The 72089-nt window shown below is 36.4% G+C and overlaps 2 protein-coding genes and 1 pseudogene across 3 annotated transcripts; 2 read left to right on the top strand and 1 right to left on the bottom strand.

The window, feature by feature from the left end:
* Positions 1-19457: 19457 nt before the first annotated feature.
* On the top strand, positions 19458-26899 carry LOC104222651 (serine/threonine-protein kinase PBL34-like). Of its 2 annotated transcripts, XM_009773900.2 has the most exons (7): positions 19459-19640; positions 19798-20078; positions 21337-21671; positions 21785-21920; positions 25412-25548; positions 25620-25743; positions 26032-26899. In XM_009773900.2, the coding sequence occupies exons 2-7, from the start codon at positions 19913-19915 to the stop codon at positions 26550-26552; spliced, it is 1419 nt and encodes a 472-aa protein (XP_009772202.1). In that variant the 5' UTR covers positions 19459-19640; positions 19798-19912; the 3' UTR covers positions 26553-26899. The 2 variants fall into 2 exon arrangements, with proteins under 2 accessions (XP_009772201.1, XP_009772202.1); XM_009773899.2 differs by having other exon boundaries at positions 19458-20078.
* Positions 26900-27676: 777 nt separating this feature from the next.
* On the top strand, positions 27677-30966 carry LOC104222650 (hypersensitive-induced response protein 1-like; annotated as a pseudogene).
* LOC104222649 (mitochondrial outer membrane protein porin of 36 kDa) lies at positions 30650-34403 on the bottom strand. The gene is made up of 6 exons (XM_009773897.2): positions 34251-34403; positions 34032-34099; positions 33296-33406; positions 31699-31785; positions 31405-31613; positions 30650-31151 (listed from the first exon to the last, which is right to left on the bottom strand). Exons 1-6 carry the CDS (start codon positions 34297-34299, stop codon positions 30845-30847), a joined length of 831 nt encoding a protein of 276 aa, XP_009772199.1. The 5' UTR covers positions 34300-34403; the 3' UTR covers positions 30650-30844.
* Positions 34404-72089: the final 37686 nt, after the last annotated feature.

Genomic DNA, 72089 nt, shown 5'->3' with positions numbered 1-72089 from the left:
TCATGTACAGGAATTGAGAAAGTGGTTCACGAAGACGGAATTCCAGTATGTTCCCAGAGTCCAGAATGAGTTCGCCGATGCATTAGCTACCCTATCATCTATGATACAGCATCCAGACAAGAATTTTATTGATCCCATTCTGGTGAAAATCCATAGTCATCCAGCTTATTATGCCCATGTCGAAGAGGAAGCAGACGGAAAGCCTTGGTTTCATGATATCAAGGAATATTTGGCAAAAGAAGAGTACCCGGAGCTTGCGAATCCTACAAAAAACACACACTTCGGAGATTGTCCAATAACTTCTTTCATAGCGGAGGAATCTTGTATAGGAGGACTCCCGATTTAGGATTATTAAGATGTGTCGACACAAAGAAAGCATCTAGGATACTAGAGGAAATTCATGCTGGGACCTGCGGTCCACATATGGACGGTTTTGTCTTGACAAAGAAGATACTCCGGGCTGGTTACTTTTGGATGACTATAGAAATGGACTGCATCCAGTATGTCCGAAAATGCCACCGCTGTCAGATACATGCAAACATGATAAAGGTACCTCCAAGAGAGCTTGACACAACGATGGATGTTATTGGACCAATCGAGCCTGCTGCTTCCAACGGACATAGGTTTATCCTGGTATCCATAGACTATTTCAACAAATGGGTTGAAACAGAATCATACAAAGCAGCGACTAAGAAAGTCGTGGCAGACTTTGTCCGCGACTGCATTGTTTGTCTATTCGGGATTCCAGAGTCAACCGTTACTAATAATGGCTCCAACCTCAACATCGACTTGATGAAAGCTATGTTCGGAACTTTCAATATCAGACACAAGAATTCCACAACCTATATGCTTCAGATAAATGGAGTTGTAGAAGCCGCCAACAAGAATATCAAGAAGATATTGAGGAAAATGATAGGGAAGCATAAACAGTGGCACGAGAAGTTATCATTTGCTCTACTGGGGTATCACACCATAGTTCGCACATCAACCGGAAGTAACCCCCTACATGCTGGTTTACAGTACAGAGGTTATCATCCCCGATGAGGTGGAAATTCCTCCCCTAAGGATCATACAAGAAGCTGAGCTCGACGACGCAGAGTGGGTAAAAAATCATTATGAGTAACTAGCCCTTATAGAAGGAAAGAGAATGAATGTAGTCTGCCATGGCCAACTCTATCAGAACAGAATGTCCAGAGCCTTCAACAAAGAGTCAAGCCAAGACAGTTCACACCAGGGCAACTAGTGTTGAAGAAAATTTTTCTGCATCAAGATGAAGCCAAAAAGAAGTTCTCTACCAACTGGCAAGGTCCGTACATGGTTCACCGAGGTTTGACAAGAAGAGCCCTCATACTTGGAGAAATGGACGGAGAAGTCTGGCCAAAGCCGATCAATTCAGATGCAGTCAAGCGATACTATATGTAACTCTTATGCTTTCCTTTATGATGTAATTTGAACTACGCCTGACATGATTCCCATTTAAGAGGGGATAAGTAGGCAACCCTATGGGTTCAGTCACAATTCAATAAAAAATTCATTTCTCCCCGCTATTGGAAACTGGGGCAGAATTTTGAGGAGGACCCTCAAACCAAGCTCCTTAAGTTGTGCCCAATCTATTCTAATATAACCCACTCAAAACAAAGCAAAAATTTGATATTTTTTTGCTACAAATAACTAATTGGCTAATTTGGCTAATATTAGTAATATTTTATCAATTGACCAATTTTTATAATGAGATACCTATAAATGGACATAGCTGGTAATTTCTCTGCAAAATATGTATATTATCAGGTCAACAACAATAACCCAGCGGAATCCCACAAGTGGGATTAGAGGTGACAAACGGGCGGGTCAGACCGAATATGAGTGAGTCAAAATTTGTAATTTAAAAAATGAATAAATTATCCGACCCGACCTATATTTGAGACGAATAAAAACGTGTTTATCCGGTGGATAATATGGACATCCATATTATCCATAGCTTCTTAAATATGTTCACTTGTGAGAGGATTCCTAGTCTTCCAAACTTGAGGAACCCCAATTTGAGGCTTTACAAATGTAAAAGTTAAACACATTAGTTATCAATTGGTTATCCATTTGGTTAACAATTTTCTAAGTGGATAATATGGTTCTTTATCCATATACGACCCGTTTTTAAATGGTTCATTATCCAATCCATTTTTTGATGGATAATATGGGTGGATCTGTTTCTTTTAACCATTTTGCCACCTCTATGTGGGATCTACGGAGGGTAATGTGTACGCAAATCTTACCCCTACCCCGGGAGATAAAGAGGCTATTTCCGAATATATTGTCAGGTGAAGATAACCTAAAACAAAATATAACTCTTCATGTCAAGCATCTGATATGATAACTTGAATAAAAAGAATTATAATCTACTAAAGCGATTAAATTGCATTGTTATTGTTAAAGCAATTTACATTATCAATATATTAATTTAACTCGATTGGGTTAATCGACATAAAGTTTTTATGTAATAAAATGCGATTGAAGTACCCATTGACAAATTATTGTATTGTATGGCCAGTCTTTAAATTATGTCCTTGTACTCCAATAACAACTATGACTCAATCACAAATAATTTGGAATCAATTATGAGTCTTTTATTGACCATGTTACTCCATTTAATCTCATTTCATTTCATGCCACTCTTTTGCAAATACAAATAGAGAGTAATAGAAGTTCGGTATATGTTGTTTTTTGCTGACAATTTAGCCTGTTACATTAAAGGGGAATATAATAATTTAAATAGTGGTCTAAAAAGGGACATTTGTCCAAATTCCTCCCCTGGCCACCTGAATCGATTTTTCTATTGGGCCGGTCTACAATTCAAGCCCACTGTGCGTTCCAGACCAATAAATCCACAACCCACATTGTATTCTCTCTTGCAGCTCCAGCCTCTTCGAATTTTCTCGCGCACATTCACAAAAACAGCAGGTGATACGGCTGGAGAAAGGTACTCCGGTAATGATGCTTACAGGAGACATACCAAACTATTTACATTAAGAACTTAAATGAGAAAGTCAAGAAAGAAGGTAACTTTTTTCTTTTTCTCTTATTATTTCAAGATTGAAGCTAGGGTTTAGCAAAATTATACATTTGTTAAGAAATCAGTAATTGTTAAAAGCTGCAAAATTTCAGCTGTTTGTTAGCTGATGTTTTGAACCCTAGTATGTTAGCGGTGGGGATAAGTGTGAGGTTTACAGAACTCCAATTTTGCCGTAAAAACACAAATTTCTGCAGTATTGGAATAGAATGTGTTAGAGCACACACTATATAGATGTGAACTACTAGAACTCGGTAATTACAATGTTAATATATTAGTTCAGTAGTTGCATCAGTTGAAAGACAATGTAATTTGATCAAATTATGCTCAATGAATTTGCCGTCTCTTGACTACACGATTAGAAACTTGCGGTTCTCCAAACTGTAATGTGTTCTATTATCGAAGGATGATATAAAAGCATGTAGGTATGGTTTACTTCGACACTCTGGCATGTGCTTTACTGAAAAAGTTTGGCCGTTAATGCAAGTGTTTTTGTTAGGAGGGAATCACACTGACTGTTGTTATTTGATTATGCATACTTAGAGGTAGTTAGATTGAATTTTTTGGTATTTACAGGTTCTTTTGGCTTTAAAATGTGTGATAAGTAGTTACTTTTATTCTTATTGGTTTTCTACTTGATTTGCAACATTCATGAATCCTGCATGATATTCTCTTTTTTTTTCTCCCCAAAGTCCTTTCATGAACATCAGAGCAAAATACTCTTAGATGTTCATCCAGCTTTCTGGTGATCATTTTTTTTTATAGTTTTTTTACATATTCGTCACAAAGCCTATATTATAATCTCTGCGTTGAGGGTTAAACTTGGCAAGAAAGATATGTAATTATCAAGGAGAAAGCTTCACGATTTGCTCTGTGAGTGCTCTATCGAGTAATGAAACATGTAACTCTTATGTAATACTGCATCAAGAAATGGTCTTCTAATAATTACATCATTGATTGTCTATTTTTCTTTTGCTCGTTATGCTTTCAAATGCTATTTTCTGTTTGTTTATGGTGTGCCTGGAGTTTGTTATGTATACTGATGGTGGAGCCATTTTGAACGGATTCTCTTTTCTAATTACTGAAAATGCCAAACATCCTCTGGCTTGTCTTTTGTATATTAGAAATTAATAAAGAATACAATTATTAGTTCTTATGTTTACCTCCTTCCATCAATTTTCCTTAAACTAAATAATATATATTTGTTCTTACATTGTTTTTTTAGTGGGTATTACTACAGCTGTTTCCAGAAGGGTGGGTGTATGACCTTTGCTTTATGCTAATGATTTCTTCTTGTTTTGCAGAGCTAAAGAGGTCTCTTTATTGCTTGTTCTCTCAGTATGGGAGGATTGCCGATATAGTGGCGCTGAAGACCCCCAAACTTAGAGGACAAGCATGGGTTGTGTTTAGTGAAGTAACTGCTGCCAGTAATGCTGTGCGGCAAATGCAAAACTTCCCTTTTTATGACAAACCTATGGTGAGAGTAATGACAGTTGGGACTGTAGTATGTTTTCTTTTGTGTGTTTTCAGCACTCACATGGCTGTTGTGGCATAACTGTTCAGATATGTCCTGCTTCGTTCTTTCCTTATTTTCTCTAGCTATCTGCTGAAGTATCTGATGAGCCGGAACCTTGAGAAGCATATGCTAATGTTATGTTTATATGATCCTTATCAACTTGTTATGTCTTGTGACATCCTTTGTCCTATCAGAAAAAGCTACTACTCTGTGTACTGTATTATAGTCTTGTAAAATGTGTCTTTCAGCTTGGACTGCCCTTTCTGGTTTTATAATGTGTCCCTAAATAATATAATCTATCAAAATATGGATTTTGGAAACATATTTCTGAATCCACTTTATGCTTAGAGATTAAAGCATTTCAGTTTCTTGCTAAATACCTGTGCATCTTCAAAAAGGTATAGTAAACACCCCCCCCCCCCCCCCGACTACCCTTCCCAGAAGCCAAAGATTTTTGTTTCAATTGCTCTTATTCCCAATTGCGTGGTTGGAGGTGGAGAGCCCTTCCCACTAGGCTATTCCTCCCTTTTCTACGTTAACTACAGTTTGTTTGATTGATCTTTTAATTTATTTTTCTCCTGGTTATGGTTGTGGTGGCATAACTAAGTGAACATATAGCTGCTTGCCTAAATATTGATTGGACTTTGGCCGTAGATCTTTCATGAGTTATGTCTCTAATTAAGGACCATGGAGACATGAACTTAAACCTAAAATGACACCATTAGAAAAATCAGATACATGTATGCTTGTGTTTTATGTGGAGGGGATTTACCTACCAGTTAGAATGAGAAAGTTTGCTATTGATATTTTGGACACTAAGTTTGATTTTCTCAGGAGTCTAGACATCTATATGCTCTACATAGATAGGAAAATGAAAATATGGACCAAGCTCCACAACAATCTGCTTAACCTTACAGGCAAAAGAAGACATAGGAACTGTTTAATAGGGTGATAAAAGAATATCAGATTAATTAGGTGTAACCCGAGGTTTATCAGCAATTGTTAAAATGGAAAAGGTAGGTGGAGGTTGTGAAATAATTAAACAGTACCTGTTCCTCATTTTTGTGTAAATCCTTATGACCATATGCTTGATTGGAAGGAAATTTACTAACTTTTGTAAAACAAATAGAAGTCTCAAATATGCATCCCTTTAGAATAGTTTATCCGGAGAGCTGTATCAACTTATTGCTTGGTTTTAATATTGAGAATTTTTCATAAAGCACCATCTTTTAGGTCTAACTAGCCATTTATAGATACCCTTTGCTATATTACGTGTTATAGATACCTTTTATGTTTTTATACAATGTATTTCATGTATTTAAGCTGTTGTATTCATTAATACAACAAAAAAATAGGCGTAAAAACTGGAATTCCAGCTAAGTTTGACATGTATTTAGCTGTATTCAAGCGGCATTAACATTAAATACAGTAACGTATCTGCGCAATATTCTCCTAATTTAACTCCACGAACTAAGGAAATCAAATCACATGATATTCTCCTAATTTAACTCAACGAACTAAAACGATCCCTCATTAATCTGTATTTGAAAGATACATAATAAAGATTATAGCTGAATAAAGAGAAATACATATGAATAATACAGTTGAGTAGAACTGTATACAGTTGAATACAACAAAATACAACTTAATTCATCTGAATAAAACACTTGAATACAACAAAATACAACTGAATACAGCTGAATAAAACTTCTTGAATGCAACAAAATACAACTAACTTCTGCTGAATAAAATAGTTGAATATAACTAACTACAACTGAATACAGTTGTATAAAACACTTGAATACAACTAACTACTGCTGAATAAAATAGTTAAATACAACTGATTAAAACTGAATACAAGAGAATACGCATAACTTTTTAATACATCTAAAATATGTAAATGAATGCTACTGAATACATGTGAATACAGCTGAAATATACATTCGAATACAACTGAATACAAATAGGCGATCTAGAGAGAGAAACAACCTTATGGCTTCGCCGGCGGCCAGCCATTAATTCCGGCTGATCAGCCCCCTAACACATCTGCCCAACCTCCTACAACAACTACAAACAATCCCCCGCCCTCAAATCCCACAAACGAAGCCATGAATTACGCAAAATGTGTGAACCCTACTTCGACGACCACTGCCAAGCAGAATCGAGCCGCTACAGTTGAACCAATTGCTCTTCGTCTATCAAAATCAACGAATTAAACTTACCCTAAGCGGTTGTAATGGAGTGATAATGGAGGAGAACTAGAGAATTTGGGTGGGAGAAGAGGTATGAATCGTGGGTTGAGGGAGAAAGAGTAAAGTGTATGCAAAAAGAAAGAGAGAACGTGGTAAGTCAATTTTACTGTGATTATGTGAGAGAAAAGACTAAAAAGGAGAGAGAAAAATATTATTTAGCATATATGGTGCCTTAAATGTAGGATGTAACTATAATTAGATATTTGACTATAAAGTATAAAAGGTATCTATAGGATGTAATATTTTAAAATGGTATTTATTTAAAATAAATAGGGTACTAAGATTTTCTATAGGGTGTAAAAATTCCTTTAATATTCAACATTTTGGAGCATGTCCTAACTGTCTCTGTGCTTGGTGCTTGTACGGTTACAAAGTGTGTCCTCTAGTTGCCTCTAAATAACCTGTATACAAGTGCACATGAGACACTTTATGGACTACTATCTTTAGAAAGATACACTTTTTTTTGTTTAATTTTCTCCGGGACTATATGTTTGTATAATATTCTTTAGGTTTGCTGTTGATCACTTTATATGGTGTATAGCAGTAGAAGGATGTCAGTGACTAAGCTTTTGATATAATGCAGCGGTTACAATATGCTAAAACAAAGTCAGATTGTATTGTTAAGGCAGAGGGGACCTATGACAAGAAAAAGAAACAAGAGGAAAAAGGTGAAATCATTCTATTGTACATTATTCATCTGCTCCATCTTCTGTTAAGCTTCTCATTTGCCCCAAACTGCATGTTATGGCAATTCATCTTTGGAAATGTCAAAAATTGAACCCTGTATTCCAAGAAGAGCACTCTTTACTGAAGCTAAGAGCAATCATACAAGCTAAATAGACATTAATTGATATTTTTCTATTCCTTTGGATCTAGTCGGCTTTTAAATATTCAAGTTGAGGTAAAATCACAGAAAAGCAAAATAAACACACACGAGGCTCGAGGTCGTCCCACCTAATAAAAGAAAAAGAAAAATACTACGAGTTCTACTATCGATCTCCAAATACAAATACTTCGGGGCATATCCCGGAATAAAATATATACAAATCCTTCGGAGCATTCCCCGGATAAATTTAACTAAGGGGGACCTCTCGCCTCAGAAAGAAGCTAAAACAAAAACATCCTAAAGGTTCACCTACCCAAAGGTGGTCGGCCTAAGCATACTCCTAGCGAATAAGATGACAAAATAAATAAATAAAAGAGAACTACATAAAAGGGAACTTCTAAATCATGCTCAAATTCTCTTGACTTTTTATTTTATGTATTTGACCAAGCTAAATTCCTATGGCATGTAAACAATTTAATCACTAATGAGCTGGCCTTTCCCAATTCCCACGGCCCGACAACCATTCAAATCAATTTCATATTCAACAAGTTCGGTCCAAAACAAAGTATCCAGCAGATAAACATCTAAAGCAATTAAGGAAGACGAGAGTTAAAGAAAGTTTCTGAGCCATTAGATGAGCCACTGAAAGACTTCTTGTTTCCCCATAATTAACTACGTGACCCTAACTGACTTTGCTCCTTTTAAACTCTTATTTCATGACATCAAGATTATAGTCATTGTAGACAAAATAGCCAAGTGCATAATAAGTTTTCAAAAGTGGCACGAATTTTGCACCAGACAGTAACATCAAAAGTGATGATGTCCATCTCATTGAAGAAGTATTAGGCATGTGCCTAATAAGAGTTTTCTTTGGTTTGGTAGCCAACCTTGTTGACTTGGTTTGGTTGGTAGCCAACCTTGTTGAATTTCTTTGGTTTGGTAGCCAACTTTGTTGAATTGTGAAAAATGTGTGTAAATTGTCAAATATTGTAGGCTTTAGAGGGTGAAGCTTTGGCTATAAAAGGAGAGCTTCAACTCTCATTTCTACACACCAACAAAGAGAGAAAGAAAGAGTGAGGTTTCACAGACAAGGTATAAGAAAATAGTCTGTGAGGAAAATAGAGAGTGAGCGATATTGTAGTGAGGTGGGAATATCAAAAGAGGGTTATTTCTTTTGAGTGTTGTAGTGGTCTTTGGAGTATTTACCTCCGACCTACAAAGTTGTAAAATTCCTTACTATAGTGATATCAGTTGCTCCTCTCGGGGTCGTGGTTTTTTCCCTTATTCAGAAGGGTTTTCCACGTAAAAATTTTGGTGTCATTGTTACTCTTTTATTCTTGTTAATTACCGTATCTCGGTGCTACATTATTATTCCGCTTTATTACCGTGAATATTATTTTGGTAAGGGGTTTATTCCCAACAACTGGTATCAGAGCACGGGTTCTGCTCGTTCACTGAAATACTATTCACTGTCGGTAGTACTATACTTGGTGAAAAAATAAAAATGTCCGGAGTAAAGTACGAGGTAGCAAAATTCAACGGAGATAACGGTTTCTCAACATGGCAAAGAAGGATGAGAGATCTGCTCATCCAACAAGGATTACACAAGGTTCTAGATGTTGATTCCAAAAAGCCTGATACCATGAAAGCTGAGGATTGGGCTGACTTGGATGAAAGAGCTGCTAGTGCAATTAGGTTGCACTTATCAGATGATGTGGTAAATAACATCATTGATGAAGACACTGCACGAGGAATTTGGACAAGGTTGGAAAGCCTATACATGTCCAAAACGCTGACAAATAAATTGTACCTGAAGAAGCAGTTATACGCCCTACACATGAGTGAAGGTACGAATTTTTTGTCACATTTAAATGTGTTTAACGGACTAATCACACAGCTTGCCAACCTCGGAGTGAAAATCGAGGAAGAAGATAAAGCCATCTTGCTATTGAACTCGTTGCCATCTTCGTACGATAACTTGGCAACAACCATCCTGCACGGTAAGACTACTATTGAGTTGAAAGATGTCACATCGGCTCTTCTACTCAATGAGAAGATGAGAAAGAAGCCTGAAAATCAAGGACAGGCTCTCATCACAGAAGGTAGAGGCAGGAGTTATCAAAGGAGTTCGAACAACTATGGTAGATCCGGAGCTCGTGGGAAGTCAAAGAACCGATCCAAATCAAGAGTCAGAAATTGCTACAACTGTAATCAACCAGGTCACTTCAAAAGAGATTGCCCAAATCCAAGGAAGGGCAAAGGTGAAACCAGTGGCCAGAAGAATGACGACAACACAGCCGCCATGGTGCAAAATAATGATAATGTTGTCCTCTTTATAAATGAGGAAGAGGAATGCATGCACCTGTCAGGTTCAGAGTCGGAATGGGTGGTTGACACAGCGGCATCTCACCATGCCACACCGGTAAGAGATCTTTTTTGCAGATATGTAGCAGGTGATTTCGGCACAGTGAAAATGGGTAACACAAGTTACTCAAAGATTGCGGGGATTGGTGACATTTGTATCAAGACAAATGTCGGATGCACATTGGTTCTAAAGGATGTGCGGCATGTACCTGATTTGCGGATGAACTTGATCTCGGGAATTGCTTTAGACCGAGATGGATACGAGAGTTATTTTGCAAATCAAAAGTGGAGACTCACTAAGGGATCATTGGTGATTGCAAAGGGAGTTGCTCGTGGCACGTTGTACAGGACAAATGCAGAAATATGCCAAGGTGAATTGAACGCGGCACAAGATGAGATTTCTGTAGATTTATGGCACAAAAGAATGGGTCATATGAGCGAGAAGGGATTGCAGATTCTTGCCAAGAAATCACTCATTTCTTATGCCAAAGGTACAACTGTAAAACCTTGTGACTACTGTTTATTTGGTAAGCAGCATAGAGTCTCATTTCAGACATCGTCTGAAAGAAAATTGAATATACTTGATTTAGTATATTCTGATGTTTGCGGCCCAATGGAAATTGAATCAATGGGCGGTAACAAATATTTTGTTACTTTTATTGATGATGCTTCACGAAAATTATGGGTTTATATTTTGAAAACCAAAGATCAGGTGTTTCAAGTTTTCCAGAAGTTTCATGCTCTAGTAGAAAGGGAGACGGGTCGAAAGCTAAAGCGTCTCCGAAGTGACAATGGAGGTGAGTACACTTCAAGGGAATTTGAAGAGTATTGTTCAAGTCATGGGATCAGACATGAAAAGACAGTTCCTGGAACCCCACAGCACAATGGCGTAGCCGAGAGGATGAACCGCACCATTGTGGAGAAGGTGAGAAGCATGCTCAGAATGGCTAAACTGCCTAAGTCATTCTGGGGTGAAGCAGTTCAGACAGCCTGTTACCTGATCAATAGGAGTCCATCAGTTCCGTTGGCGTTTGAAATCCCAGAGAGAGTCTGGACCAACAAGGAGGTGTCCTACTCGCATCTGAAGGTGTTCGGTTGCAGAGCTTTTGCACATGTACCAAAAGAGCAGAGAACAAAGCTGGATGATAAATCTATTCCCTGCATATTTATCGGATATGGAGATGAAGAGTTCGGGTACAGACTGTGGGATCCTGTAAAGAAGAAGGTCATCAGAAGTAGAGATGTAGTCTTCCGAGAAAGTGAAGTTGGAACTGCTGCTGATATGTCAGAAAAGGCGAAGAATGGTATAATTCCTAACTTTGTTACTATTCCTTCTACTTCTAACAATCCCACAAGTGCAGAAAGTACGACCGACGAGGTTGCCGAGCAGGGGGAGCAACCTGGTGAGGTTATTGAGCAGGGGGAGCAACTTGATGAAGGTGTCGAGGAAGTGGAGCACCCCACTCAGGGAGAAGAACAACCTCAACCTCTGAGGAGATCAGAGAGGCCAAGGGTAGAGTCACGCAGGTACCCTTCCACAGAGTATGTCCTCATCAGTGATGAGGGGGAGCCAGAAAGTCTTAAGGAGGTGTTGTCCCATCCAGAAAAGAACCAGTGGATGAAAGCTATGCAAGAAGAGATGGAATCTCTCCAGAAAAATGGCACATACAAGCTGGTTGAACTTCCAAAGGGTAAAAGACCACTCAAATGCAAATGGGTCTTTAAACTCAAGAAAGATGGAGATGGCAAGCTGGTCAGATACAAAGCTCGATTGGTGGTTAAAGGCTTCGAACAGAAGAAAGGTATTGATTTTGACGAAATTTTCTCCCCCGTTGTTAAAATGACTTCTATTCGAACAATTTTGAGCTTAGCAGCTAGCCTAGATCTTGAAGTGGAGCAGTTGGATGTGAAAACTGCATTTCTTCATGGAGATTTGGAAGAGGAGATTTATATGGAGCAACCAGAAGGATTTGAAGTAGCTGGAAAGAAACACATGGTGTGCAAATTGAATAAGAGTCTTTATGGATTGAAGCAGGCACCAAGGCAGTGGTACATGAAGTTTGATTCATTCATGAAAAGTCAAACATACCTAAAGACCTATTCTGATCCATGTGTATACTTCAAAAGATTTTCTGAGAATAACTTTATTATATTGTTGTTGTATGTGGATGACATGTTAATTGTAGGAAAAGACAAGGGGTTGATAGCAAAGTTGAAAGGAGATCTGTCCAAGTCATTTGATATGAAGGACTTGGGCCCAGCACAACAAATTCTAGGGATGAAGATAGTTCGAGAGAGAACAAGTAGAAAGTTGTGGCTATCTCAGGAGAAGTACATTGAACGTGTACTAGAACGCTTCAACATGAAGAATGCTAAGCCAGTCAGCACACCTCTTGCTGGTCATCTAAAGTTGAGTAAGAAGATGTGTCCTACAACAGTGGAGGAGAAAGGGAACATGGCTAAAGTTCCTTATGCTTCAGCAGTCGGAAGCTTGATGTATGCAATGGTATGTACTAGACCTGATATTGCTCACGCAGTTGGTGTTGTCAGCAGGTTTCTTGAAAATCCTGGAAAGGAACATTGGGAAGCAGTCAAGTGGATACTCAGGTACCTGAGAGGTACCACGGGAGATTGTTTGTGCTTTGGAGGATCTGATCCAATCTTGAAGGGCTATACAGATGCTGATATGGCAGGTGACATTGACAACAGAAAATCTACTACTGGATATTTATTTACATTTTCAGGGGGAGCTATATCATGGCAGTCTAAGTTGCAGAAGTGCGTTGCACTTTCAACAACTGAAGCAGAGTACATTGCCGCTACAGAAACTGGCAAGGAGATGATATGGCTCAAGCGATTCCTTCAAGAGCTTGGATTGCATCAGAAGGAGTATGTCGTCTATTGTGACAGTCAAAGTGCAATAGACCTTAGCAAGAACTCTATGTACCATGCAAGGACCAAACACATTGATGTGAGATATCATTGGATTCGAGAAATGGTAGATGATGAATCTCTAAAAGTCTTGAAGATTTCTACAAATGAGAATCCCGCAGATATGCTGACCAAGGTGGTACCAAGGAACAAGTTCGAGCTATGCAAAGAACTTGTCGGCATGCATTCAAACTAGAAGACAGTGCTACCTCCTCTGGATGAATGAGACTGGAGGGGGAGATTGATGATGTCCATCTCATTGAAGAAGTATTAGGCATGTGCCTAATAAGAGTTTTCTTTGGTTTGGTAGCCAACCTTGTTGACTTGGTTTGGTTGGTAGCCAACCTTGTTGAATTTCTTTGGTTTGGTAGCCAACTTTGTTGAATTGTGAAAAATGTGTGTAAATTGTCAAATATTGTAGGCTTTAGAGGGTGAAGCTTTGGCTATAAAAGGAGAGCTTCAACTCTCATTTCTACACACCAACAAAGAGAGAAAGAAAGAGTGAGGTTTCACAGACAAGGTATAAGAAAATAGTCTGTGAGGAAAATAGAGAGTGAGCGATATTGTAGTGAGGTGGGAATATCAAAAGAGGGTTATTTCTTTTGAGTGTTGTAGTGGTCTTTGGAGTATTTACCTCCGACCTACAAAGTTGTAAAATTCCTTACTATAGTGATATCAGTTGCTCCTCTCGGGGTCGTGGTTTTTTCCCTTATTCAGAAGGGTTTTCCACGTAAAAATTTTGGTGTCATTGTTACTCTTTTATTCTTGTTAATTACCGTATCTCGGTGCTACATTATTATTCCGCTTTATTACCGTGAATATTATTTTGGTAAGGGGTTTATTCCCAACAAAAAGAGAGTTCATAAGATTCCCAACATCATGCACGATGCATTTGGAAATTTTAAAATCAACAGCATAAGCAATTTAACCACTATAAGATTACCATAACTTTTAAGAACCAAGAAGAGAGGTCATTCGTTCAAACATGAATCAAATAACAGAGATGTCACCATTCCCCACCTAAACTCAATAAGATAAGAATATTTCAACACATGGTTGTTTGAAAAGAAGAAAGACCCGATGCCCTACTACTCAGATTCAGCACGGAAGAAAGAAACTAGAGCATTTCTCCAATTATTCAAACACAACGTTAAGGATCCTACTAACTGCCAAGAACCATGAACCAAGATGAAAACAATCTGTCGTATCACTTCATTTAAGATTGAACGTTAGACCCATTTGAAAGAACATTGTTTCAACATTAAAATGGACTACGAGTCGGATTAAGCCCACAGAAGAATTCATGAACTCACTCTAATTAAGAGACTACGCCGAATCTCATAAAGAAAACAACAATCATACATTACTAATTCAAACTAAAGAGGCAACTTCAGAACATTCTAGTTACTTTCGATACAAATTGATGGATCTAAGCAGTGGTAAAGCAAATTCATGGAAATACAATGATTCTATCTTGCATTAAAAGTTTATAAAGTTATTGAAAAACCTATCTATGTTTTAGAGTTCAGACCGAAAAAGTTATGTCAAACCAACATGCTGTAATTTTCTTAGTGGGTTAGCTTCAAACGTTCAACACGAATCCAACACCATAGCTATATAAAATTGCAAACCAGAACACACTTTCAAGCTCATTTTGACTAAAAACAAATAGCAGAAAAGATTTAAGCAAGAACAAACCAACTGACAAGATTAGCACCAAAGAGAAACAGATTAATAAATCTGTAATTATCACTAATTAATCCGTCTTCTAATGGCTCATCTAAGACTCGATTCGTAAGCGAAATAAAGAGAAAGAGGAAAGAATTGAAACTGAAATTAGAATTTCTTGAATAATAACACTTCAACAAATACAATGATTCATGATGAATGATGCTCGAACGAGGGATTACAACAGGGACCGCAAACCAGCTTCGAATCGGCACTTCGGCTCAAATCGGCGACGAACTCAGAACCAAGCTTCAATCAAAGTCCATTTTTGAACACCACGACCAAAAGAAGAAACTAACAATATTTTTAGGTATTTTCTGATTTTTCGAATGGAAACAAAAGTCGAACAATAATCTAAACTCAAATTATTTTTCTATTTTTGTTTTTCTGGAATTCAAACCAAATATTAAAAAAAATCTCAAAACTGAAAAGAACCCTAGAACCTTTCTCCCAATTTTCTCCGATTTTTCTGTCCAATTTCTCCAAAACCCTAGAACTTTCCTTTTTCTTCCCTTTTTTCTCTGAAAATCACCCCTCCTATAAATCCCCCCCCCCCAAATATATACTCCATCTCAAAACTTCTATCCTTGTCCTCCAAGAAAACCCGAAAATCCTCTAAAAACCTCCAAAATTCGGTTTTTCGACCTATAAAGGACAAGTGGAGGGAGTAGATTGAGTGAGACTCAATCCTACGCCGCCCATTAATCCTAATCTAGTCTTCAAATGAAATTCGGGTGAGATGAGCGCGTGAGGGAGAGGCGGACTCGATTTGTCAGAGTTTGTTATGGATTCGGCTGACGTGGAAGGAATATGAGGGGAGGGAACCATGGATGGTTCGTTTATGGTGGGGTTTGGGTTGGGTTAGGATGGCAGAAGGGTGTGAGGGAGAAGAGGGATGTGGCTGGGGTCTTTGGGATTAGGTCTAGGGTTTGGGGAATATTAAACTTTTAAATGGAGTTAAGATAAAAGATGGGCCGTTGGATTTTGCGGAATGGAAGGCTGAGATTAAAGGAAGCATGGGTCGGGTCCGATGGGTATTGGGGCGAGTTAGTGGATTTAGACAGGTTTGGGACGGGTTTGAAGGGGTTATGGGATTGGGCTGCTCAGATTTTGGGCCTCATGTTTGAATTGGGCTCCGAGATTTTACAAAATTGGGCCAAAAGAAAGCTGAAAATTCAATTTAAATACCTACAAAAAATATGAAAACTCTTAATTGATTTTGATAAACTGTTAATATTAAAAATAAAAACTAAAAATTAAAGTTGAAACTATTTTTGGTATTTTCAAGGATTATATTAGAATAAAAATAGGTTAAAAGTGATATATCTTTCTAAAAATAGCTAATACTAAATTAAATAGAAAAGTGAAACTATGTTTTTTGTATTTTTCAATTTTTGTGCCAAAAAAATAGAATTAAATTTAATAATAGAGTGAAGTCCTATAGAAATAAATTCAAATAAATATCCTAAAAATAATAGGACTATTAAAAATAATTCTAATGCGTGGGTCAAAAATTACATGTCTACAGTTATCAAACAGACATATTGAGACATGGGCGCATCGGCCTGGCGCCGATATAGGTTTCTCGATCTTGAAATCAGTCGTTATTTCGCATGGAGGAGGAATGCACTCCTCAATACGAGGGGGCACTACTGGTTTTCCCTTGGTCGATTGAGAAGATGAAGGAGCATTTTCCAAAACCCGATTTAGAGGTCTTGGCCATTATAATATGGAAATTCAAGAAAATGGAGAATGCTGATAGTGAAGAGAAGAAGGAATTCAGAGAAATTAAAAGAGCTAATAACACTTTGGGAATTATATGAGAATAAAGTTTGCAAGAGTGTGAAGTTTATCTATTTATAGAGGTTATTTAAGCGTGCCGAGGAAGCTGAAAAGCGAACCGTCAATCGCCTCCAATTAATAACTTTGGGAAACCGCACGAAAAGCAACCTTTCAGTCACTTCAGCCGCTGACGTCACGAGATTGACATCAGGATCGAGGCGTCGAAGATTACTTCATTTTTTTTTATCGATCTATTTCGAATTCGAGCAAAATGTTCATTCGACTACTAAGCCCAAGGGCTACCCGAGTTCGAGAAAATTCTCACTCGGGGACTATAAAAAAACCTAAGGGCTAACTCTATTTCAAGTTCGAGCAAGTGCTCGCTCGACTACTAAGCCCAAGGGCTACTCGAGTTTGGGAAAATTCTCACTCGGTGATTATCTACGAAGCCTAAAGACAAACTTTATTTCAAAGTCGAGAACTTGCTCTCACTCAACTCGGACTCAGGAGTTCCGATGTCCCGAGCTCGCAACAAATCAATTGAAGCTTAGCTCGAGGATTAACAAGAACCTTAAGAGGTATTATATTGATTGATTAAAAACCTGAGGGTTGATTATATCCCGAGTCTGGTATTTGGACTAGTCGCTAAAAGTTATACAATCAGATTTTCTACAAGTAAAGACGGAATGAAATTCAACACGAGCCAACAGGGAGACCAAGGGATCCTTTTACATTTACAAGAGATGGTTACAAAATATGACTACAACATCCGCGAGAGGTACTTACACGGGAACAAAGAAACAAAAAACAAAAGCCAAGACTTAATCTACTTTTAAGACCACGTCCTCGAGAGTGTTATCTTTAGGAACCTCCTTCCCGGGGATCCCATTTTAATCTTTGGAAACGTTTGTGAGCCCGAAGAGATTTAGGGTAGAAAGCCCTCGATAAATGTAACTATGTCTCCAACAGCGGGGGTCGAGTATTCCGTTGAGATTTTGGGCCATAATCCGTTAAAAAAGAACAACAAAAGAAAAAGACCATAAGGGAAGACCAGAAGATGCAACTTCACCTTCTATCACAAGAAAAACCCAAAGGGTCGCGGGATGTATGAGCAACGATCCAAGAATGTTCTTTCTCGCGGAATATGATTGTACGATTCCGTACTTGGTGGTTAGACAGCTGTACCAAGAATATTCCTTACTGTAAATAGAAATATTCCTTATTTAGAGCTCCCATATTATATAAAGGAGACCCCAATTATTTGTAAGACATCTTATGATCATTGAGAGAAGAATATACTTTCTACCTTTTGCCTACTGTTCATCAGCATTGTCCTTTAGCTCTATTGTTCTTACTTTATTTTTATTACTTAATTGTTCTTATTGCCCCAAGCCACTTCGAGGTCACTAAGCTCGAAGTCACTGCTACTAAGGAACGTTGGTTTAATTTACTTCTATCTTTCATTTTTACTTTATATTTCTTGACTATTAATTGGTATTGAATTAAATCACATATCTTTAAAATCACATATCTTTAATATTTAATTGTTACTCATGTTTTTGAGGTAAACAACTATATATGATTTCTTTGATATATTTTCAAAATAGGAAAAATTGTTCGAGCGCCGATGATTTTCTCAACTGATAACACCTGTCTTTCTACTCATGGATCAATAATAATTGGAACAAATAAGTAATACTTATAACTTGCTTATCTAGAATGATGATTGATATTCAAGATCATAGTATCTTTGATTCTATGATGTGATCTAATATAATAAGCTTGCGTATCCCCAAAAGTAATACTGTAAGAATGGAGTGGTCGGTTATGACCAAAAGTATACAATGCAACACATGCGTTTTTCATGCACGCATTTGTCATTTAATCATAGTTAATTGATATGTCTTTTCACTTTATATATAATTTATAACTAACTAAAATTAATTTGCTTAGTTTGATATCATTATCACTCCGATTGAGACAGATTATTTACATATATTAACTAGTCATGATCAATTAATATTAACACTTGTCTTGTTTTTATAGAATCCGTTGCAAACACTGAACATGAGTTAAAAACTTTTGATAGTACAATATACGATAACAATAACAACTTTAGTGTATTCCTATAACTTTTGATAGTACAATATAATTAAAAAAATTCATCTCACAAAAAAACTTGTATCTTATTCATAAAATGGGTAAGTTAAAGGAATCTCCAGCTTTAGACTTTAGTTAAATTAAAAATAAAAAAGTTGGAAAGAAGCATGCATAGTACCGGCAAGAATGGCGTCTACAACTCAGTGAATGACACGTCACATTGTCGGTCCCACGAGTTACTTTCTCTTAGTTGCCATTTTCTCCACTTCCCAGCCAACTCTTTTAAATCCATTTTACGGAATTACCCCTACAGGTAACATTTTATCCAACCAAGTTCATCAGTACAGTCAACATCCACATGAGCATTTTGGGTAACCCAACTTCCCCTGACCGCATTCTCTGGGCAGCTCCCTTATCTCCAATCCTATTTTACAGAAAGATAAGCTCGATAAATACTTTATAATTTATTAACTTATCATAATTGCATAATAACATGATATGTGAATCTATATTATATTTTATTACATATAATAAAGCTGAATAAAATTCTTTTTCAAACCTCATTTTCTTTTTCTTTTTTAAATTAATTGGATTGTGATTATATAGTCTGACAAGACAACTTCTCTATTAATAACTTGAAATGATTAATTAAGATTATTAAAGTTACAAGGTTCTTTAAAATTTACACATGTTCCGTACAAACATATAATTTTAATCAGAATTTAAAAAATATTAAACCTTAACTTTTACAAGGTTACTAGTAGTAATTTTTCTTGTTATTAGGACTGACACCAATTTATGATTTTGCAAAACTTTTTATATACACAGTACATATTTATTTTCAGGATTTTATCAATTTATAGTAACTTTTGTTATCCAATTATACCCCACTCAGACAAACATTCCTGTAACTAGACATATGTTACTCTCCTCTCTCTATATATACTACTATTATTTATTATGTGTATTTTTTTTATATTAAGGAGCCACGAACTGGTCAAGCAGCATATTTGTTAAGATTTCAATATCTTTGGGCAGCAGACATTTCTTTTTTGAAGTGGGATTATCTGATACCAGGTTTGCTTTGTACTGTGCTTGGGGCAGGTTCTTTGTTTTGCTTGTGATCTGAATCAAAATTAGCTCTTTTGGAGGCTTTCAATGTCATGTGTTTCTTGATTTTTTGAGCTATTTCATTTGTATATTTATTGGAAGTCCTTTTCCATTCTCTATTTAGGTCATGTTAGGGAACTGTGGTTCAATTGTTTAAGGGTTTTTGGAGATTAGTGGACACAGGTTTGGTAAAAGGACAGATTGTGTGAGGGGTTTGATGATTGTTAAGTTTGTTAACTATGGGATTAGGTGGTGATGGTGTAAAAGGGGAGTCTTGGGATGTGAAGAAAAAAAAAGGGCAAGTGGAGGAGAGTGGCTGTTGGATTAAGTTATGGTTTATTGGTAGCTGTATTTCTTCAAGATCTAAAGTTGATAGCTCCATCAGTGGCATCACCACTCACTGCGGTAACTCTTCACTCACTTTTTACAAGTTCCATTCCATGTTATGCTTTGAAGTTTTAATTGCATTATTCTTTGAAGATTGATCATACCTTGTAAAGAATTCTGAGGCATTACTAGAACAAACCTAGGTACTATCCTTTTTACAAAGCCCTACTTACTGTTAGGGTAGCAATGTTTGTGTTCTCGAAATTGAAGTTGCTGTTGGTGCAGTATTCTTTTGTCATTCTTGGCTTTTTCTTTTGTATGTTTGCCAATATTCTTGAATTAAAAATACCCCTCTGTTATGTCAAATTTGCTAGGTAAACTTAATGTGAATCAACAAGCAATGGCAAGAGATGAAACAATGCTTGGTTTTCTGTTATATATCATCCTCTCTCAGCTGCTGATATGATTTTCTAGTGAAGAATTTGTAAGAAACTGCTACATAATAATTCTTCAGTGAACAAAGCTGCTTCCAACACTTTGTGGGGGTCCGTTAGCACCTAGTTCATGTCAGTTTTTAAGTTGTCTTCCATTTCCCACTGATCCTTGTGAATACCGAACACTCAGCATTTTTGTGATTTCAAATTAGTAATTCACAAGCGTGATTTGATAGAATTAATATCTTGTGTAGTGCTAGGGCTTTGGTTTCGTGGTAAGAGCGCATCGTGATATGTGGATTTGGCGCAAATCACGAGTTCAAATCTTGCCTAGGAGTAGAGAGCCTAGTACATTTAAATGAAAAAAGATAGAGAAGCGAGCCCATTATCCACCGCGTTCTGGACTGCGTGCTAGCTGGTCCTCGGGGATTTCTCACTTATCAAAAAACTGTTGCTCCTAATATTTTATCTATTTTCTAATGTTTGCTAAAGGAAGGGATTGTAATTAGACTACTAATGTCATCTAGTTATAGATTAGCACAATGGATCAAATCTTTAATTATCTACTAATGACACAAGCATAAACCAGCTGAATATTCGGGGGGAAAAAAATCAATTTGTCAATGGAATCATAGTTCTCTTGGCATAATGGGAACAGATCAATAAACCATTAGAAACTTTATAGACTTAAGTATAATTCTGTATGCACATGTATCATGTGCATTTGTTGCACCTTTACTCAATTCAGTATGTATTTAGGTTGACTGCTTCAGACTTTTTTAAACACTTTGTTCTATTCTGATAGGAAAAGTTTGGGGCTTTCCAAGATTAATCTAAATAACATATATGCTTTAATGGTAATTAGTACTCATTGTGCTAACATCTTGTATCATTATTTGCAGAAAGTAAATCCACAAATGATACAAGCATAGACCAGATTGTTGCTCCAATTATTTCTTCCACGACCACAAGTAATGCAGAAAGTAATGCTTCCACCTCCAAGCTCGAAGAGGAACTTAAAGTGTTTTCACGGCTTCGGAAGTTTGCATTCAATGATTTGAAGCTGGCCACAAGAAACTTCAGACCAGAATCCCTTCTTGGTGAAGGAGGTTTTGGCTGCGTCTTCAAGGGGTGGATTGAAGAGAATGGGACAGCACCTGTTAAACCAGGGACAGGGCTTACAGTTGCTGTGAAAACTCTAAATCATGATGGGCTTCAGGGTCACAAAGAATGGCTGGTTTGCTGCTCTCTGATTTTATCTAAAAGCTTATGGTGTATTTCTTGTTTAGTTTTTTTTTTTTTTTTTTTTTTTTATCTTGGTTTATGTTAATGTATTTTCTCATTTGACAGGCTGAAGTAAATTTTCTTGGTGACCTCATTCATCCCAATCTAGTTAAACTGATTGGTTATTGTATTGAAGATGATCAAAGGCTGCTAGTTTATGAATTTATGCCTCGAGGAAGCTTGGAGAACCATCTGTTTAGAAGTATGTAATTGACCATTTTCTAATATATTTTACATTATTTTATTCCCTGAATTTTGATTATATTTAAAGAACCAGCGTAAGATGTGTTTTTGTAAAATTAATCCACAAAAAAAAGGAAGAAAGCAAAAAGATATGATGTTTGTATATATTACTGGAGAAGATTTTGTTACACGCAAGTAAATTCTTACGTAAGTGAAATCACCAAGTAAATATTCACGTGCATATTGCTGATTTCCTCAGCAAGCGTTAGTTGGTTTAGTCACGTGGCAAATCACTACTCACAGAGTATAACTTGTGTTTTCTTGTTGATGTTTAACCATCTGTGAAGATAAGATATGACTAATTTAGGTTCCAGTACCAAATAGAAAATCTATTCCCCAAGATATAATGCAATTAATTGCTTTATAAATTTTAAGGTCGGAATGGTAATATGGAGCCAGCATAGTAGCAAAGTTACCATTTAGTGTGGGAATGATCGCCTACATCTTTTCCTGATCCCAAATTGAACCAATATGGTTTCACCATTTAGCAACCCACTATTTGTTTGGGAATCTGATTTCTCGCTTTTGTTACGATCACGGATTAATAATATGGGAAGGTTGAAGGCCTTATGGAAAATCTGAATCCTATGAGTTTAAGGATGATACTTTATAGGCGGCAGTCTTCATACTTCTGGAACCTCATCATCTCTTTTAGTCCTACTTTACATACTTTCTAGGTTTTAGGATCTTTTTTCCTCCATATGTTTGATACTGGCTGATTGACTAGGAAGCAAGTTAAATCAAGACCAGGGTCGATTTGTTAGGAGGAAGAAGTTTTCTTGTGAGAATATATCCCTAGTTTCTAGTGTTTAGTTGTTTTAATATCATGGGAAAAGGTACATTTTGTGCTAAAGGAACAAAAACGACTTATTGGAGGGTACAAAGAATCTTGAAAAATTGTCTACTCAATACCATTGTCCAGACGCCATTTGACCACTACTAAACCTGTCAGGCCCCACAATTGTTGTCAACTCCTACCATTGCCTCCCAAAATTTACTACTCCATGAGTTTCTTCTATCACCCAAAGTAGTTGCATAGAAACAAGTTTCTCGTGTAAATTATCTGCGATTAATATTTGCATCTCTGAATTATTTTATATGCACTACCACCAAAACATAACTGTTAATTACTGTATATATGCTGGCAATGCCCTGCTTCCTGGAAGTTAAGAGAGTAGCTTTTATCATTGTTACTTTCTCTTAATCATGTGTATGTCTTAAACATTGACTGACTTATAGCAGTCTTCCATTTGGAGATAAACAGAACTTTTATACTGTTTATGTACTGGCAATGTTACTGCTTCCTGGAAGGGTAGAAGCTTTTCTTAATCATTTTTACTTTCTCTTCTTTATTTCCCCTCCTTTTTAACACCTTTATGGTGCATTGAGGTAAATGTGTTGTCCTAGAGCAGTTAGTACTTGCAAAACAAGAAAGCATGCTTAAATAGTGAGACAGTCTATTGGAGTCAGCACTTATGATATGTCTTTTTTAAAGTTTGCATAGAAGAGAGGGAGGGAGAGAGAGAGAGAGTTCTACAGTAAAATATCTAGCAGGTTTTCTTGTTTGTTTCTTGATGCTTGCTTGAAAGAAAAAAGAGAGGAGGAAATGGGAGATCAGAGAGAGAAAGGGGAAGGGAGTTCTTGGACAGGATAGTGGTTAATCCTGGGTTTATAAGTATCAGCTGATATATTTTGGCTTTTGCTTTACCTCATTATTTGGGTGCTTTATACAAATTCTTCTGGCCATTATATAAGTCCAGAAGAGCTAGAATTGAGGGGTTTCTAGTCGATCACTAACGACTAGCTTCGCTCAGCTTAGCTTGAAATGCCAACCTTGAGATCGAACGTAAGTGTTATGAAACAACCTACGAGTTCTCACTTGAGTCTGCTAGTTTGGAGATTGTAATTCTTGAGCTCAACCTCGAGTCTAACCTGCTCATTTTTCTGTGAACTGAATGCCTGCTGCACATGAAAATCCATTTCTAATGAAATAAAAAACAGTTGCTAAAGAAATTAATCAATTGTGATATCAGCCACAAGATAAGAATGATAATTGTGTCCATTGACATCAGCAAGCCCTGTTTCTATTGCTAGAAATTGTGCAGTTTATATATATCTATGCTATCCTTAACCCCAAAGTGAAATCTGTATTATTCCTGTTGTTCAATTAATTTGTCTCTTTCATTTTTAGAAAACCTCGTCGCCACTGATTCCTGAAGATGCAGATGAATCAAGGTAAAGACAAGGTTGTGTGGAAGTGAGGATTTAGGTTTGGTGGTTGTTTGTGATGATAGTGATGGAAAAAAGCATGGTGAGATAGAGTATGGACTGAGTTCTTATGTGTAGGTCATACACGCACACACACATAGAGAGAGAAAAGGGGGTGGGGGGGTGGGGGGGGGGGGGTTAGAGATAGAGAAAAATAGGTTTGGCTTAGAGATGGAGATAGAAGTGAGGGAGAGGGAGGGGTGGCTGCTAACTTTAGGTTGTGTGTGCGAGGGGAGGGGCTAAAGTGGGTTGAGAACCATGAGGTTTCAGGTTCAAATCCCAGTTGAGGCAAAAAAATTTGGTGATTTCTTCTAATCTCTCCAAGCCTTGGTGGATACAGTTACCTAGTACCTGCGCTTGTGATAGGTACCAGGTACCCCGTGGAATTAGTCGACACTACGGTTATTAAAAAAAATTATATATAAAAAATTATATATATTCTTTTTGCATCTTATAGAAAAAAAAAAGGTTGTGTGTGTGATTAATCATCCCTTTAGGAAATGCACTAACATTTTGTAAAACATAATAAAAGGTAATAGCACTGAGCATCTTGATCTTTAGGCTTGACCTATCATTGAACACTGGAAAATCAAATTGAGACTGCATGGGTCAAACCTGTTAGGTCTCCCTAAAATGAGGCCTTTGAACTTCGTAAGTATGAAAATCCACAATACTGAAAAATCAAAAGATAAAGGCCATCATATTTTGGTTATTTCAGAAATATGCTAAATGCAGAAATTTGGAAATATATAATGCATACAAATCAACTAAGGCTTGCTGTTGGAGTAACATCATTTGTCTTCCCCAAGAATCACCAAATCCTCCCCTAATTTTTTTGTTGTGTAAGGTAACATCCCCCAATTTTGACTATCATCTTCCCTACCAAATTATCTATGATTGCTAGTGGCTGAACAATAGATCTATATAGAAAATGCTCATGCATTGCATCTCTCAGCAGAAGGTAATAAACTACAACTGCCAAACGAGGATCAAGGAATTCTAGCAAAAGTGCGAAGGAATCTAACATACAAGTGATTGACAGATTTCTAGAGTAATCCTATAATACTCTTAAGAAGTGCCAATCTCAAGAATATATGCTTATATTATTATCTGTATTTTCTGCTGTAAATGTTCATGTCCTTGCAGTATTTAGTAACTTTGTGATGATGTTGTTATTATCAGGGTCCCTGCCTCTTCCATGGTCCATCCGGATGAAGATAGCTCTGGGTGCTGCAAAAGGTCTTGCTTTTCTTCATGAGGAAGCAGAAAGACCAGTGATATACCGTGATTTCAAAACATCCAACATTCTGCTAGATGCGGTGTGTTCAAACACATTGGCAAATTGATCTCACCCATTTTTATCATTTTTCTAATAACACGGTTCTCTCAGGATTACAATGCCAAACTTTCTGATTTTGGACTTGCCAAAGACGGTCCAGAGGGCGACAAGACCCATGTTTCTACTCGTGTCATGGGCACATATGGATATGCAGCTCCAGAGTATGTTATGACAGGTAACGCTAAGATCTTGGTGGCTTAATGCTTACCCACATTTCAGCTTTATCAAATTTCTCTGTGTCTCTTCATGTCCTACCTAGTTGGACGCTAGTCTGCTTACAAATCCTTCAAACCATTTTAATCTAGTATTCCTTAGTATTAATGTCTCTCTGTACAACTCCATGACCTGAAAACCACAGCTGAAAAGGCTGTTGAATGCTTCCACATCTGCTGAGTGAAACTTCCGTTACTTAGATTATCGATTCCTCTTATTGATTGAAACGCATGCCACTCTTTTGTATCAGGACATTTGACATCAAAGAGTGATGTCTACAGTTTTGGTGTAGTTCTGCTTGAAATGATGACAGGTAGGAGATCAATGGACAAGAACCGGCCAAATGGGGAGCATAACCTTGTTGAGTGGGCGCGGCCACATTTGGGTGAAAGAAGAAGGTTTTATAAATTAATAGATCCTAGACTTGAAGGTCATTTTTCTATAAAAGGTGCGCAGAAAGCTGCACAGTTAGCTGCTCGATGCCTTAGCCGGGATTCCAAAGCTAGACCTATGATGAGTGAAGTGGTTGAAGCCTTGAAGCCTTTGCCGAACCTCAAGGGCATGGCCAGCTCCTCGTACTATTTTCAGACCATGCAAGCTGACCGAATTGGATCAAGCCCAAATACAAGAAATGGCCTTAAAACGCAGGGATCATTCTCAAGGAATGGACAACAGCAACCAAGAAGTCTTTCAATTCCAAATGGTTCTCATGCTTCTCCATACCGTCATCAACTTCCTCAGAATTCACCAAAGCCAAATGGCGAAGCATAGAATTGGATTGGCAGAAATATGTTTCTATCATTCGTTCATATCGCCCTCCATATATTTTGTTGGCCCACATTTATCCTTGGATGACTGGCAAGGAAATAGGAGCACACATTTTACATGATGTAGTGATCTTTGAGAGTGGTAAACTCCTACTTGAAAAGAATGTAGCAAAAGCACCATGGAGTAAATATATTTCTGTCATAGGGGGAATTTGTAATTGTCACTGATTCAATTCCTCAGAAAAAGGGTAAATTTTTTGTTAATTGCAGCTTCATATAGTGGAGTGTAGCACGTAGAAAACGGTCAGCTTTCTCAATAAATAAATAAATTATATCAATTGTTGAACTGCAGTCGTCATGTCTTAGCAGATAGTAGTATACTTTTGTTTGTTCTTTTTGTTACTATACCGTTCTGGTTTGACAGTTGAGCAACATTCTTTATTGAAGGCAATTTTTGTACTGAGACCAACCTTTTTGCGTAAAATTATTGTGTTAGGTGGGAGGTAATAAATAGCCTAGTTGAGGTGTGCAGAAGTTAATCTAGACAGCACGGTTATAAAAAGAAGAAGAGAGTGCAATTTTTTAGTCATCAAAGATAATCAACCAAGGAAAGCTGGTCATATTTGAATTACTCTGGAATCCAACAATTAAAAGAAAGAATTTCCTTAAGAAGTGGAGATTAAGTGTGCAAGTCAGTACTAAAATACTACGTAGTATATTTGTGCTAAAGGAGCTTCTTTTGGGAGAAAAGATATTTCTGAGTTATTTGTTTATACCAATGAATGCAAAGCATGTGTCTTTCATATATTCATTAATCACTTTAATGCATAATATCAAAGTGGAGCATTTTCTATATGGAAAAGAGTTTTCCCCTTAATTTCACATAGGTGACTAATTAGACTGTAACATGTAACCCCCTAATCTGAAGCACAAACACGTCAAAATTAATTTAAAATTTTCCTAGCTTACTGGTTTCTTCCACCACCTAATTACTACTTTGGTGCATTTTCGTAATTGCACTGAAGAATGATAACAAAATGGCCAACTTATTGCTGAAAATGACTTTTTTCTGTATGTTCATTTAATCCAAAAGTAGTTGACTAGTTATTGGCTTAGAAAAGATATCAACTTTCGCATTAATTTTACCATTTTTGTTTGTTTGTTTTGTTTAATATTTTCTTGAAGACGTACCCTTTGTGAATCTTGAGCTTCACATGTACGGTTAATCTCGACATGTGTGAATAAACCAAAATTCTGATGTTAATTTTATCTCAAGTATATCCTTTCTATATGCTGTAAATACTAGTAATGTTTGTGTCTTGTGATCATTGAAGTTATGGGGCAAGCTTTGGGTTGTGTTCAAGTGGATCAATCCACAGTTGCTATAAAGGAAAATTTTGGCAAGTATGAAGATGTTGTTGGTCCAGGTTGTCACTTCATGCCTTGGTGTTTTGGAAGCCAATGAGCTGGTTATCTTTCTCTCAGAGTACAGCAACTTGACATTCGCTGTGAATCCAAGACTAAGGTTTTTCTAATTGCATATTTGTCTCTCTTTTTTCCTCTGGGGCAAAGGTTTCTGGTGTTTTAAATACTCTCTCCTCGAGATTGAAAGTTTTTTTAGTCAAATTTTGCATTATCCTTTGGTAGTTTGAATTACAACTATCTTGCGAAGGGAACGTTTTAGTTGTTTCTTATGAAAGCTATATTCTCAGGAAAACGTTTTTGTGATTCTAGTTGCTTCAATCCAGTACAGAGCCTTGGCAGATAAGGCAGCAGATGCCTTCTATAAGCTAAGCAACACAAAAGAACAAATTAAAGCATATGTCTTTGATGGTGAGATGCAAATATCATAACTTTATCTGTTTATTAGACTTTCCTTCTAAAAACTTCCAAGTGAAGTAAATTTCAGACTTGATTATTGTTGCACTATATATCCAGAATTTTCATGATTGCTTCTTGCAATTTTTTTTGGATAACCATGTTTCGGTCAATGGACTATTCTACTATTCTAGTATGACTATCTGCTAGCTTTCGTTATCACGGATACCGAATAACACTATCCGCCAAATTTAGTAAATGGAAAGAAATCACCTAACTTCTTTTTGTCTTGCTGGGACTCGGACTGTGATCATTTATATAGTGAATATCACTAGTTAGATTTTGCTTTACCTCCTGTCCATATTGTAGAGATAATAATGATGACATGTTTACTTATTCATACCTTATATTGTCTCATTCTGTTTGTCAGTTATTAGGGCAACGGTGCCAACATTGGAACTGGATCAAGTTTTTGAACACAAAACCGAGATAGCCAAAACAGTGGCGAAGCAACTCGCCAAGGTAATTTTTTTATATTGATACTGCAACTCTTAAGCAAACAAATACAAGTCAAGCAACTAAATTCAGTCTCTTATCTGATTTTCCTTCGGGAATTACATAGGCAATGTCTCTTTATGGATATGAGATAGTTCAGACTCTTATTGTAGATGTTGAACCAGATGACAAAGTGAAAAGTTCAATGAATGAGATTAATGCAGGTATGGTTATTTTTAAAGTTCACTGGCTTACTTTTTTATCCCTAAAATAAAAGTAAATTTTTCTCTAGCTGTTGGCTTGTCCAAGATCAAGTGATCTGGAAATATTGCTTCATAGTATTCTCGGGGAAAATTGGAAATCTGTGTTTTTTACCACTGAATTACAATCCGTCTTTAGTTTTTCCTTTGGACTACAACCACTTTTTGGTTTCCAACGAGGAATACGTGGTTGCTATGTTTTGTCTTTGTATCACATCCTGGCATTAACTCCTCTAGCAAAGAGTCAAAGCAGTAGTTATACAAAGTTAAAAGTTACAAGTTTTGGACCATGGGGGTTATGTTTTCAATTCTTGCTTGCATATTGGACCATGTCTCCTTTGGTCTTCTAATGTGAAACGATAATTCATGAAAACCAGCTTCAAGATTGAGAGAAGCTGCATACGAGAAGGCAGAAGGAGAGAAGATTCTGCAGATAAAGCAAGCAGAGGCTGAAGCAAAATCAAAGTATTTAGCAGGGCTTGGCATTGCTCGTCAACGACAAGCTATTGTCGAAGGGCTCAAAGAAAGTGTACTCGGTTTCTCAAATAGTGTTCCAGGGGCATCATCCAAGGATATCATGGATATGATTTTGATTACCCAATACTTTGACACAATGAGGAGATAGGTGCCTCTTCTAATTCATCTACTGTCTTCATTCCTCATAAGCCAGAGGATGTGACTTTCAGAGCAGATGTAAATGAACAGTTTGCTTCAAGAAAAAACATCTAGGCTACGATGCAGATATGATGGTTTCCTTTGTACATCTAAACTTGGAAGATTAGGAAGCCTCCAACTGCCTTGAAATTTCTGCAAGGAAGACAAAGGATAGCTATTGAAGAGAGAGTATTTTCCAAATCACCTTCTCCATGTATTGTGTTAGAAAAGGAAAGGTGGGAGAACTAATTATGTGCACATTCTCCAGCTACACATAGCAGGCTATTTTCTTAAACACTTGTACAAAGTATCTGATGTGATAGTCTATTGTAGTATTTTCAAGGAGGGTGTGGAAAATAGGTGCACTTGAGAAGTATATGAACCACCTCGGATTTTACTTCATTTTCTTGAAGTGATGTTGGTATAGAGAGGAGCTGGGGGCACTGGCAGAATATATGCACTATATTACATACTTCAGTGATCAGTGAGCTCTTTTATGCAATTGTAGCCAAGTGGGCATTGTAGATGTAAACTTTAGTGATTAGTTGATTTTCCACCAACCAAGATTAACAAAGCTAACAGGCATCCACAATAGATGCAGTGTGCTTCACAAGATCTCCTTTAATAGCAACCATATATGTCAGTGATCTCGCTCAGTAGATGGCCAAGCAACTAGCACCAATCAAAAAGGTCTTTCAGTCTAAAAATTCCTTTCCTGATAAGGACTAAGAAAAGAAGAAAGGACGGTTGGAAGCTCTTACTGGAGAGCTCCTCTGTGCCATCACTGACATCCAACAACATAAGGGAAAACTGTTCATACCATTAAATAATGAACAAATAAAGATTAATCAATTGCGTGAATGATGAAGCCAAGTTAAGTCAAAAACCAGTCCCTCAATCGACATTTGAGATGGATATAAGCAAAAATTCATGAGTTTGCATTACCAGTTGAAGGTTAATCTTACTGGTGCGGATGGACAATGTGCTGAAACAAGTCTATCTAATTTATTACTCTGGACCATACAAAACAACACTGCTTCACTCACTTCTCTGTAAGGTCGTAACAGACTCATGGCTTGAGGGCTACAGCCAACCCAATCTTGGCGCTTTTTTCAATTGCCCTCGTGTCCACTTCACCAGATATTGTGAAAAGGGATTTTGGTCGCCACTCGTGTTGGATGAGAGCACTTGCCTTACCATAGCTGTTAACCCGAGCCTTCACCGTGGTCAATGGGTCCAACAAATGCTGTGTCCCGATGGTCAGCGTGTTCTCGTTGCTTGAGAAGCTGTGAGTCAACTCTGCCCCAACAGCTGTATTTGTCACCGGCTTCACAGTGTGGTAGTAGGAAGCACTAAGGGTATCACCCTTGTCATTCCTGTATAAACTTATTGCTTAGTCCAAGAAAAATCCAAGATTAGAAAACAACAAAGACAATGATAGAACATGTTGGTCCCCAAGAGACATTTAATTCAAATCCCAAAAGAGTTTCTTGTAGAAAGACAGAAAAACAAGACGTTACAAGGAAATCATTTGACAAAAAGAAAAGAGAATGAATGGCTAAAAGACAGACTTTGTTCAATGAAGAATCTAACAAATACATATGTACAAGGAGGCACACAAATACTTACAGTGCTAAGGAAGCAATCAGATCAGAAGTGGAAAAACTCAGACCAGCATTGCATTTTGTGAAATTGCCTGAGGCAGTGTCAAATGATAGATCAGTGCCCAAAGCAACAGTATTGTTGCCAGCAACGCCAGAGAAGTTGACAAGAGGACTTGCTGTAAGTCCAATGCCAGTACTGATCCCAGCATACTCATGCAAGTATTGGAGCTCTACCTGTAACATAATTATTTTGCTTAGGAATCACGCAATTCTAAACTACCAACCAATTGCAGAGAAATATTGTTAAAAGCAAAGGTACCTTTCCAGATCTCTGATCTGGTAATACGAAGCTGACGATTGTCTTGAGTCCCGGTGCAGGTTCATCAACAGTGATGGTAGTGTAGACCTGCATCATTCAATCCAAATTAATTAGCACAGTGTCGGGCTGTGCTCCAACTCAGTTAGGACAAAAGAAGCTTGAACTTGTCAATTTCCCAATCAATGTCTCAAAATCAAAACCAAATAAAGAAGACGGAGAACTTTTTGTGAGAGTGTAGAGGGAAGGGGAGAGGGAAGAACAAGTTAGATAACTCAAACACATATTACTCCTCCCCCCAGTTGACTGGCCTTCGACTTTGATTGTGAAACTCATTTGTTATTGACTACCAGAAAACTCATTTATTTTGGTTGTCATACTTGACCATTCAGTCTTCTGTTACTAAAAGTTTGCATTTGGAGGTCATTCAATCCCTACCAATATCATAATGTCTACTTTGAACTATAACTCTACAAGATATATAATCCCTCTAAAGATTGACAAATTCACTTTTAAAATTTACTCAATAAAGTTCCTCCCTGCATATGGTGGGTGATTTGGATGGAAAGGAATCAACGATGTTTGGGAGCAAATAAGAAAGAATACATACATTGGAATAGAGAAATATATATCTTTTTTGGCTTTTCGGTGTAGACTAGAAGATGTTAGTACAGCAGATAGGATGTTAGATTTCCTCGGCTTCCAACAGTTAGTAAAAGAACTGATTTGCATGTATTTTGGCACAAATTTTGTGCTTCAGTTCACAAAAGTCTTACCATCCTCAGAAAAATAAATTTACTCTTATAAATCAGGAAAAAATGCACATCTTTTAAAGGGAAACCTCACAAATCAGAGAGAGAGAGACTTATATAAAGGAACTCAGCACATAACCATAATCAACACCAGTGAAAATGTTAATGTCCGAGACGCTATTAAGTGGATAAAAGACAGTCTGCAGGAGAGATCCAACAGCAAAATGGAGGAGAGCACGCAAACGGGCAACATAAGACACTTACTAAGGATAGATCTTTTTTCAAACCTTTGCAAGAGTTAAAGTTAGAAAAAGACTTGCCATTTAAGAAACTATGGCAGATTGTGATAGAGTGGATGTCCTAACATCTCAATTATTACCTTGTAATTGCTGGACAACATATTAACATTGTTAATTGCAAGTGTTAAAACAACTCGTACACACCAATTAATCTAACAAACACATTCTTTCAATACACAAGGAGAAAGGTATCGACTCCATGGACTTGCATTGAATCAGACAGCAAGAAGGAAGAAGATAACACAGTAACCAAATTAATACTTCAGCGGACTCCTTTAGTTTTACTTCTAGTTTTCCAGATTTCTTGGGTTATATTCTTAAGGGAAGGTTTGATCAAGTCTGAACAAAGTGTGACCAGATCAATATGGCTCACACAACCAGACATGTTGCCACCTAACATCTCCAAAGCATATAAATTCAAAATAGTATCCCCAGTTAAAATTACTAGAAGTTACTCAACATAGGCAAACTAATATTAGATGCCAGTAATCAAGCTGAAAATTAGAAGGAAAAAGGCAATAAAAGGTAAGAAAGTATTCTCAAACTCACATTGGAATTGGTGTCCACTTTTACATCAGTGGTAACATTTTTGTTCTTCAGCTGGGTGTTAACATCCGCTAAGAATAATTCACCTTTCTTCAGACCAGATGAGGTAATAGCCTGAAATGTGAGACATAGACTTTAGCAACATACTCTCAACTGGTCACAACAATTTCAATAACAAGAGACTATTGCTAAACAATGTGAGCCATCCACTACATACATCCACTGTTAGGCAACACCATGGAAATCCATCCCAAGAATTACACACTCTGCTGGAAGTTAGTAATAAATACTAGGTGATTTTTTCCTACCTCCGGTACATGTGATGACGGAAGGTAGCAGGTACCCAGCGAATAGTCAAGGTGCACACGTTAGCCCGCCACCACCATGATAAAAAAAATAAAATAATTACCAATACGGAGAAAATGTGAATTAAATAACATCTCATTCCTCATTTCCTAAAGTAAGTAGTTTCCTTTACATATCTTGCTACGAGCTGCATAAGACCAAAATTGTTAAAATTAACACCACCACCACCCCCCCCCCCCCACACACACACACACAAACCATATTTTTCTACTTTCCTGTATACTAGTAAAATTTGTCACGACTACATATTTCACACCAAAACGCAAACACGAATGAACAATAAGCAAAAACATAGAATGATAAACTCATAGCATCAAACCCGAATAATACACTATAGATAAAACATATACATATGGAGAGAAAAAAAACTGACCACTCCGGTTGAGCTATAGGTAGTGACGGTGAACTTATGGTCACTGACATAGTCCCTGTACAGAAGATCTAAACAACAACAACCAAAACATAAATATCGATCAAATTACCAACACACACGAGTATTGTTTGGTTACTAAATAATGAAAATGATTTTATCAAAAAACATTTTGCCCTGTACGAAATGAAATGAAAACCAAACATGAGAAAAGAGAAATACCTCTAGCTTTTTTGCCGATATCGGAGTAAAGTCCAGGACCCTTCACCATTTTCTGTGACTGTTTCTGCAAAGAGAAAGAGAAGGTTCTAGAGAGAAAGTCTACTTGGAGAGAGAGAGAGAGAATCGGTGTTTATCAAAAGACTTGGTTTGGTTCTGGTGAGGAAAATTATAATACGAAATAACCCTAGCTTATTTCGGCGCGTCTTTTTAGACCGTCAGATCTTATGATGAACGTGAAGGAAGAAATTGTAGACCGTTGATCGGATCTAACATGAGGGCAACACAGAACTTTCCTTGGAAAAATAAAAAATGTGTCTTATCTTGTATTTCTGTTTGAGGAATTTAATTTCTCAGTCCAACCTGGACTATAGCACTTTCAAAGTTTTATTTTGTATCTAGTATAACTTACACCGGTTGTATAAGATTTCTTTTTGTCTCATAAATTTATGGACCTCAATCTTACATTTTTGGGTCCACAAAAATATGAATAAAAAAATTACCTTATACAACTAGTGTCAATTGTATGAGACAAAATAAAATTTTCCTAGCCCTTCCTCTCCTCTCTCCCTAGAGTTAGGTTGGCCAATTTTGAATGATAGTAATACTAAAGTGAAATTTAATCTGTTTATTACTATAATTCACTTTTATTTGTTCACTATAAACTTTGCACATCCATTAAAAAATAATAAGTAAAGTGTATAATTTACCATGATACCTATTATAATTAATACATATTTTTAATGAATTTGAGAAAATGCTTTGAAAAGAGTAATTAATACTGTGGCTATAACAAAAAAAAATAAATTATCTTTTGTTGATATGCTAAAAGTGATAAATAAAAATAAAAAAAATTATTTTTAATATATTGGACAAATAAAAGTGAACGGAGGGAGTAATTGTTTAAATTCTTGTTAGATGGATTATGATATGTTTACTAGTATTATTACCCGTGCGGATGCACGGATATTAATCATGTCAAATATTTAAGTTATTTGGATTATATGTAAATAATCTTAAAATTTCCACTTTCTCAATAAATATAAATAATCATTTGATATTAATTACAAGAAAAAAATTAACTATTTCTTCTATTTTTCTTTTTTGATATCATTCTTGTCGGTGTCATTGGATCCTAAAAATCGTCAGGAAGCAAAATAATAACTCATATTTATGGCAAAACAATCAAATGTTGAGACAATGAATGACTCTTTGGATAAGACTTAACTCTTTTACTACAACTTGAACTCTTATTTTGTGTGTTGATATTTCTTAAAAAATATTTCTTTCTTAAAATTTCAGTTTCTAAAATTTTATTTTTCAATAATAATTGTTTTTATAATAATGTAATTGAAAATATTATTCTTAATTCAAAACTCATTTTAGTTAATCTTTAGTTAGTGAATTTTTTTTACTCCATTTTGATATTTGACATTAACCATGTTAAATATCTGAGTTATTTGAATTATATGTAAATAACTTTAACATTTAAACCTTCTAAATAATATAGATAATCGTCATATATTAATTATGTAACACTACATGAAAAAAGACTAACATTTTTTCAATTCTCGTAGTGATAATTTTATTTTTGCACTATTCTCACAGGTGTCATTGGAACCTAAAAATAGCCACAAAGTGAAATAATAACTCATATTTATGGCAAAGCACAAAGGTTGACACAATATAAACGATTCTTTGATTACGACGCGACTCTTATACTACGACTTGAACTCTTATTTGGTACGATATTATCTTTCAAAAATATTTCTATTTTGAAGTTTCAATTTCTAAAACTTTATATATATTATAATAATGATTATTTTTATAATGATGCAAGTGAAGATATTATTCTTAATTTAAAATTCACTTTAATCGGCTATCTAAATATTTCAGTATGACTCCACTTTAAGTTTATTGATATCTCTAGCTCCAGAATTTGAATTTTTAATACCCTATATATACAAAAAACATTTGTTCTTTGAATTATTAAATGTTAAATTAGTTGATTATTAACCTCAATGCAAATTACTTAAATTGCATTTCAATTCAAATTCGAATATCATATCAGTTTGTTAGTAATAGTAATTTTTTAAAAACGACATATAATGTAAATTAAAAAAAAAGTATTCTAAAATATCCTTATCTTATAATCTATGTATTTGAGTTGAAAAAAATATTTGAAATCGATGAGATTAACTTTCAATTTTTTTATACTCAACAAAGATGAAACATAAGAAGAAATTTGTTGTCATCTTTTATTTCTAGATTTTAGATCTTTCTAACATTTTTTTCAATATTTATTTTCTTTTATCTTACTTTTTTATGTCATTATTTCTTTTGTTACAAAAAATTAATTTATTTCACTATAAAGTAAATTCTGCATTCTGAGGCCTTAAAAACTCTTTCGGTATCACCTTGATTTGCGTGCGCAGTCCGGACGCGTAGCCGGAAAGCCATTTTATGAAAATATATGAAAAATGATGAATTTTGCATTTAAAATGAGTTTAAGTTGACTTCGGTCAATATTTTGGGTAAACAGACTCGGACCCGTGATTGGACGGTTCCGAAGGGTCCATAGGAAAATATGGGACTTGGGCATATGCCCAAAATCGAATTCTAAGGTCCCAAGCCCGAAAAATGATTTTTTAAAGAAAATTATTTTCTGAAATTATTTATGAGTTTTGGAAATGAATTGTGATTAAACTTGATGGTATCGGGCCCGTATTTTGATTCTAGCGTCCGGTACAGGTCTTATATGTGGTTTACAATAAGTCTGTGAAATTTGGTAAGAAACAGACTTGAAACGACGTGAATCAGATCGTTTTTGAGAAAATTGAAAATTTGAAGTTCTTAAGAAAATTTCATGATTTTGATGCTAAATTCATAGTTGTTAATGTTATTTTGGTTATTTGAATGCACGAGTGAGTCCGTATGATGTTTTTAGGTTGGTGTGCATGTTTGGTTTGGAGCCCCGAGGGCTCGGATGAGTTTTGGATAGGACACAGGGTGAATTTTTGGACTTGAGGATTGCAGACTTTCAGTTGTGCATTGCAGGCCTGCAGGCTTCGCATTTGTGAAGCCTGGCTCGCAAATGCGAGTTCGCAAATGCAAAGGCCTTGTCGCAAATGCGAACAATGGCCCAGGCCAACTACCTCGCAATTGCAAGGAAATCTATCGCAAATGTGATGTCTCCCCTCCTAGTCAGTAGTCACAAATACGACATGATCTTCGCAATTCCCAGTTCGCAAATGCGAGAGGCTGTTTGCAATTCCTAACATAGCAGAGGTCGGGGTTCGCAATTGCGAATTCTGTTCGCAATTCCCATATCTGCAACCTGCAATTTTTATACTTAGAACTCCATTTTTCACACTCTTGGGCAATTTTTCAAGAACAGCTCTTCTTCCAAATCGATTGTAAGTCAATTTTAACTCATTTTCTTCAATCATTAACATCTTTTCACATGATTTCAACTCAAAATCAATAATTTTCATGGGGAAAATTGAGTGATTTGGGTAGAACCTAGGTTTTTCAAAAATTGGGGATTTGGACCGCGATTCGAGGTCCGATTTCAAAATAAATTATATATTTGAGTTCATGGGGGAATGGGTAATCGGGTTTTGGTTCGAACCTTGGGCTTTAACCATGTGGCTCCGGGGGCAATTTTTGACTTTTTGGGTAAAACTTTGGAAAACTCATTTTTATGCATTAGAATTGATTCATTTAGCATTTTTTGATGTAATTAAGTAACTTGTGGCTAGATACAAGCGAATTGGTGGTGGAATCAAGGGGTAAAATGATAGTTGAGACGCGAATTGTGTTTGTGGCATCGAGGTAAGTGTTTGGTCTAACCTTAGCTTGAGGGATTAGGAGTCGAGTCATATTTGCTACGTGGTGTTTGTCGAGTACGACGTATAAGCATGGTGACGAGTATCTATACGTTGGTGTCAAGCATGCCCGTGAGTCTTATATTGTGATTATTATGGCTTCGTTGTATTATTCATTCTTTGATGATGACTTTTATTGTTGGGCAAAGTTTGTGGAAGTAATTATGACATTTGAGTATTGAGGAGCGTTGGCTCAAGTTGTTCAATAAAATGTGAAAGTATAAGTGGAAATTGAACCTTTTAGAGCATTGGCTCAAAGTTGTGAAGTGAGTTATGAAGTAAAAGTGAAAAAGAGAAGAGAATCACTATATTATCTCCCTTTTCGGGAATTGGTTGTTTTTGATGATTATCTCCCTAGCCGGGATGTTGATGCTTCTTTTGATGTTATTCCCTTGTCGGGACTTGATTGTTGAACTATTATTCCATTGTCGGGATTCTTATTGTAATTTCATTTATTCCCTTACCCTATTATTTGTGATTGTTGTTTGGGTGAAGAAGAGTGTTAAAGTACGAAGGGTGATGCCATGTATGATTTGTGAGGAAATAGTGTAAAGCACGAAAGGTGATACTGTGCCACACGATGTACCATTCCGTGCCGATTATATTGATTATAGGGTGAGGGCGAGAGTAAAAGCACGAAGGGTGATGCCGTACACATTTTTATTACTTGATTGCTTTGGTGAGGACGAGAGTAAAAGCACGAAGGGTGATGCCGTGCACTTATTGATTTCTGGTTCTTTGTTGATATCTAAGATTTACTGTTTCCTTCAATTACCTATTGTTTGTTTTATTCTGAATTGATATCTCCCCCACAACATGTTACCTCTCCCATATTTGACTGTTTATTTCTGTTCTTCTTTTCCGCTGTATATAGTTGAATTGCACAGGTTTATGTGGTAGTCTGGTCCTAGCCTCGTCACTACTTCGCCGAGGTTAGGCTAGGAACTTACCAGCACATGGGATCGGTTGTGCTGATACTACACTCTGCACTATGTGCAGATCCTGGAGCAGCTTTTGGATCGTAGATTGGGTGGCTACCTTCAGTCCACGCGGAGATCCAAGGTAGGCCTGCAGGCGTCCGCAAGCCCTGGCGTCTCCCTCTATCCCTTTATCCTTGTTTCATTTCCTTAATTCAGAACAGTGTATCATTTATTTTTTTCCCGGACTTTGTATGTAATAAATCTTAGATCGTCTGTGACACTGTGACACCAGTTCTGGGTGGTTAAGGCTTAAACATTTGTATTAGCACATGTTCAGATATTTTTGTTGCTTTTCTTCCGCTTATTCTAAATTTTCGCTATTTACACGTTATTGTTTTACAAATGTTAAAGAGTATAAAACGGGTAAAAAGGTAATTTGTTCAATAATTGGCTTGCCTAGCTCACACTAGTAGGCGCCATCACGACTCCCGAGAGTGAAAAATCCTGATCGTGACACTATAAAAGGATGAGTTTTAATAAAAATTGTCTACATATGAAATTTAATTATATTTTTAGTCTTTTGTTGAAGTTATTTCATATTTTTCCTTTTGGCTTTATCTAATCAACCTAAATAGGTGTTCACTCGACCACTTAAATTAAAAAATTGAATGATGTGTAATTTATATATAATCCATATATAATATATGTATAATCGTGTGTTGTCGGCATATCATCTATTTATATTATCTATAAAAAGTAAACAATAAATATGGCCAGATATTATGTAAATATTCCATAAGATTTTTTTTTTTGAGTTTATGCATGATATAACTTCTGTTATAATAATTTTAAAACTCTCTACTAATGTTCAAAAATATCTTATCTTTTTATTATCTTTGAAGTACAAAAAGTAAAGAGTTTTTTCGAAATAATTTGTTTACATTTAAAAAAAAAATTTACATCATACCAAATTTTTCTTTATATATACTCTTTGTTACACTTAAAAGTCACTATAGAAACTATCAATTAGAAACCAATTTTTCTCTTGTTGAGTTTGAAAAAAAAACCTTTCACATAATATAATGATTCAAAACTAATATTTTAACGAAAAAAATATTATACCCTTGCAATATTGGCTTGACTACAGCTAAATGAAGGGGTTTCAGCTTATACCCTTCAATTTGAAATTAATGATAGCAATTGTATAGCCAGAGTTTTGTTATTTGTTTGATGTCCATTTATGCAAATTGACTCTTCAAACAAATATTTTTCGAGAAGAAAAATATACAACTTTTTTTTTTTTAATATTGACTGATTTTGTGATGTTTCTTTCTCCAACATGTATGTTTACTTTATTATATATGTAAGTAAACTTTTATTTGGTTTTGTAAACTCTTTTTTGTTATTTGGATAAACATAGACGTGTACCCTATATATTACATTTATTTTAAAAGAATTTCGTTTTATTCAAAATAGCTACAGTGTTTCAAACAACTATACTAATAGGATTTTAAATGTGAAAGAGTTTTATAGTTATATGAAGTAGTTTTTTGTTGTTGCTAGAGGCGAAGTAGTATTTAAATAATTAGAAAAAATAACAAAAGTTCCTAACATGATTGCATATGATCATTAACCGAATTAAGTATGATAACATGCTAAAAAAAGATAAATTTTATTTTTAATTTAAATTCAAATTTTAAAACTTTATCTATAAATTCAAAATTATCTTTTAATTCAAATTCTCTCTGTCTATATATATATATATATATATATTATATTGTATTTGTATTTAACTAAAATAGTCAAATATAGAATAAAGCTACCATATATTATTGACATTTATTAGCTTGCCACTTGGCTTAACCATAATGTCAATTATATATGGTAACTTTCTTGCTTTAATATATATATATATATTGTTATAGCGACCAGTTAAATTGTTAACGAACAAAAGGCATGAAATCCAGGTCACAAAAATGAAGACAGATTTTCTAGTCTGCTGGCAGCACGTTTTCATCGTTTTTCTTTTAATATTTCTTTTCCTTTGGATTAACGGTAGAGCAAAGCCTTCTTAGCTCAGTGGTAGAGCGCGTGGCTTTTAACCACACGTGGTTGTGGGTTCGATCCCATAGACGGCGATCTTGTTTCTTTCCACACTAAATATATTTTTTTGCTGCAACGCGGAAAGTTTTAGGATACCATGCTGGAGTATTTTTCGGATTATGAACAATGTTTTCGTTCAAATTTATATTTACATGAAAAATGGCTAAATTTCAATTACTTTTAAAACTGTGACTATTTTTGAATGACCACTTGTAAATCTGACTATTTTTTCATTTCTCCCTAATAATCGAGATGGTTTTCTTGAATTTCTGTGAATATTAAAACCTTACAATTAAATGCAAAATGTAATTATGACTTATTATTTTTGTAACCACTAAACCTTAGCTCTAATTTCGATTCACACTTCTTTATTTCTAAAAGCATTATTATGAGAATATGCCCTTATTCTCTTATTGGCCTTTGGAGGAGAATATGTCCAATTATATTCCTCGAAGATGCTTCACATTGTGTTTTTTAATTATTTTATATGTTGTGTTTTAAAACCTTAATAAATAATTAGTACCAACTTCTTTTATATACATATCAAGTAGTATCAATTTTTCCATACTGAAAAAACTGCTAGTAGAGGGCATATATGAGACGAAAAATACGTTTGAGGACATCTATCAGCCAATAGTTTAACTGATGAAATATATAAAATAAATCATAAATATTAGGGGCAAAGAAAGTTAATTTTTCTCTAGTCAGGACTTTGTAAGAAAATTAACTTTTGCGTTAATATTATTTTCTCTTCTCCTGGCCGAAAAATATAGACACAAGGAAGGAAATCTATGTTTTTCTTTTGTTTGCTTATATAAAAAATATGAGATTCTCCTCCACCACCCAATTTTTTGGTACAAAAAGCAAAAGATTATCAGAAATAATTGTTTAAGTAATTTCGTACTTCTATGAATGTTTTCTGTTTCACTTCGGAGTAATTATTTGTTATCTTGCTATTTTGTGATTACTTAGACATCAAAGTAATTCCTAACTTGATTCAAACAACCTCCGAAATTACCCTATCCTGGCAATGTGATTATTAAGCATTAAATTATTAGGTAGCATTTTCTTTTAGAGTTTGTGACATGGCCAATGTGTATAGGATTTTCATGCTCATGCTTTGTCAAATTCTAGTATAGTTTATGATATTGACCCACAGAGATTGGAACATCTATGCTACAGACTTTTAATATTTTAATTATTATTTGAGAGAATCAATTTGATGAAAAGTGAGTGAGGTTTAAAGCTTGTTAATTACTTAAACAAAAACCAAGAATTTTCAGAAGATTTATAATTTAAAAGGGTTGGGAATCGTTGAATTCACTTGATAATATATTACAATAAAATTTCAATTTTTACATGTATTTCTCTGAGGAATAATTGTTATAATGACCCGACCGATCGTTTTGATCTCTAGCTCGTCGTTCAGCGGTTTGAGGCCCTGAGTAACTTCACTTCAGGTATTATGACTTGCATGCGTGGTCGGAATTGAATTTAGGAAAGTTCGGAGTTGATTTGGAAAGAAAATTCTCATTTCGAAAGCTTTAAGTTGGAAGAATTGACTAAAGTATGATTTTTGAGTAAACGACCTCGGAATCGGGATTTAAAGATTCCAACAAGTTCGTATAATAATTTTGGACTTGGGCATATGTCTAGATCGGGTTTTGGATGACCCGGGAGCGTTTCGACGCCTATTGTGGAAGTTGGCATTTTGGAAGAATTTCATAAATTTGGGTTGAGGTGTATTTCGATGTTATCGATGTCCATTTGGAATTCCGAGTCTGGGAATAGCTCCGTAAGGTGATTCTGGTATTGGAAGCGCGACCGAAAGTGGATTTGGAGGTCTGTGGGTCATTTCGGGGTCATTTGGTGAAAGTTAAAAATTTGAAGGTTTTTTAGAAGTTTGACTGGGAGTGGACTTTTTGATATCGGGGTCGGATTTCGATTTTGGGAGTTGGAGTAGGTCCGTAATGTGAACGTAACATGTGTGCAAAATTTGAGGTCAATCGGATGTGATTTGACGGGTTTCGGCATCGAATGTAGATGTTTGAAGTTCTAAAGTTCATTAAGCTTGAATTGGGGTGCGATTCATGATTTTGATGTTGTTTGATATGATTTGAGGCCTCGAGCAAGTCCATGTTATGTTATGGGACTGGTTTTTGTGATTGGACGGGGTCCCGGAGCCCTCGGGTCTGTTTCAGAGGCATTTGGGTTGTGTCGCGATCTTATTTGATGTTTCAGTGTCGTTTCTTTGGGCATAAAGGGCACTATATTGAGAAAACGACCTTTGATTTGTGATTAGATTGAACCATTAGATCCGTATCGTAATTATGAAGCCATAACAATAAGAATCGTTGAATTTCGATTTCGTATGAGAGAGTTATGCTCATTTCCGTGTCAGACAAAATTGCTAGTTTCTAGTGCGAAGATTTGTTCTTCTCGAACGCGAGAGAGGTTCGGCGAATGCGAAGAAGTACTGGGTTGACATCAACACGAAAAATTGCTCTTTGCGAACGCGAAGGTCTCCCACAAAGGCGATGAAGAAAAATCGCCTGGTTAGTGTTTTAAACCGAGAATTTTAGTATTTTGAGCATATTTTGAGTTCTAGAGCTCCGTTTGAGGTAATTTTTGCCGCGTTGTTCTCGTCTCAATAAGGGGGTAAATATCTGACCTTTATTTTGATGTTTCTCTATGATTATCTCTATTGGTTTCTATTTTTATCTGTGTTTAGATTGTAGAAATCGGAATTTTGAGCCCCAAAGTTAAAAAATGGTAAATCCTTGATTTGAGGGTTGATTCATGGACGAAATTGGATGAATTTTTGGACATAGACCACATGAGTTATGTGTAATATTTATTTTCAATAATTTTTGGAATACGTGCTCGTGGGCTCGAGGGTTGACTTTATTGACTTTTCGAGCGGAGTTGGGAGTTGTTATTGTAAGCACGTGATTTTTGCCCTATATGAGAATTACTCCCAAAAAATTCAAAAATAAAATGATTTTTCTTTGGTGTACAATTTTGTGATATTTTGAAGAATTATTTGTATTTGTCTGTGCGTGTTTATTCGCTAAATTAATAAAAAATACAAAAATATGTCGCATTTTGCATGTAGGATTTAATTCTACAATTGTTAGTAATTAAAATTGTTTTACAAAAATTAAAAATTACAAAAATAGGCATCGTTTGCATTTTTAGCATTTAATGTCCAAATATACAATTTTATGCTTAATTAATACTTAATTGTGCGTTAATTGTTATTGGGAGTTAATTTGCGCCTTTATAACTTAATTTAGTTCTTAATAATAGTTTAAGTATTTTTATAATTTAGTTTTAGAAAAATAAAAGAAGAAAAGAGAGCGAAAATATAAAGAAAGTCGGAATTGGGCCTCTTCTTCAATTTCAAGCTATAGGCCCAAAAAATGGCCCAATCTTCCCTACGACCCAGTCCATTTCGAACTGGGTCGACCCAGTCCATTAACCCAACACCCCTTCTTCATTTTTGTCCAACACAAAACAAAACCAAAAAAAAAATAAAAAAATAAAAAGTGAATTATCACTATTAATAGTTTTATTTTTTGTTTTTTTATATATATAAAAAAAATCCGAAAATATTTTATTTTATTTATTATTTTTATTTTAAAAAAATATATATATATATATATATATATATAGTAATTTCGGAAATGATTTTAAAAAAATAAAAAATAAAAAAATAAAAAAAAGTAAAAGAATGTAGAAAATTTAAAAAAAAAGTAAAAAGTTTTAAAAAATTTAAAAGTAAAAGAAGGTTGGAATTAAAAAATAAATATAAAGATATCTGAAAATTTAAAAAATTTAAAGTAATTGAAAGTAGCATTTTTAAAAGAAAAAGAAAAGATAGTGGTTTATTTTTTAAAGAAAAGTTAAATAAAGTGAGATTCTCTTTTTAAAAAAAATAAAAAGTGGGATTTTAAATAAGATAAAGTAATTAAAGTTGGAATTTTAAAAATAAAAGTAAATAAAGGTGGGATTTCTTTTTCTAAAAAAATAAAAGCAATTTGTAAGTGGGATTTCTTTTAATTAAAAAAATAATAAAATAATAAAAAACAAATCTGAAAATTTCGAAAATTTTGCTATAAATAGAAGAGAAAATTTAGGAAGAAGGGTGGAAAAAAAGAGAGGAAAAACTAGATAGAGAGAAGAAAAAAAGAGGGGGCGGAGTGAGAAGTATACACCCGATATACATTCTGTATACACTGAATATACAGGGGCAGAATTCATTTTGGAGAGTTTTGAAGTTGAAAAAAAATAGTTACTGCTTTATTGCCTCGCTTAAGATCTGAAATAGTCAGAACCTTCCTGCCTTTTACTTCTTCACTATACTTGGAGTCGTTTATAGTCTCCTGGGTTTTCTGCTATTCCTACTGTACTGGTTTGCGATGTTGCTGAATCTGCTGTTGCTGTGTTATTACTGCTGCTGACTTCTCCTTCTTTTGTTCTTGTACTGCTGTTTCCAGGTACACATTTGTACAATCTCGGCTTGAAGCAAAAAATGAAATATTAATCAGGCTTTGTTCCTGTTGAATTCCTCCTGTTTAGATTTGTGGTTGAATATAATTTTTCTTTCTTCGTATAAAGATGTAGTTGAATGATTAATGAATAATGAGGTTGCATATGTATACTTTCTTCATCTAATAATGTTATTTTAAATTACGGAGAATAATTAATCTGTTTTTGATATTATGGTCAATCTCATGTTCTAGTATTATTGAATAACAGAATATAAAATGAAAGCAGTTTTTCTTTGTACAAACTCGATCGCAATTTTCCATTCGCATTAGCCGTAAACTAATAACTAATAAGTTACGTTTTTCAGCATGTAAATAATTAAGAGATTTTCTTTTAGTTTAGAGACGAACTTAATAGAAAATATAGTCATTGTAGGTTTATCCTGTAAAAATAAAAATGAGACGAGCCTCGCCAAATAAAACGTATAGATTGCGGGGCCCTCACAAAATGTATGGTTTAATTAGAATTCGGAAGGACCGTTTAGCGAATTTCACGGTCTTCCCCAAAATAATAACGCGATAGTCTCTTTAGGCGCGTGTTTAATATTTTACTTTCTTAAGCCTGGGTGTGCATTTCATGCGACCCGAATCCAAATCCCAAAACATCAAATAAAACGTGTTCCGGATTGTGGGTGCATTTCATGTAACGCAGTCCAAAGACGTGTTTTAAGCGATGTTCATATTTCTTTTAAAAACAATAATAATAAAGCGGTTAAAAGATAAAATTTGCACATAAGTTCATATTTGTATAAAATCAGACAATCAAGCCGAATATAACAGTTGAGCGACCGTGCTAGAACCACGGAACTCGGGAATGCCTAACACCTTCTCCCGGGTTAACAGAATTCCTTATCCGGATTTCTGGTACGCAGACTGTAATATGGAGTCATTCTTTTCCTCGATTCGGGATTAAAATTGGTGACTTGGGACACCCTAAATCTCCCAAGTGGCGACTCTGAAATAAATAAACCAATCCCGTCTCGATTGTCCTTTAATTGGAAAAACTCCCTTGCACCCTCGCGGGTGCGGAAAAAGGAGGTGTGACAGCTCTGGCGACTCTGCTGGGGACTTGGCCCAGAACCACTGGTTCAGGGTTAGAAATTCGAGCTTAAAATAACTGTTATAGTTGGCTTTATTTATTATCTGATTTTTACATGTTTATGCTTAATATGCTAAATGATGCTTTTACCGCTTTAATATTATCTGAATTGTGTATAAAACTGCTACGAAACTCTTCTTCTTTCTGAGTCTTCTAAATTTATGGTGTACACGTGCGCGTGACCCACCTTTCTGTTAGAAGTCATACCAAATAAGACGAAGTTGGGACAAGTAACTAGGCCGGGCAGACTTTCGTGCTCCCGGTACGTTGCCCCCATTTCGGCTCAAGCTGTCCACTTGGGTAAGCCAGGGCTAGAACAATATGCCTCAGGTTTTTTTTCACTTAGAATAACTCAGCTTCATGCCGGATCCCTAGTAGGAACGTTTGTTTGCATCACGTGCATTTGACTTTGGAGGCTCAACACAGGGGTTGGGTCTGTCTAGGACAGGTGTACCAAAAAATGAAAATGACCATCCTGATGCATCTTACTTGCTGCTATTTGCGCATTTATTTGATTCGGACTTTTGTGTTGACTGACTTTTGAATATCAGGAATAATATTTTGAAATTGAAAAAAAATAGCGGTTAGGGAATTGATTGTTTATTTTTGAAAAAAAAAACAATGCCCAAATAACTGTCAAAACTCTGCCGAAATTTTGAGAAAATGAAAAAAAAATATTTTATTAGTTTGTTTTATTAAAAGCAAAGGAAAAATAGAAAGAAAAAAAAGAGTCGTTGTTCTGTCTTGTTTTTAAAAAACAAATTAGAAAAAAAATAGTTTGTCTTGCCATAAAAAAAATGAAAATGAAAAAAAAATCTTGTTTTAAAATGAGTTTTTATTTATTTATTTGTTTAGATACCAAAATAAAAATAACTAATAAAATAAAAAGAGTCGCGTCGAAAGTGGTTTTATTATTTGTTGCAAATATGTATATATATAAAAATCCAAAAAAGTTGTTCTTTATTTCCAAAAAATGTATATATATCTTTATTTGTTGCAAAAATATTTGTCGTGCCAAAAGTCTAGAAAAGTTTTTTTTAGACTCTCAATTTTCAAAACAAAAAAAAAATCCAAAAAAATATTTTCTTTCTTCTTAGAATAAGAAAAAAAAATATCTTCCTTTTACTTTTGAAATTCTCAAAGTTCAAATCAAAAGAAAAGGAATTCTTAGAAATCTTTCTTTCAAAAAGAAAATCAATCAAAAATCCAAAAAAAAATATAAAAATACTTCCTTTCTTCTTTTAAAGCAGTTCTTTTACAAAAAAAAATCATAATTTAAAATCAGTTTATTTACTTTATTCATGACCGGCCCGAACTACGCGGGTTTGATTCTCACCGGATGTGAGATACGTAGGCAACCCTCATCGGGTCCAACCCCCATTTTTTGCTAAAATAGCCAAAAACCAATAAATAAATAAAAAACATGTCAAAATTTTAATTTTTTTTCATAAATAAGTCGGGCAGTGTCCAGCCTCCACTTTTTGCTAAAACAAAATAGCCAAAAAAAAATATGTCAAATTTTAAGAGTCATAAAGAAGTCGGGTGACGTTGTTTTATCAAGACATAGCCGAATGTTCCCGAATGGGACGCCAGAAGGCCGACTTTGCATAAACAACCACCTTTTGGGTCATGTTTAGGATTTTGGTCTAGTTGACCCACACAGCCTTAAAAATCTTCGTCCCCGAGGCGCTGAAGGGCCGTGTTTGCAACACCAGGTTTTTATTGTAATTTAAAAAAAAAAAAAATAGTCGGCGGTCAGGTGAATACCGTTTGAATTTTGTCATAATAAGCCGAGCCAGCTTCGGCCGCGTCTTAAACCGTTCTTGCCGAAATAGCCTCAGAGTATCTTTCAGTTGTCGAAAGGCTATTTTCGTAAAAGAACGGACAAGTGTGTAAAGTGTCATAAAATAATCCTCTCCGGCCTCAAAATTTGGACGGGGCCACATTTGCAAAAATAACCGTTTGGTTGCATTTGTCAAACGGAGAAAGGAAGCTGGCCGTTTGTTTTGGAGTTTGTAAAACTTTTGATTATAATATGTGGGTCGTTTGATTTTCTAGTTTGTAGGTCATTTTTAAACCTTTGAAACCCAATATGAAAATTGAAAAAAAAATGATTAGTATTGCTTATCTTTTATTGGTCCGAACTACGCAAGGTCTGATTCATGCGGGGTCATGATACGTAGGCAATCTCCATAAGATTCGACCACCACAATAAAATATATAAAATAAAATAAAATAAAATATAAGTGAATAAAATTTTCAAGAAAACTGGGACGACACAAGCAGTCGAGCAAATGCATAATAGAAAGGGGATATTTGTCTAGGAGCATTGCATCTCAACGTGTAATTATATATGTGTTAAATTCTCAAAACTAACAAGTTTGTTCATTTCCAGAATTCAAGCAGTTAGTTTCTCTAAAGAGTATACTGGCATATTATCATTATCACACGAGATCAAAAGGACGAATACCCGAAAGTATGTCTATCCCAGATGTTGACACAGGTATTGAGCTAGAGGAGATGGATGTCGGGAAAATGAAAGAAGAGATGTTTAAACTCAAACAGCAAATGGCTGAAATGTACCAGGCTTGGTCTACAGGGCAGTTACCCCTATCTTACCCAACTAACCCTGCTCCATCAATGACCCAAACTCAGGATAATATTACCACTGAATTATCCCCAAATTTCCCCATTTACCAACACTACCGAGGAACCACCTCTCAAACACCACAGTCTCCACCTCCAAAACCAGTTCCGTACCTTCCTCCACCTATGACTCCTGTTTTCGTAGCACCTCCCCCTGCTACATTTCACAAATCTCCTAGTGAGCCGACATTTCAGGCCCAAGACAACCAATATTACCCCCCGGAGCCCACCTTCAAAGCCTCCGAAATCAATTCAACTGCTCCTCGGTTTGATCTCCCAACCGAAATTGACAAGCCAGCCAAAAATGCTGAACAAGAAGAGATGTTCAGGAAGGTCAAAAGTCTAGAACAGTCGTTCCGAGACATGCGGGGATTAGGTGGGCAAGTCAGTGTAGCATACAAAGATTTATGCTTATTCCCTAATGTACAATTGCCAGTTGGTTTCAAGATGCCTAAATTTGACCTATACAATGGGCACGGCGACCCAGTAACCCACTTAAGGGGTTTCTGCAGCAAGATGCGAGGAGCTGGGGGAAAGGACGAATTATTGATGGCTTACTTCAGTCAAAGTTTAAGCGGATCAGCTTTGGAGTGGTATACACGCCAGGACCATGGGAGATGGTACACCTGGGATGACCTAGCACAGGCATTCACACACCATTTCCAATACAATCTGGAAATCATCCCAGATCGACTATCTTTGACAAAATTTGAGAAGAAACACAATGAAAGTTTCAGAGAGTATGGCTTCCGGTGGAGAGAACAGGCAGCAAGAGTGGATCCTCCTATGAAGGAGAGTGAAATGGTAGACTACTTCCTCCAAGCCTTGGAACCAACTTACTATGCCCATTTGGTTTCAGCGGTAGGGAAATCATTCAACGAGGTAGTGAAGATGGGAGGTATGGTGGAAGAAGGCCTCAAGACAAATAAAATTATGAGCTATTCAGCAATTAAGGCAGCTACTCAAGCTATTCAAGGCAGGGTAGGAGAAATCGGAAGAAAGAAGAGAGAGGAAGCAGCGGTAGTTGATTCAGGAATTTGGTCGGGACCCAGAGGTTCACCGCCTTACTATAATCAACAACGACCTCGCCAATCAACTTACCACCACAATTCATCCCAACACTACTATCACCCTTCAGAGCCCCATTCTTCCATTAACCAAGCCCAAACATACACTCAGCCTCCTGTTCGCTCACAATGGCGCGCGCCGGCTCCCCAGAACACACATACACCACTGCAAAACACTTATTCACCACCAAGAGCCTACAAGAACCCTCCAGGGGCAGGTTTCCGGGGAAATCAGGCTTTCAGAAATGAAAGAATACAAAGAACATTCACTGAGTTGGGGGAAACCTATACTGCCGTGTTCCACAAATTAAGGCAGTTAGGCTTGTTGAGTCCTGTTGAGCCCAGATTGCCAAATCCCCTTCCCAAAAATATGGACCACTCGGTAAGCTGTGAGTATTGTTCGGGGGCTCCCGGACATGATACCGAGAAATGTTGGAAGTTGAAACATGCAGTACAGAATCTTATTGACACCAACAAGATTGAGGTTCAGACACCAGAGGCACCCAACATCAATCAGAACCCGTTGCCGGCACACCTTGAAACCCACATGATTGAGCTAATGCACGAAGGAGGGAAGCTAAAGAAACCCTCACAAACAGTGATGATGATCCGTGTCGGTTCAAAATAAATGTTAACCAGTGGGAAAACGGTGGTATAGTTGGAAAAGGTGGATAACAAGCCAGTTATGGTGTTGGGAAAAGGGTCCAATGAGGCAGATGTACAGTTTGTGGGGTTGAAAGCAAAAATCAACAATTGAATGGCTACTCCTCTTCCTATACGAAGGGAGTCTTGGTAGTGGGCTCTGATTTTCTTTTTTGTTGTCTGGATTATTCCAGGGTTGTAATCCAGATCTTTCTTGTGCTCGTCAAAGTGTGAAACCTTTCTATTCCGTATTTTAATAAAGTGAAAGTTTTTTTTTCCTCATTCCTTATTTTGTTTTAATTTTTCTTATTTTTCTTTTCTGAACAGTTATCTTTCTACTGGTTCTAATGACATGGCGTGCACGACGGATCTTCAACCTAGTCTAAAAAAAATCAATCTGATTTCGAACTTATAGTACAAGATTGTGATGATAAGTCAGAATACGATAAGGATGAAGCCTTCGAAGAAATTAACAGGGAGTTGAGCCAATTTGAAAAAAAGAGCCCAACTCAAATGACACGGAAGCCGTCAATCTAGGGGATGCGGATGACATCAGGGAAGCTAAGATAAGCATCCACATGGAACCAAACATCAGGGAAGAACTAATCAAAGCACTTACTGAATTCAAAACATTTTGCATGGTCATACGACGACATGCCGGGCTTAAGCACCAATCTAGTGGTTCAAAAATTGCCCACTGACCCGGCATTACCCCCCGTCCAGCAAAATTGAGGAAGTTCAAAACCAACGTGAGTGGGAAGATTAAGGAAGAAGTAACCAAACAGCTGAATACTAAGGTTATTCGGGCCGCTCGATATCCTGATTGGTGGGCTAATGTGGTGCCAATGAAAAAAAAAAGAAGAAGAAAACGACGGAAAATCCGAGGTGTGTGTTGATTATCGCAATCTAAACAGAGCAAGCCCGATGACGCTTTATGATCAACAGATATCGAAGGGAAATGCGTCGACATGGCTATCAATTCTGACGCAGTTAAGATATATTATGATTTCTTGTAATTATAATTGTTGTTTGTTTGTACTTAGCATTTATCAGAGAATGAAATGACGGAGGCAATTCTTTCTTCTATCCAAACACTTTGACCTTTGCTTTTTGAGCCTTATTTACTCTTTCATACCCCTCTTTTGGAATCAGTAATGAAAACGAAAAAAAGTAATGATAATAAGAACAAAGAAAAGTCAAAAAAAAAACAAAGGAATGGGAACTACGTTTGACCTGATTCCTCAAAGAAGGATACGTAGGCGCCTCACGGCTCGGTCATAGTGTAACATAGTGTGCATAAGGTAACATATTGTGACAAAATAAAAATCCCCAAGCAAGAAAAACTGGGGCAGAAGTTGGCGCTTGTAATTTTGGCAAGAAAGTTTGATTCCAAGAGTTGTACTATTTTACCCCTAAAAATTATTTTTGAACTTTTGATACCCCCTTCTCCTTTCAGCCATACACAAAAATCCCTATTGATGTCCAAAAAAGACCTCCCGATCAGTATCTGAGAAGTGCTAAGTCAATGCAAATGGAAGTCGGGAATAACACTCTGATCCCCAGCAAAGAAGAAGATCATAAGCTGGAACTGAATTGATAGCCGAAAGAATCCCCAACAGAGAGAGTCATATCGGCAACACTCCAATTCCCAGCTGAAAAATAAAATAAAATGAGAGAGTCTTATCGGTGAAAACCTTCACAGGCACCATAAGGCGACAGGAGTTGAGAGAAATGAGAGAGTCTTATTAGTGAAAACCCCTCGAAGGGCACTATGAGGCGACAAAACAAGATTGGCGGGAAGGATCCGCAAAGAGTTGAGTGCCTGTTTATCCCCAGCAACATGAGGCCGTCTGGAAGGTTGATTGATACAAATAGACTGGGTTGATTAATCCGGAATGCGCGACATGATCGTTGGAATCGGTTATATCATTCAGATAAGTTCTTTTCTTTCCTTTTCCCTAGCATTTGTTCAGAAAGACTTCTTCTTTTTTCTATTTTTTGAAATCATCACTTTTTCATTTCTTGGTTTAAAAGACTTACCTTCCCAGCAGTTTGTTTTTGAAAAGGATTTTCAGAGCTTACTACCAGTTGCCAAAATGATGCAAAGCAAAATGCGAATAGGACACGCCAAAGATAAGGCGATAAAGAGAAAAGAAGTTGGTCGCAAGACCAAATGATGAAAGGGGCCTAGATCCCAATAGGACCAAATTTCCAGGGGAAGTTGGAGAAAAACAGGAAAACAACAGTTGAGAAAATTGTGGACCTAATTCCAAGAGGGCCCCCGACAGATCATCGAGATGTAGGAGCATCCCCAACAGATTTTCGACCAAGTTCCAAGAGGGTCGGACAACATAGAGTGGGGAAGGGAGAAAGGGAAAAAACCATCCCAGTAGGAGTATCATAACCAACCACCGGGTTTTTAAACTAACAAATTTTGTTTGGTTTGAAACAGGTAAATGGAATGGCAGTGAAGACCATAAGGGAAAATGCAAACTGGGGCAGAAAATTTTCTTTTCAGTTAGAAAATTTTCTGGAAATCAGGTACCCATTTGGGGAAGAATAAAGATAGCACCAAGGAAGTGGTCTTTGAACCAGGGTTTCCCCCAACATAATAAGCTTCCAATGGAGGAAGTTGATCCCCAGCAGACAAAACAAAGAGATGACATTTGTGCTCAGAAAAGCAAAGAGCCATTATCCTCCCCAGCAGCTTCCAGAAGAATGAAGCATCGATTTGAAGGGATAAAATTCCCCAGCAGCGTTATCCTCAACAACGTTATCCCAAGAAGATAACACTTTTATCCCCAGCAGTGTTAAGAAAGAAAAAAAATAAGAAAGAAAAAAAAATTGAATTTGAAGGAAGGAAAGAAAGGAGACTCCCCCAGTGGTATTATCCCCAGCAATCAGGCATCCACCTGGAGAACAAGGATGAGTAGTTGAAGTATTAGTAATCAGGCATCCACCTGGAGAACAAGGAAGAGCAATGAAATATCAGAAATCAGGCGTCCACCTGGAGAACAAGGAAGAGCAATGAAAGAAACAGCAATCAGGCATCCACCTGGAGAACAAGGATGAGTAGTTGAAGTATTAGTAATCAGGCATCCACCTGGAGAACAAGGAAGAGCAATGAAATATCAGAAATCAGGCGTCCACCTGGAGAACAAGGAAGAGTAATGAAAGAAACAACAATCAGGCGTCCACCTGGAGAACAAGGATGAAGAAAAGAAATAGCAATCATCTGGAGAACAAGGATGAAGAATTGAATTAACAGTCAGGCGTCCACGTGGAGAACAAGGAAGAACAGTTGAAATATCAGAAGTCAGGCGTCCACCTGGAGAACAAGGAAAAGCATCAAAACTGGGGCAGAAGATTTTCTGCCATGGTCGAAAATTTTCTCAGAAGAACAAGGAAATCAATTCAAGTTTTAAGAGATAGCAAGACAACAAGATTTGGAGAAAAACAGTCGGAGGTAAGACAATTCCAAGATGTTGAAAATGGGATCATCCGCCCTCGAATAGGATATTTTGGGATCATCCGCCCTCGAATAGGATATTCTGGGTTCATCCGCCCTCGAATAGGATATTCTGGGTTCATCCGCCCTCGAATAGGATATTCTGGGTTCATCCGCCCTCGAATAGGATATTCTGGGTTCATCCGCCCTCGAATAGGATATTTTGGGTTCATCCGCCCTCGAATAGGATATTTTGGGTTCATCCGCCCTCGAATAGGATATTTTGGGTTCATCCGCCCTCGAATAGGATATTTTGGGTTCATCCGCCCTCGAATAGGATATTTGGGTTCATCCGCCCTCGAATAGGATATTTTGGGTTCATCCGCCCTCGAATAGGATATTTTGGGTTCATCCGCCCTCGAATAGGATATTTTGGGTTCATCCGCCCTCGAATAGGATATTTGGGTTCATCCGCCCTCGAATAGGATATTTTGGGTTCATCCGCCCTCGAATAGGATATTTCGGGTTCATCCGCCCTCGAATAGGATTTTATTTTTTAAAGTTGTTGAAATCAGGAGCCCCCTCTGAAGAACAGAATGGCGATGTATTGGTTGAAGAGAGGAATGACATTCATTTTTAAAGTTGTTGTTGAAGTTGGGAGCCCGCCCATAGAACAGAGGCATACATTTCAGTCTTTAATTTTCAAGCATTGAACTTGGGAGCCCGCCCAGATAACAGAGGCATACATTTCAAGTCTTTAATTTTCAAGTATTAAAATTGGGAGCCCGCCCAGATAACAGAGGCATACATTTCAAAATCAAGTCAGAGGACAATAAAACAGAGGGTTACAATAGGAATCCCCAGCAGGAAACAATAAAATTCCCCGGCACCGGGAAACAGAAGGTTGCAACAAGAGGTCACAGTACAAACTCAAGTACATGTGTCAAAAGAAGTAAAGCACCGAAAGAAATGCAAGCAGACAAGGAAGCAAGGCAACAAAAACAAATTGTACTCTAGCCTAGCTTCTTGTTTTTTTAAGCACGGTGTAACAAGGAGATCGGTAAGCAGTAGTAATAGCATGCAACAACAGTAACATTGCAGTCCAACGGTAGTCCCAGCTACCAAAATTTCTCGAACTACATTGACCTGATTCCTGTTTAGCCCAGGATATGTAGGAAACCTTTGAAGCAAAGGTTCGGTCAAATCTTTTTCAAAAAAATGCTTCAACGGAGTACTCGGATGGGCAAAAATCGCTCGCTTTATCTTTGCACGAAAACCCTTCGTGTCTCCGGGCAAAGAGGGGCAGCTGTAAGCACGTGATTTTTGCCCTATATGAGAATTACTCCCAAAAAATTCAAAAATAAAATGATTTTTCTTTGGTGTACAATTTTGTGATATTTTGAAGAATTATTTGTATTTGTCTGTGCGTGTTTATTCGCTAAATTAATAAAAAATACAAAAATATGTCGCATTTTGCATGTAGGATTTAATTCTACAATTGTTAGTAATTAAAATTGTTTTACAAAAATTAAAAATTACAAAAATAGGCATCGTTTGCATTTTTAGCATTTAATGTCCAAATATACAATTTTATGCTTAATTAATACTTAATTGTGCGTTAATTGTTATTGGGAGTTAATTTGCGCCTTTATAACTTAATTTAGTTCTTAATAATAGTTTAAGTATTTTTATAATTTAGTTTTAGAAAAATAAAAGAAGAAAAGAGAGCGAAAATATAAAGAAAGTCGGAATTGGGCCTCTTCTTCAATTTCAAGCTATAGGCCCAAAAAATGGCCCAATCTTCCCTACGACCCAATCCATTTCGAACTGGGTAGACCCAGTCCATTAACCCAACACCCCTTCTGCATTTTTGTCCAACACAAAACAAAACCAAAAAAAAAAATAAAAAAATAAAAAGTGAATTATCACTATTAATAGTTTTATTTTTTGTTTTTTTATATATATAAAAAAAATCGAAAATATTTTATTTTATTTATTATTTTAATTTAAAAAAAATAAAATATATATATATATATATATATATATATATATATATATATATATATATATATAGTAATTTCGGAAATGATTTTAAAAAAATAAAAAATAAAAAAATAAAAAAAAAAGTAAAAGAATGTAGAAAATTTTAAAAAAAAAAGTAAAAAGTTTTAAAAAATTTAAAAGTAAAAGTAGGTTGGAATTAAAAAATAAATATAAAGATATCTGAAAATTTAAAAAATTTAAAGTAATTGAAAGTAGCATTTTTAAAAGAAAAAGAAAAGATAGTGGTTTATTTTTTAAAGAAAAGTTAAATAAAGTGAGATTCTTTTTAAAAAAAAATAAAAAGTGGGATTTTAAATAAGATAAAGTAATTAAAGTTGGAATTTTAAAAATAAAAGTAAATAAAGGTGGGATTTCTTTTTCTAAAAAAATAAAAGCAATTTGTAAGTGGGATTTCTTTTAATTAAAAAAATAATAAAATAATAAAAAACAAATCTGAAAATTTCGAAAATTTTGCTATAAATAGAAGAGAAAATTTAGGAAGAAGGGTGGAAAAAAAGAGAGGAAAAACTAGATAGAGAGAAGAAAAAAAGAGGGGGCGGAGTGAGAAGTATACACCCGATATACATTCTGTATACACTGAATATACAGGGGCAGAATTCATTTTGGAGAGTTTTGAAGTTGAAAAAAAATAGTTACTGCTTTATTGCCTCGCTTAAGATCTGAAATAGTCAGAACCTTCCTGCCTTTTACTTCTTCACTATACTTGGAGTCGTTTATAGTCTCCTGGGTTTTCTGCTATTCCTACTGTACTGGTTTGCGATGTTGCTGAATCTGCTGTTGCTGTGTTATTACTGCTGCTGACTTCTCCTTCTTTTGTTCTTGTACTGCTGTTTCCAGGTACACATTTGTACAATCTCGGCTTGAAGCAAAAAATGAAATATTAATCAGGCTTTGTTCCTGTTGAATTCCTCCTGTTTAGATTTGTGGTTGAATATAATTTTTCTTTCTTCGTATAAAGATGTAGTTGAATGATTAATGAATAATGAGGTTGCATATGTATACTTTCTTCATCTAATAATGTTATTTTAAATTACGGAGAATAATTAATCTGTTTTTGATATTATGGTCAATCTCATGTTCTAGTATTATTGAATAACAGAATATAAAATGAAAGCAGTTTTTCTTTGTACAAACTCGATCGCAATTTTCCATTCGCATTAGCCGTAAACTAATAACTAATAAGTTACGTTTTTCAGCATGTAAATAATTAAGAGATTTTCTTTTAGTTTAGAGACGAACTTAATAGAAAATATAGTCATTGTAGGTTTATCCTGTAAAAATAAAAATGAGACGAGCCTCGCCAAATAAAACGTATAGATTGCGGGGCCCTCACAAAATGTATGGTTTAATTAGAATTCGGAAGGACCGTTTAGCGAATTTCACGGTCTTCCCCAAAATAATAACGCGATAGTCTCTTTAGGCGCGTGTTTAATATTTTACTTTCTTAAGCCTGGGTGTGCATTTCATGCGACCCGAATCCAAATCCCAAAACATCAAATAAAACGTGTTCCGGATTGTGGGTGCATTTCATGTAACGCAGTCCAAAGACGTGTTTTAAGCGATGTTCATATTTCTTTTAAAAACAATAATAATAAAGCGGTTAAAAGATAAAATTTGCACATAAGTTCATATTTGTATAAAATCAGACAATCAAGCCGAATATAACAGTTGAGCGACCGTGCTAGAACCACGGAACTCGGGAATGCCTAACACCTTCTCCCGGGTTAACAGAATTCCTTATCCGGATTTCTGGTACGCAGACTGTAATATGGAGTCATTCTTTTCCTCGATTCGGGATTAAAATTGGTGACTTGGGACACCCTAAATCTCCCAAGTGGCGACTCTAAAATAAATAAACCAATCCCGTCTCGATTGTCCTTTAATTGGAAAAACTCCCTTGCACCCTCGCGGGTGGGGAAAAAGGAGGTGTGACAGCTCTGGCGACTCTGCTGGGGAAATTGGCCCAGAACCACTGGTTCAGGGTTAGAAATTCGAGCTTAAAATAACTGTTATAGTTGGCTTTATTTATTATCTGATTTTTACATATTTATGCTTAATATGCTAAATGATGCTTTTATCGCTTTAATATTATCTGAATTGTGTATAAAACTGCTACGAAACTCTTCTTCTTTCTGAGTCTTCTAAATTTATGGTGTACACGTGCGCGTGACCCACCTTTCTGTTAGAAGTCATACCAAATAAGACGAAGTTGGGACAAGTAACTAGGCCGGGCAGACTTTCGTGCTCCCGGTACGTTGCCCCCATTTCGGCTCAAGCTGTCCACTTGGGTAAGCCAGGGCTAGAACAATATGCCTCAGGTTTTTTTTCACTTAGAATAACTCAGCTTCATGCCGGATCCCTAGTAGGAACGTTTGTTTGCATCACGTGCATTTGACTTTGGAGGCTCAACACAGGGGTTGGGTCTGTCTAGGACAGGTGTACCAAAAAATGAAAATGACCATCCTGATGCATCTTACTTGCTGCTATTTGCGCATTTATTTGATTCGGACTTTTGTGTTGACTGACTTTTGAATATCAGGAATAATATTTTGAAATTGAAAAAAAATAGCGGTTAGGGAATTGATTGTTTATTTTTGGAAAAAAAAAACAATGCCCAAATAACTGTCAAAACTCTGCCGAAATTTTGAGAAAATGAAAAAAAAAATTTTATTAGTTTGTTTTATTAAAAGCAAAGGAAAAATAGAAAGAAAAAAAAGAGTCGTTGTTCTGTCTTGTTTTTAAAAAACAAATTAGAAAAAAAAATAGTTTGTCTTGCCATAAAAAAAATGAAAATGAAAAAAAAATCTTGTTTTAAAATGAGTTTTTATTTATTTATTTGTTTAGATACCAAAATAAAAATAACTAATAAAATAAAAAGAGTCGCGTCGAAAGTGGTTTTATTATTTGTTGCAAATATGTATATATATAAAAATCCAAAAAAGTTGTTCTTTATTTCCAAAAAATGTATATATATCTTTATTTGTTGCAAAAATATTTGTCGTGCCAAAAGTCTAGAAAAGTTTTTTTTAGACTCTCAATTTTCAAAACAAAAAAAAATCCAAATTTTTTTTTCCGTTATTGACTTCTTTAGAAAGTCTTTTTAATTATTAAAATAAATATATATATATATATATATATATATAATAAAATAAAATAAATTCGAAAATATTTTCCTTCTTCTTTAAAAATTGAAAAGAAAATTCAAAATTCAAAAAATATTTTTTTAGAAAGCGTTTCTTTTATTAAAGGTAAAATTCCAAAAAAAAAATATTTTCTTTCTTCTTAGAATAAGAAAAAAAATATCTTCCTTTTACTTTTGAAATTCTCAAAGTTCAAATCAAAAGAAAAGGAATTCTTAGAAATCTTTCTTTCAAAAAGAAAATCAATCAAAAACCCAAAAATAATAATAAAAATACTTCCTTTCTTCTTTTAAAGCAGTTCTTTTACAAAAAAAAATCATAATTTAAAATCAGTTTATTTACTTTATTCATGACCGGCCCGAACTACGCGGGTTTGATTCTCACCGGATGTGAGATACGTAGGCAACCCTCATCGGGTCCAACCCCCATTTTTGCTAAAATAGCCAAAAACCAATAAATAAATAAAAAACATGTCAAAATTTTAATTTTTTTTCATAATAAGTCGGGCAGTGTCCATCCTCCACTTTTTGCTAAAATAAAATAGCCAAAAAAAAATATGTCAAATTTTAAGAGTCATAAAGAAGTCGGGTGACGTTGTTTTATCAAGACATAGCCGAATGTTCCCGAATGGGACGCCAGAAGGCCGACTTTGCATAAACAACCACCTTTTGGGTCATGTTTAGGATTTTGGTCTAGTTGACCCACACAGCCTTAAAAATCTTCGTCCCCGAGGCGCTGAAGGGCCGTGTTTGCAACACCAGGTTTTTATTGTAATTTAAAAAAAAAAAAAATAGTCGGCGGTCAGGTGAATACCGTTTGAATTTTGTCATAATAAGCCGAGCCAGCTTCGGCCGCGTCTTAAACCGTTCTTGCCGAAATAGCCTCAGAGTATCTTTCAGTTGTCGAAAGGCTATTTTCGTAAAAGAACGGACAAGTGTGTAAAGTGTCATAAAATAATCCTCTCCGGCCTCAAAATTTGGACGGGGCCACATTTGCAAAAATAACCGTTTGGTTGCATTTGTCAAACGGAGAAAGGAAGCTGGCCGTTTGTTTTGGAGTTTGTAAAACTTTTGATTATAATATGTGGGTCGTTTGATTTTCTAGTTTGTAGGTCATTTTTAAACCTTTGAAACCCAATATGAAAATTGAAAAAAAAATGATTAGTATTGCTTATCTTTTATTGGTCCGAACTACGCAAGGTCTAATTCATGCGGGGGCATGATACGTAGGCAATCTCTATAAGATTCGACCACCACAATAAAATATATATAATAAAATAAAATAAAATATAAGTGAATAAAATTTTCAAGAAAACTGGGACGACACAAGCAGTCGAGCAAATGCATAATAGAAAGGGGATATTTGTCTAGGAGCATTGCATCTCAACGTGTAATTATATATGTGTTAAATTCTCAAAACTAACAAGTTTGTTCATTTCCAGAATTCAAGCAGTTAGTTTCTCTAAAGAGTATACTGGCATATTATCATTATCACACGAGATCAAAAGGACGAATACCCGAAAGTATGTCTATCCCAGATGTTGACACAGGTATTGAGCTAGAGGAGATGGATGTCGGGAAAATGAAAGAAGAGATGTTTAAACTCAAACAGCAAATGGCTGAAATGTACCAGGCTTGGTCTACAGGGCAGTTACCCCTATCTTACCCAACTAACCCTGCTCCATCAATGACCCAAACTCAGGATAATATTACCACTGAATTATCCCCAAATTTCCCCATTTACCAACACTACCGAGGAACCACCTCTCAAACACCGCAGTCTCCACCTCCAAAACCAGTTCCGTACCTTCCTCCACCTATGACTCCTGTTTTCGTAGCACCTCCCCCTGCTACATTTCACAAATCTCCTAGTGAGCCGACATTTCAGGCCCAAGACAACCAATATTACCCCCCGGAGCCCACCTTCAAAGCCTCCGAAATCAATTCAACTGCTCCTCGGTTTGATCTCCCAACCGAAATTGACAAGCCAGCCAAAAATGCTGAACAAGAAGAGATGTTCAGGAAGGTCAAAAGTCTAGAACAGTCGTTCCGAGACATGCGGGGATTAGGTGGGCAAGTCAGTGTAGCATACAAAGATTTATGCTTATTCCCTAATGTACAATTACCAGTTGGTTTCAAGATGCCTAAATTTGACCTATACAATGGGCACGGCGACCCAGTAACCCACTTAAGGGGTTTCTGCAGCAAGATGCGAGGAGCTGGGGGAAAGGACGAATTATTGATGGCTTACTTCAGTCAAAGTTTAAGCGGATCAGCTTTGGAGTGGTATACACGCCAGGACCATGGGAGATGGTACACCTGGGATGACCTAGCACAGGCATTCGCACACCATTTCCAATACAATCTGGAAATCATCCCAGATCGACTATCTTTGACAAAATTTGAGAAGAAACACAATGAAAGTTTCAGAGAGTATGGCTTCCGGTGGAGAGAACAGGCAGCAAGAGTGGATCCTCCTATGAAGGAGAGTGAAATGGTAGACTACTTCCTCCAAGCCTTGGAACCAACTTACTATGCCCATTTGGTTTCAGCGGTAGGGAAATCATTCAACGAGGTAGTGAAGATGGGAGGTATGGTGGAAGAAGGCCTCAAGACAAATAAAATTATGAGCTATTCAGCAATTAAGGCAGCTACTCAAGCTATTCAAGGCAGGGTAGGAGAAATCGGAAGAAAGAAGAGAGAGGAAGCAGCGGTAGTTGATTCAGGAATTTGGTCGGGACCCAGAGGTTCACCGCCTTACTATAATCAACAACGACCTTGCCAATCAACTTACCACCACAATTCATCCCAACACTACTATCACCCTTCAGAGCCCCATTCTTCCATTAACCAAGCCCAAACATACACTCAGCCTCCTGTTCGCTCACAATGGCGCGCGCCGGCTCCCCAGAACACACATACACCACTGCAAAACACTTATTCACCACCAAGAGCCTACAAGAACCCTCCAGGGGCAGGTTTCCGGGGAAATCAGGCTTTCAGAAATGAAAGAATACAAAGAACATTCACTGAGTTGGGGGAAACCTATACTGCCGTGTTCCACAAATTAAGGCAGTTAGGCTTGTTGAGTCCTGTTGAGCCCAGATTGCCAAATCCCCTTCCCAAAAATATGGACCACTCGGTAAGCTGTGAGTATTGTTCGGGGGCTCCCGGACATGATACCGAGAAATGTTGGAAGTTGAAACATGCAGTACAGAATCTTATTGACACCAACAAGATTGAGGTTCAGACACCAGAGGCACCCAACATCAATCAGAACCCGTTGCCGGCACACCTTGAAACCCACATGATTGAGCTAATGCACGAAGGATGGAAGCTAAAGAAACCCTCACAAACAGTGATAATGATCCGTGTCGGTTCAAAAGAAATGTTGACCAGTGGGAAAGCGGTGGTATAGTTGGAAAAGGTGGATGACAAGCCAGTTATGGTGTTGGGAAAAAGGTCCAACAAGGCAGATATGAAGTTTGTAGGGTTGAAAGCAAAAAATCAACAATTGAATGGCTACTCCTCTTCCTATACGAAGGGAGTCTTGGTAGTGGGCTCTGATTTTTTTTATTTTTTTTTGTCTGGATTATTCCAGGGTTGTAATCCAGATCTTTCTTGTGCTCGTCAAAGTGTGAAACCTTGCTATTCCGTATTTTAATAAAGTGAAAGTTTTTTTTCCTCATTCCTTATTTTGTTTTAATTTTTCTTATTTTTCTCTTCTGAACAGTTATCTTTCTACTGGTTCTAATGACATGGCGTGCACGACGGATCTTCAACCTAGTCTAAAAAAATCAATCTGATTTCGAACTTATAGTACAAGATTGTGATGATAAGTCAGAATACGATAAGGATGAAGCCTTCGAAGAAATTAACAGGGAATTGAGCCAATTTGAAAAAAAGAGCCCAACTCAAATGACACGGAAGCCATCAATCTAGGGGATGCGGATGACATCAGGGAAGCTAAGATAAGCATCCACATGGAACCAAACATCAGGGAAGAACAAATCAAAGCACTTACTGAATTCAAAACATTCTGCATGGTCATACGACGACATGCCGGGCTTAAGCACCAATCTAGTGGTTCAAAAATTGCCCACTGACCCCGCATTACCCCCCGTCCAGCAAAATTGAGGAAGTTCAAAACCAACGTGAGTGGGAAGATTAAGGAAGAAGTAACCAAACAGCTGAATACTAAGGTTATTCGGGCCGCTCGATATCCTGATTGGTGGGCTAATGTGGTGCCAATGAAAAAAAAGAAGAAGAAGAAAACGACGGAAAATCCGAGGTGTGTGTTGATTATCGCAATCTAAACAGAGCAAGCCCGATGACGCTTTATGATCAACAGATATTGAAGGGAAATGCGTCGACATGGCTATCAATTCTGACGCAGTTAAGATATATTATGATTTCTTGTAATTATAATTGCTGTTTGTTTGTACTTAGCATTTATCAGAGAATGAAATGACGGAGGCAATTCTTTCTTCTATCCAAACACTTTGACCTTTGCTTCCCCTTTTGAGCCTTATTTACTCTTTCATACCCCTCTTTTGGAATCAGTAATGAAAACGAAAAAAGTAATGATAATAAGAACAAAAGAAAAGTCAAAAAAAAAACAAAGGAATGGGAACTACGTTTGACCTGATTCCTCAAAGAAGGATACGTAGGCGCCTCACGGCTCGGTCATAGTGTAACATAGTGTGCATAAGGTAACATATTGTGACAAAATAAAAATCCCCAAGCAAGAAAAACTGGGGCAGAAGTTGGCGCTTGTAATTTTGGCAAGAAAGTTTGATTCCAAGAGTTGTACTATTTTACCCCTAAAAATTATTTTTGAACTTTTGATACCCCCTTCTCCTTTCAGCCATACACAAAAATCCCTATTGATGTCCAAAAAAGACCTCCCGATCAGTATCTGAGAAGTGCTAAGTCAATGCAAATGGAAGTCGGGAATAACACTCTGATCCCCAGCAAAGAAGAAGATCATAAGCTGGAACTGAATTGATAGCCGAAAGAATCCCCAACAGAGAGAGTCATATCGGCAACACTCCAATTCCCAGCTGAAAAATAAAATAAAATGAGAGAGTCTTATCGGTGAAAACCTTCACAGGCACCATAAGGCGACAAGAGTTGAGAGAAATGAGAGAGTCTTATTAGTGAAAACCCCTCGAAGGGCACTATGAGGCGACAAAACAAGATTGGCGGGAAGGATCCGCAAAGAGTTGAGTGCCTGTTTATCCCCAGCAACATGAGGCCGTCTGGAAGGTTGATTGATACAAATAGACTGGGTTGATTAATCCGGAATGCGCGACATGATCGTTGGAATCGGTTATATCATTCAGATAAGTTCTTTTCTTTCCTTTTCCCTAGCATTTGTTCAGAAAGACTTCTTCTTTTTTCTATTTTTTGAAATCATCACTTTTTCATTTCTTGGTTTAAAAGACTTACCTTCCCAGCAGTTTGTTTTTGAAAAGGATTTTCAGAGCTTACTACCAGTTGCCAAAATGATGCAAAGCAAAATGCGAATAGGACACGCCAAAGATAAGGCGATAAAGAGAAAAGAAGTTGGTCGCAAGACCAAATGATGAAAGGGGCCTAGATCCCAATAGGACCAAATTTCCAGGGGAAGTTGGAGAAAAACAGGAAAACAACAGTTGAGAAAATTGTGGACCTAATTCCAAGAGGGCCCCCGACAGATCATCGAGATGTAGGAGCATCCCCAACAGATTTTCGACCAAGTTCCAAGAGGGTCGGACAACATAGAGTGGGGAAGGGAGAAAGGGAAAAAACCATCCCAGTAGGAGTATCATAACCAACCACCGGGTTTTTAAACTAACAAATTTTGTTTGGTTTGAAACAGGTAAATGGAATGGCAGTGAAGACCATAAGGGAAAATGCAAACTGGGGCAGAAAATTTTCTTTTCAGTTAGAAAATTTTCTGGAAATCAGGTACCCATTTGGGGAAGAATAAAGATAGCACCAAGGAAGTGGTCTTTGAACCAGGGTTTCCCCCAACATAATAAGCTTCCAATGGAGGAAGTTGATCCCCAGCAGACAAAACAAAGAGATGACATTTGTGCTCAGAAAAGCAAAGAGCCATTATCCTCCCCAGCAACTTCCAGAAGAATGAAGCATCGATTTGAAGAGATAAAATTCCCCAGCAGCGTTATCCTCAACAACGTTATCCCAAGAAGATAACACTTTTATCCCCAGCAGTGTTAAGAAAGAAAAAAAAAGAAAAAAGAAAAAAAATTGAATTTGAAGGAAGGAAAGAAAGGAGACTCCCCCAGTGGTATTATCCCCAGCAATCAGGCATCCACCTGGAGAACAAGGATGAGTAGTTGAAGTATTAGTAATCAGGCATCCACCTGGAGAACAAGGAAGAGCAATGAAATATCAGAAATCAGGCGTCCACCTGGAGAACAAGGAAGAGCAATGAAAGAAACAACAATCAGGCGTCCACCTGGAGAACAAGGATGAAGAAAAGAAATAGCAATCATCTGGAGAACAAGGATGAAGAATTGAATTAGCAGTCAGGCGTCCACGTGGAGAACAAGGAAGAACAGTTGAAATATCAGAAGTCAGGCGTCCACCTGGAGAACAAGGAAAAGCATCAAAACTGGGGCAGAAGATTTTCTGCCATGGTCGAAAATTTTCTCAGAAGAACAAGGAAATCAATTCAAGTTTTAAGAGATAGCAAGACAACAAGATTTGGAGAAAAACAGTCGGAGGTAAGACAATTCCAAGATGTTGAAAATGGGATCATCCGCCCTCGAATAGGATATTTTGGGATCATCCGCCCTCGAATAGGATATTCTGGGTTCATCCGCCCTCGAATAGGATATTCTGGGTTCATCCGCCCTCGAATAGGATATTCTGGGTTCATCCGCCCTCGAATAGGATATTTTGGGTTCATCCGCCCTCGAATAGGATATTTTGGGTTCATCCGCCCTCGAATAGGATATTTTGGGTTCATCCGCCCTCGAATAGGATATTTTGGGTTCATTCGCCCTCGAATAGGATATTTTGGGTTCATCCGCCCTCGAATAGGATATTTTGGGTTCATCCGCCCTCGAATAGGATATTTTGGGTTCATCCGCCCTCGAATAGGATATTTGGGTTCATCCGCCCTCGAATAGGATATTTGGGTTCATCCGCCCTCGAATAGGATATTTTGGGTTCATCCGCCCTCGAATAGGATATTTTGGGTTCATCCGCCCTCGAATAGGATATTTTGGGTTCATCCGCCCTCGAATAGGATATTTGGGTTCATCCGCCCTCGAATAGGATATTTTGGGTTCATCCGCCCTCGAATAGGATATTTCGGGTTCATCCGCCCTCGAATAGGATTTTATTTTTTAAAGTTGTTGAAATCAGGAGCCCCCCTGAAGAACAGAATGGCGATGTATTGGTTGAAGAGAGGAATGACATTCATTTTTAAAGTTGTTGTTGAAGTTGGGAGCCCGCCCATAGAACAGAGGCATACATTTCAGTCTTTAATTTTCAAGCATTGAACTTGGGAGCCCGCCCAGATAACAGAGGCATACATTTCAAGTCTTTAATTTTCAAGTATTAAAATTGGGAGCCCGCCCAGATAACAGAGGCATACATTTCAAAATCAAGTCAGAGGACAATAAAACAGAGGGTTACAATAGGAATCCCCAGCAGGAAACAATAAAATTCCCCGGCACCGGGAAACAGAAGGTTGCAACAAGAGGTCACAGTACAAACTCAAGTACATGTGTCAAAAGAAGTAAAGCACCGAAAGAAATGCAAGCAGACAAGGAAGCAAGGCAACAAAAACAAATTGTACTCTAGCCTAGCTTCTTGTTTTTTTAAGCACGGTGTAACAAGGAGATCGGTAAGCAGTAGTAATAGCATGCAACAACAGTAACATTGCAGTCCAACGGTAGTCCCAGCTACCAAAATTTCTCGAACTACATTGACCTGATTCCTGTTTAGCCCAGGATATGTAGGAAACCTTTGAAGCAAAGGTTCGGTCAAATCTTTTTCAAAAAATGCTTCAACGGAGTACTCGGATGGGCAAAAATCGCTCGCTTTATCTTTGCACGAAAACCCTTCGTGTCTCCGGGCAAAGAGGGGCAGCTGTAAGCACGTGATTTTTGCCCTATATGAGAATTACTCCCAAAAAATTCAAAAATAAAATGATTTTTCTTTGGTGTACAATTTTGTGATATTTTGAAGAATTATTTGTATTTGTCTGTGCGTGTTTATTCGCTAAATTAATAAAAAATACAAAAATATGTCGCATTTTGCATGTAGGATTTAATTCTACAATTGTTAGTAATTAAAATTGTTTTACAAAAATTAAAAATTACAAAAATAGGCATCGTTTGCATTTTTAGCATTTAATGTCCAAATATACAATTTTATGCTTAATTAATACTTAATTGTGCGTTAATTGTTATTGGGAGTTAATTTGCGCCTTTATAACTTAATTTAGTTCTTAATAATAGTTTAAGTATTTTTATAATTTAGTTTTAGAAAAATAAAAGAAGAAAAGAGAGCGAAAATATAAAGAAAGTCGGAATTGGGCCTCTTCTTCAATTTCAAGCTATAGGCCCAAAAAATGGCCCAATCTTCCCTACGACCCAGTCCATTTCGAACTGGGTCGACCCAGTCCATTAACCCAACACCCCTTCTTCATTTTTGTCCAACACAAAACAAAACCAAAAAAAAATAAAAAAATAAAAAGTGAATTATCACTATTAATAGTTTTATTTTTTGTTTTTTTATATATATAAAAAAATCCGAAAATATTTTATTTTATTTATTATTTTTATTTAAAAAAAATAAAAAATATATATATATATATAGTAATTTCGGAAATGATTTTAAAAAAATAAAAAATAAAAAAATAAAAAAAAAGTAAAAGAATGTAGAAAATTTTAAAAAAAAAGTAAAAAGTTTTAAAAAATTTAAAAGTAAAAGAAGGTTGGAATTAAAAAATAAATATAAAGATATCTGAAAATTTAAAAAATTTAAAGTAATTGAAAGTAGCATTTTTAAAAGAAAAAGAAAAGATAGTGGTTTATTTTTTAAAGAAAAGTTAAATAAAGTGAGATTCTCTTTTAAAAAAAATAAAAAGTGGGATTTTAAATAAGATAAAGTAATTAAAGTTGGAATTTTAAAAATAAAAGTAAATAAAGGTGGGATTTCTTTTTCTAAAAAAATAAAAGCAATTTGTAAGTGGGATTTCTTTTAATTAAAAAAATAATAAAATAATAAAAAACAAATCTGAAAATTTCGAAAATTTTGCTATAAATAGAAGAGAAAATTTAGGAAGAAGGGTGGAAAAAAAGAGAGGAAAAACTAGATAGAGAGAAGAAAAAAAGAGGGGGCGGAGTGAGAAGTATACACCCGATATACATTCTGTATACACTGAATATACAGGGGCAGAATTCATTTTGGAGAGTTTTGAAGTTGAAAAAAAATAGTTACTGCTTTATTGCCTCGCTTAAGATCTGAAATAGTCAGAACCTTCCTGCCTTTTACTTCTTCACTATACTTGGAGTCGTTTATAGTCTCCTGGGTTTTCTGCTATTCCTACTGTACTGGTTTGCGATGTTGCTGAATCTGCTGTTGCTGTGTTATTACTGCTGCTGACTTCTCCTTCTTTTGTTCTTGTACTGCTGTTTCCAGGTACACATTTGTACAATCTCGGCTTGAAGCAAAAAATGAAATATTAATCAGGCTTTGTTCCTGTTGAATTCCTCCTGTTTAGATTTGTGGTTGAATATAATTTTTCTTTCTTCGTATAAAGATGTAGTTGAATGATTAATGAATAATGAGGTTGCATATGTATACTTTCTTCATCTAATAATGTTATTTTAAATTACGGAGAATAATTAATCTGTTTTTGATATTATGGTCAATCTCATGTTCTAGTATTATTGAATAACAGAATATAAAATGAAAGCAGTTTTTCTTTGTACAAACTCGATCGCAATTTTCCATTCGCATTAGCCGTAAACTAATAACTAATAAGTTACGTTTTTCAGCATGTAAATAATTAAGAGATTTTCTTTTAGTTTAGAGACGAACTTAATAGAAAATATAGTCATTGTAGGTTTATCCTGTAAAAATAAAAATGAGACGAGCCTCGCCAAATAAAACGTATAGATTGCGGGGCCCTCACAAAATGTATGGTTTAATTAGAATTCGGAAGGACCGTTTAGCGAATTTCACGGTCTTCCCCAAAATAATAACGCGATAGTCTCTTTAGGCGCGTGTTTAATATTTTACTTTCTTAAGCCTGGGTGTGCATTTCATGCGACCCGAATCCAAATCCCAAAACATCAAATAAAACGTGTTCCGGATTGTGGGTGCATTTCATGTAACGCAGTCCAAAGACGTGTTTTAAGCGATGTTCATATTTCTTTTAAAAACAATAATAATAAAGCGGTTAAAAGATAAAATTTGCACATAAGTTCATATTTGTATAAAATCAGACAATCAAGCCGAATATAACAGTTGAGCGACCGTGCTAGAACCACGGAACTCGGGAATGCCTAACACCTTCTCCCGGGTTAACAGAATTCCTTATCCGGATTTCTGGTACGCAGACTGTAATATGGAGTCATTCTTTTCCTCGATTCGGGATTAAAATTGGTGACTTGGGACACCCTAAATCTCCCAAGTGGCGACTCTGAAATAAATAAACCAATCCCGTCTCGATTGTCCTTTAATTGGAAAAACTCTCTTGCACCCTCGCGGGTGCGGAAAAAGGAGGTGTGACAGTTATAAATTGATTTATTATGAGTATTAGAGTATATTTTTATTGTTTTCACATTGCTTGACTAGTTTTGGAGAAACGGACACCGGTTTGCGGTATTAGAGCGATGTTAGAGCCGATTATGAAATTTCGGAGCGAGGTAAGTCTCATGTCTAACCCTGTGAGGGGGAAATTACCCCTAGGTGTCGTATATTGATGTGTGATACTCTTTGTGGGGGCTACGTGCGTGCGAGGAGACTTCACGAGTTCATGTTTAGTCACCGCATAATTTTACTCCTCTTACGGCTTGTTTATGTGATATATATGTTTCATTGAAAGGTTTTTGTGAAAGAAATTACAACTTAGACGTTTATTCGTGAGTGGGGTCAAGGACCCGTCAAAGCTTCTTATTCTAATGGGATTAGGTCGTTTGCCTCGGAAGGATTATGCACTTCACATCTTATTGGATCGGGCCATTCACCTCGACAGGATTTATGTACCACACTCTCATGGGAGCGGGTCGTTCGCCTCAACAGGTTAATAGATGCATATATGGTTCGTACCGTTTGACCCTTGGCAGTGCACAATTTAAATATTTATGTTGGATCGGATCGTACGCCTCGACATTTCCTATATCATATCCTCATGGAATCGTGCGTAATATTTGATAAGAAGCTAGTGTATTTGTGAGTTTTTCCTGATTTGAATTATGACAAACTATTTGATGAGATCCATTACACCGACATGTGTGCTCCGGTTAAGGAGAGAATTTCTAATGGGAAGCTTGAGTTCATTGTAAAGAGGGGAATTTGTATCACGTATTTTATGCTTGTTTATTTTATTTATTTACTCTGCCTCATGTTTATTTACCCTTTTACTGTACCTGATATTATTGGACCACTAGTGAGTGTCGATGTCGAACCCACGTCACTACCCCTCCAGGGTTAGGCTAGATAGTTACTGGGTACACGTAGATGTTGCGCCCTCTTTTTTCCCTTTTTGACGGGGAGGTCCGGGTTTCGACATTCATGGGGAAACAAACTCATTTTCTTTTGGGAATTTGGTATTTGAAGAGTCGCCACCTAACGGATTATGCTGCGTTAGGGCACCTTGAGCAATTAACTCATGGACTAGTTTGTATTACCAGATATCTAGGGTAAGAGCTCGAAATAACCTTGAGGGGAAGGTGGTAGGCACCCCTCGCGGTCCACAACGGTGGGTCCCGGCCGAACTTAAATTATGTGAATTAGTCATTGTAACAAATAAGCAGTTTTAACACGTACTTGCAAGTAAAGGAATGTTTTGACATTCTAGGCACATGTATGATTCAAGTAATGAAACAAAGGGAAAGACTTGAACAAGTTGCACATATATAAAGAAAAGTAAATTTATTTAAACAATGGGAGTTGGGAAAGAGGGGTCCTAGGTTGGTTAGCCTACATGATCTTACCCACACAATGCCCGATAAACACTCCTCAACGAGGGGCTACACATGACATTAGCACGTAGTCATCATATTCCTTACTACCCAATTCCCTC

This window comes from Nicotiana sylvestris, chromosome 11 (genome assembly GCF_000393655.2).
Source record: "Nicotiana sylvestris chromosome 11, ASM39365v2, whole genome shotgun sequence".
NCBI lineage: Eukaryota > Viridiplantae > Streptophyta > Magnoliopsida > Solanales > Solanaceae > Nicotiana > Nicotiana sylvestris.
This window is presented reverse-complemented; position numbering and strand designations above follow the sequence as displayed.

Coding starts and splice junctions, on each gene's coding strand:
- LOC104222651 (XM_009773899.2), top strand. CDS start 19,913: ATGGGATTAGGTGGTGATGGTGTAAAAGGGGAGTCTTGGGATGTGAAG. Junction 21,672..21,784: donor AGGGTCACAAAGAATGGCTG/GTTTGCTGCTCT, acceptor CTCATTTGACAG/GCTGAAGTAAATTTTCTTGG. Junction 21,921..25,411: donor GGAGAACCATCTGTTTAGAA/GTATGTAATTGA, acceptor TGTTATTATCAG/GGTCCCTGCCTCTTCCATGG.
- LOC104222649 (XM_009773897.2), bottom strand. CDS start 34,299: ATGGTGAAGGGTCCTGGACTTTACTCCGATATCGGCAAAAAAGCTAGA. Junction 31,786..33,295: donor AAGTGGACACCAATTCCAAT/GTGAGTTTGAGA, acceptor TGAATGATGCAG/GTCTACACTACCATCACTGT. Junction 31,614..31,698: donor CAGATCAGAGATCTGGAAAG/GTACCTTTGCTT, acceptor ATTATGTTACAG/GTAGAGCTCCAATACTTGCA.